This window comes from Pyrgilauda ruficollis, unplaced genomic scaffold, assembly GCF_017590135.1.
Source record: "Pyrgilauda ruficollis isolate IOZ18807 unplaced genomic scaffold, ASM1759013v1 scaffold24, whole genome shotgun sequence".
Taxonomy (NCBI): domain Eukaryota; kingdom Metazoa; phylum Chordata; class Aves; order Passeriformes; family Passeridae; genus Pyrgilauda; species Pyrgilauda ruficollis.
Window position 1 is genome coordinate 1,837,083 of NW_024523648.1, and position 55,723 is coordinate 1,892,805.

General features: G+C 39.9%; 2 protein-coding genes across 12 annotated transcripts; one reads left to right on the top strand and one right to left on the bottom strand.

Moving 5' to 3' along the window:
- Positions 1–15,534: 15,534 nt before the first annotated feature.
- Positions 15,535–38,546, top strand: HSF2 (heat shock transcription factor 2). Of its 11 annotated transcripts, XM_041469987.1 has the most exons (14): positions 23,383–24,200; positions 27,446–27,554; positions 27,772–27,899; positions 29,272–29,396; positions 30,953–31,028; positions 32,181–32,242; positions 32,357–32,441; positions 33,252–33,421; positions 34,694–34,806; positions 34,897–34,972; positions 35,534–35,639; positions 36,505–36,564; positions 37,169–37,253; positions 37,612–38,546. In XM_041469987.1, exons 1-14 carry the CDS (start codon positions 24,030–24,032, stop codon positions 37,899–37,901), a joined length of 1,656 nt encoding a protein of 551 aa, XP_041325921.1. In that variant the 5' UTR covers positions 23,383–24,029; the 3' UTR covers positions 37,902–38,546. The 11 variants fall into 11 exon arrangements, 10 of the variants coding, with proteins under 10 accessions (XP_041325922.1, XP_041325927.1, XP_041325925.1 ...); XM_041469988.1 differs by lacking the exon at positions 23,383–24,200 and adding an exon at positions 15,535–15,817 and having other exon boundaries at positions 34,694–34,972; XM_041469984.1 differs by having other exon boundaries at positions 23,386–24,200; positions 34,694–34,972; positions 37,169–37,235.
- A 671-nt stretch (positions 38,547–39,217) lies between these two features.
- Positions 39,218–55,516, bottom strand: SERINC1 (serine incorporator 1). The gene is made up of 10 exons (XM_041469994.1): positions 55,364–55,516; positions 49,733–49,894; positions 48,051–48,244; positions 45,172–45,251; positions 44,845–44,982; positions 43,394–43,563; positions 43,204–43,294; positions 41,794–41,935; positions 41,443–41,673; positions 39,218–40,760 (listed from the first exon to the last, which is right to left on the bottom strand). Exons 1-10 carry the CDS (start codon positions 55,400–55,402, stop codon positions 40,622–40,624), a joined length of 1,386 nt encoding a protein of 461 aa, XP_041325928.1. The 5' UTR covers positions 55,403–55,516; the 3' UTR covers positions 39,218–40,621.
- Positions 55,517–55,723: the final 207 nt, after the last annotated feature.

A 55,723-nucleotide genomic window follows, 5' to 3' on the forward strand; every position in this document is an offset into this window, starting at 1 on the left:
TTTTCTTTTTTCTTCTGCCTTGAATTAAAAAAAAAAAAAAAAAAAACACCTAGAAAGAAAATTAATTCAGATTTCTTTTCATATAATTTGAATGGAAAAAAATTTCCACAGAAACCCACAAATGGTTTTATTTTAAACAAATTAACAAATTGTACTAAAACTGCAGTGTTAGTATATCTGATTTTGAACACAGCTGATCAGATCTGTCCTTTAAGTAAGATCAGCCACCTTCAGCATCTCCTTAAGGCTCAGATATACTTTGCCTGCTATTTTTTTCTTGGTCCATATCATGTCAGTGACTACAAGGCATCACAGAGTGTCCCCAGTAAAGACTTAGTGATTCTGACCGAGGCTCACTAAAACCATTTGGGAAACATGTATGCCAACTTTTCTTGTCAATTTTATTCTGCTTGTGAAAGAGTATTAACAGAACAAAATTAATTAATACGGGAAAGTGACAGTCTTTTTTGGTCAGTTTGACTAATGATGTCACATTGAAGATTCTTTTTAAGCAACATATTATTTTCCAAAATAGCTAAAGACTCTGTGTGTTTTTAGGTGAAAAGATAGTAACCAAACCACTCAGTGCTTCTACACTATCATTCTCAATCAGAGTACTAAATCAAAGGGGAAGTAATCATCCAGAATTGGGTTATAATGTCAAGAAGACTGAAAGCACAGTCTAGTAATTTAACCTTCACACTGAAAAGGTGAGAATTAGTTTGCTTTTTGTCTTCTAAGGCAAGAGATAGGAATGACAAAATGAAGGCAATTGTATGGACAGATTACTGGATTGAATGATGTTTTTTGGCTTTTGATTTGGGTTTTTGTTTTTCTGTTTTGGTTTTATTTTTTTTATTTTTTTAAAGAAACTAAACTATACAAACCTAAAACCATTCTTTTGACTCAAAAGACTGAAAACAGAACATATTTATTAAACCAGATCTCAAATATGAGGCCCAAGTTGTTAGATTAGCAGTGTGCCGTTCTGGGCAATTGTTTTACCAGCTCAGTAATTCCACTGAAAGGAAAGGCAATATGAGGTTTTGAAAGTTGTGCTAAGCTTTCTGACAAGTGCAGAGCAAGAATGAAAACACATAATTAGCTAATTTTTTAAAATTGATTGGTATTATTTAAAATGTTACATAACTTTGGTTATTTCATATAATTCCTAGTAATAAAGAATTACTAAAAACCTGTCTTCTGTTCTGTCTTCCATATAGGTTAGCCTTCACCAAACTAATTACTCTGCATCCTCTGTTCCTCTGAATTGGCACTGATTATTTTCCAAAGACTAAGCCCCAACATGCTGAAATCTGGCATTTTGGAGTTTATAAAAGACTGTTACCATAGCTTTAAAAATACATTGGTTTGTCTTAGTCACATTTCTATCAGATTTACTGTAGATATATCTGCTTGATCGTCTTGTTCAATGTAGTATGTCAGAGCCCAGGCACAATGGACAATTATTAGTTGCATAGGCAGGATTAATCCTTACAGCCTCAAAGCCCAGTACTTAAAGCCTTGCCTTAAAGCCTTACATACTCTTGGGACAAAAAGTACTTGCTTTGGTCTAAAGGCTTGTGTTGCTAACCTGTCAATCAAATCACTGTTCCTCTTATTTTTTCTGCAGAAAAGAAATGTAGTGTTTCCACATACAGGACATCATGTGTACTGTCTAATTTATTAATGTATTACAGGTTACTTTGTATTCTATGAGATCTGTCTTACTGATCTGCCAAATCTGACCCTACTGTGGTGTTCTCCTCTTACAATACTGTAACATCATATTTTATGATAACTTCTCACAGTGTTCTTTCACTTTAGTTTTCCTAGCTAGTTTCTCTTTGTTGGTTACAGTAAAATTTAGGAGCATGTCATACACATGTAAGCTGCAAGTTCACACAGCAAAAAAGTTTTACTAACATTTTATAGATACATTTGTGATTCTATTTTCTTTTTGCATAAATTGTCTGAGCAACCAGTCTGTCACATCCTAACGCAAGAAAACAGTTCCAAATATTACGACAAGTTTAATAAATACTTTTATTTACTCTAAGACAGCAAAAAGGCTTTTGTCTTTGGGTTTTGGTGCTGGGGGGTTTTTTTCATCGTTGCTGTTTTTTCTTGGGTTTTTGTCACTTGACTACTTCTGACCTTAATTTTTGCATTCATCTTAGCTTAACAGGAAAAAATATTTTACATGTTATGCTTGGTGATTCAGTAGCAGAATTCAGAAACAGATATGAAAAGTTTAAAATAAATTGAGAAGGACTTTGTACTTACTAAAAAATAAGATTTTGGGAGAGGAAAAAGAACACATATGAATGCTTACATTATGTAGCAGATTTTGGCAGAGTACAATTGTCACACATTCATCTTTCAGTTCCTTTGTAAACTTTCTCCTCTAACTGTCTTCTGCCCCCAAATAATATTCTGTAAGTTTTCTTTGCTGTGGACTCTGTCATTTTCTGTTCCTCAGTTGTTCAGTTTAGGGTCCTTGGCTGGAGTACAGGTGTGTCATACTTTTCTAAGCACTGAGTTAATCTAATGCTGAAGAACTTTTATGCATTAGAGACTGTGTTTAAAGTAGTTCCTTGGGGTATCAGGATCCATAATGCAGTTTACTTTAACTGAGAATCTGGGTACTATTTTCAAAGAGCAGCTAAGAACATGGGCCAAAGACTTTAGTGGGGGCATGTTTTTGTGGTGAGTGGGAGGTGTTTGGGTTTTTTCACTCTGGGTCTTTGTCAAAATGTGGATACCTCAATTGTCATTTAGACTTTAGAATATTTGAAAAGGACCCTCAAATTCCAAAGGGAGATTTCTTTCTCTCCTTCTCTCTCTCCCCACCTCCTAGTCACATTCTGGGAAAAAACTTCAGTCTGTTTTGTTGTTTTTGTTTTGTTTTGTTTTTTTCTTTTTCATACAAGGTCAAAACTTTGGCCACATCTGTGTCCAGTTTCGACAGCTGTATGTACTGTTCTCCTTGCTAATGTAAGTCTTAACTGCGTTTTTTGCCTTATTATTTGCACATAAAACCATGCCATTTACTTTAAGCTTTGTGTTTGTTTTTCATTACTTTTAAATTACTTTCAACAATTCATATAATATGAGTGGGGTTTTGCTAAGCAAGAGCAATATGGTTCTGGAAAGCAGCAACACCTCCTTTTTCAATAAAGGTCAGGAAAATTTGCTGTGAAAGATAAAAAGAAAAGTAACTTCAATTTAAGCTTCTAGGTAATAATAGCTTGAGTTTGTTCCTTGGTTTGAAATATTACACATCTGATTGGTCTTAGGGCATCTCACAGGTCAGATACACATATCTTCTAGCCTTGGACTCTTGGTTAATCATATTCATCTTGTAAGGTATGAGAGACCTCTATGGGTGTTGCTGGAGACTGTCAGTATTGCTACTATAAAGTTTTTCTGGTTGCACACACTGTGGCTACAGCCTCTGTAGTCCTCTGTTGGCACTGTGGTACAAGAAAACTTTTCATGGTAAGCCACATAACACATTATCTTCAGTTAAAAATGTAAAGACACAAGCTGCTGTCTAGGAAGGCACAATTTGTGTCTGATCCTGAAATGCTGACAGTTCATGCAAATCTAACTGCTGTGTCTAAAGAGCTGTATAAACAGTATTCTTATTTTGGAATTTAAAGACCTCATTTCAGTTAATGTGAATGTTAGAGGTGCACAAACTTGTTTGTTCTGGTTCTTCAAGCTCATTTTCCTTCTGTTCTGTCATATGACACAAAGGGGACAGACAGGTTCTTTTAAGGATCCTGGGCATAGTAATGATGACACTAACCTGTAGTTACAATTCAAACTTTATTTTCTTCACTGTCTACTATGATTAGTATAAAGCAGAATTTACAATTTAGTACTGCACAGGATTTCTAGAAGTAGAATCAATGTAGTACAATTTATAATTCCATAATACAGCTCTTGCAATGCAACTAATCTTACAATTTCTAATCACCCGGACCCTCTGCAAATCAAGTCAGGTCTTAATATGCAGTTTGCTGTATCAATATAACAATCATTATCTAGACTCACATTCATATTCAAGAATACAAGTGACTCCCTGAAACCTCCCGCAGTGGAGGCATCCCTCGTGCTGGGGAGGTGCTGAGTCTCGCAGTCCAGCAGCAGTTTGGATCCAAGTTCTCCACTTTGGACTTGCCGATTTTACAGACAGCTCTGTGTGCTGTTAAACTTCCCTCAGGGTCAACAACAGCACCTCCCTGTCCGGGTCCTTGGGGCCTTCAGGGCTGGCAGGAAGGCAGTAATTTTCATAGTTCCCAGCAACCTTGAGATGGGTCAGGAGGGAAGAAGAAATCTCTTTGCTTTGTCTGCTTGGTTCACTGGACCTTTGGGACCTGATAATGGGGGGAAGGGAATGAATTCTCTGCTCAGGCACTGAGAGTGGTGGCTTGACTTACAAAATGCTGTTAGTTCGGCTAACCACAGTGGGGGATACTGGTCACGGACGTGCTCTCCTTTCCAGGAACCTTTTGAGAATGTGAGGGAGATGTTGTGGATGCTGAGAACTGGTCAGAGAAGAAAGTCAGATAAACTTTCCAGGCATTGCTCTGTGAAGTTTTGGGAAATTTCATAGAAGGAATTAAAACAATTTTTAATCTTTGCAGCTGGTGTCATTTTCTCCTAAGGATGTTTACAAAAGGGTAGTGTGTCTAATTAGCCAATGATGTGAGGGATATTGATTGAGGACCAACCAGGTCCACCTGTATTGTAACTGTCTATAAAAGGGTGTGGTTTTCAATAAACTTGGCTTTTTTGCCTACTGAGACCTAGGAGTCTATGTGTCACTTCATTTAGCTGTCCTCAATACAATAGTGACAAGATACTGAATAAAGTAAGTTGTTAAACATTTCTTTAGTCTCTTTCCTACTGCTTTTATTCAGTGGGAACAACCATTTTTGTTGTTTTAGGGACTTTTAACTTGCATTGAAGTTGGTAAGCGTGACCTAGAGGAGATTGGCAAGGTGTTAGTTCATCAGGTTCAAGGAAAGCATATGTAATGGATTCCACAGTTTGATCATTAAAACAGTATGTTAAATCTTTCTAAAGTTGATATTTATCAGAGCTGAGCATGTACTTTCTTTCTTGGTTTATAGGTGGGAGTTTTTATTACTTGTTTTCTTTCCTCTACCATCATCCTCAACAGTCAAAATCATTGTATGTTTAGATGCTGGGGAACAGTAGTTCAAGTTTTCTCTGGAAAATGATCCCATTATAAGACTGTGCCTCTGTTGGTTGCCACAGGGGTCTGCTTAATGAGATTGGACTGATTTGCTAATGAAATGTGGTAGCTAACAGCTTACTGTGTACTGCATTTCATAGGTTGGGCCACTGCATCTTATATAAAGCATTGCCCTTGTTTAGTAATGTTGAACCATGTTCCTAAATAACATCTTTAGGATCCCAGTACTAACCACCTTAGTAATAATTCTCTTTGTGACCAGGTATCTAGCACGGTAGACAAGAAATAATCTAACTGCTAAACTGAGGAACTCTAACTTGAAAATTAGATCTCTAAAGTCACCTGCTTCCAGTAAGCAATAAATTACATTTTAGATGTTCATGGCTCCCTGAATCTGGATTCACTAGCTTAGATGTCATCTTTTGAGATGCCTGAAGGCGGCTGAAATGTAGCATGCCTGGAGTGCCTTATGTCTGTTGCAGTTACTCAGTTAAGTCTGATGTGCAACTGATTTATGAGAATGCATTTCTTAAGCAGAATTTGAAATTTTGTATTGTAAAAGAAAGTCAGGGAATCTAAACTGCTTAGCATGTTCTTCTAAAACTTTTTTTTCTTGGAGAAACTCTAGTGGTGAAAGCCAAGGAGCCAGCTGAGGGCTGGTACCTCACTGAGACCTTTTCACAGCTTTTGAACATTTTCTGAAGAGTCGATCTTTAAAGCTAATTCAGGAGACAGACAGTGTCAGTACCTTGGAAGTACATAATTTCTGTTTCTTCAGGTGAATCATCTGTTCATGATGACTGTTGGCAAACTTCCTCTCCCATGTTGTGTCATGCTTTCTAAGAGAAACAGCTTCTATAATACAATTTCTTTTATTAAACACCATTGCAACAATTAAGTTCTTCCCTGTCCCCAGGGATTCCATTTCTTCCTGCTGCCTTTTTCCACAGAATTGCATTACAAAATTAACATAAGTGTGTAAGGGTGCTGCTTTCTCAATCGAGGGAGTTCCCAGAAATGTAATGTTTTCTGATATATCAGGGCTTTTTTTTTTGTTTGGCCTAGATTTTTTTTGCTGTGCATGACATTTTGATGAAGTTCTGTAAGAGTCTTGAGAGATTCTGCATTATGAAGGTACATGAATCTTGCTAAACCAGTATCCTGATTTTTCACTATCATCTCTTTGCAGAGACTAAGTGTGGTAAAATGATATATATCAGCTGAGGTTTGTGGAGGGAGGTAGTTGTCTTTTATTACACTGGCTTATAATGGGACAAGCTGCCACAGAAGCTTTTGGTCACATGGTGACCTCAGAAGGCTTATGTGCCCAGATGCTCATCAGGGTTTTTTTCCAGCTATATTAGTTAATCTAATAAAAGGAATTACCTTTCCATAGAAGCACTGCCTGACTTGCTGCCTTCATGGTCTAAATGTACAACGGCATGGCAACCATTATCAGGACTGAGCAACATGCTTTTCTAAGTAATCACGCCAGTTCCCTCCTCTCTTGTTTGCCATTTGCACCTTTCTTTTCAGGTCTAAGGGATTTTATCCTCGAGATGTAAAGTGCTCTTTAATTACTGTGAATTGAAGGGAAATCGGGAAACAAAATGTGTCAAAATTGAAAATTTTGACTGCAGAGGCTTTGCAGTGCCTCTGGCATGTTTCACCATCAATTTAGAGCACGTTTTTAGTAAGTGAGACCCAGATTTATAACTCTGGGAACCTAAAGGTCATCCATGTTGCAGTTATAAGCAGGTGTAATCTATCACCATGTCATGTTTGCTTTAAAACTAATTTGTGTGCATACGCAGTACAATGCTTAATGGGACAATACTTATTGTTGCCTTCCAGTTACTGAGACAGGGATACTAGAAACTTGATTATGAGGTCTACTTTATGCAAGATTTTTTCCTGAGACAACGATTACACTCAAAAACAGTTTAACTAATGAAGTGTTAAAATGTGTCAGTAGTAGTCTCTTTACTACAGTTTTATCTCCACAGAGCTCTGTTTTCATGTAAATAGGCTTTACAGAAGCAATCAGATGATTGTTTTAAAGAGTTTAGTGTTGCTTACAAAATTCCAGTTTCCCTTCACCTTTTCTTCTGTAAATGCTGGGCTTTTTTAAGATCTATTGTATTTCCCTTGAACTTTCAAGGGAAAAAGAGCCCTTCGAAAGGAAGTTACTGATCTTAATGCAGAAACAAGGAGACATCAATAGCTCTGTTGAGGCAGTGAGTTACCATAGCTCCACAGTGATGCTAAAACATAAAACTTGCTATGGTTTAAAATTGTGTGATTATGTTCAGCTTACTTAAGTACTTCTGACACAGAAGTACTGTCCACCTGTACTTGGTGTCCACCTGTGTTTGCCAGCTGTATGAACTTCGAAGACAAATTTTGGCTTAAACAGGTAAAATATCAGGGGGTTTATATTGCTTCTCTTCAGAATTCTTTATTTATACCTGATTATTCTGGGGTATTTCCGGTATTTAAATATTTTAAATATTTCATGTCTTTCTTTAGCTTAAACTGTGTGTTTGTCTATAATATTAATATAACATATCTCTCTAGGCAGTTAAAATGATCAAGAGGAGGGAGCCAGCAAGACACCTCTGCTCTGGTGGTTTTCATACTGTCAACAATCCCTGTAGTACTGCTGTTTCATTACCAATATTTTTTTTTTTTTCTTTAGAGGAAATTTAAGACTAATGGCTCTTTAGCATGTAAGTTTTTGGGTTTTTTAACTGTGATCTAATTAGTTATTGAGAAACCTGATTTTTGTAAGAGCAGAAAATACAGCCATAGTGTCCAAACATACATGTTTTCATAAACTGTGTGCATTTAGTTTTCCATTCAAATGTACAAACACTCCTCAAGTCTTCTAATGATTATCTGAAGAAGTCAGCTCTCTGTGTTTTCAATGTTATTGAAATTACAGTACTCTCATAAGTAATATATAAACCCCCAGCTGTAGCCTTCTCCAAGCACTTATGGCTTTTATTATGGCTCTTGAAAATTTTATGTTAAATTAATTTTGGTCAGTTGCTAGTAGGTTATCCTTACCTTACCTATCCTTACCTGGGTATCAGTACTCTTCTGATTCATACCTCTTTTGTTGGTTTTGAAGTTACAGCATTCTTAATGCTAGGACAGAGGAATTTAATATAGTTAATGCCACCTCATGGTTCTGAGGTTTTTGTCTTATGATTGGAAACAGTAACTGACATGTTGCTTATCTTGATTATGAATGAACATCTAGAGTTTACTGATATAGGAAAAATTATTTTTACAAACTGGAGTGGCAAGTGGTCTGTTCTCCAGTTCACATTCCCTCCCCCGCCTCAAAAAATCCTCACATTACAATCTTATAGTCCAACTCTTGGCCTTACACAAAAACAAACAAACAAAACCATTTAAATGAAAGCAATAGTGAAACTTTCACTTTCTGGAAACATTTGGCCAGGTGTTCTGCATTGTCTGTGTCTCTACTATAGTATCTCCTATGGGTTCCTCTTAAAATTTCAGTCTCTTTTTTCAGATCCAGTTTAGGAAATTTCATTTCTTGATATTCAAGTAATCTAAATGTGAGGCTAGTGGGGTTTAATCCTTTTGCTTCATAGCTACTTGAGTGACTTAAATTTTATACTTCTACCCAAGTGCTTGTAAATGAGAAACACTTTTTTTCAGAACCTTTTTTTTCAACACCTTGTGGTGTTTGAATTCTACGCCTAAATCTGTTTCAAGCCTATTTCTGAAAGGAACTCCTGGAAAATTTGTTATCATAGAATCATAGAATATGCAGAGTTGGAAGGAGCCCAACAGGATCATTGAGTCCAACTCCTGGCCCTGCAGAGGAACCCTAAGAGTCACACCCTGTTGCCTGAGAGTGTTGTCCAAACACTTGACTCTGTCAGACTGGTGCTGTGACCAACTTCTTGGGGAGCCTTCCAGTGCCCAATCACCCTCTGGGTAAATGATATCCAGACTAAACCTCCTCTGACACAGCTTCATGCTATTTCCTCAAGTCCTGTCACTGGTCATGGAAGTGATAGGTAAGAACATATACAGACAGCACTTGTAATATTAATAGATTTAGATTTGTTTTTACCAGATGTCTTTTGCAGGTCCCTTAAAAATAATTCATCCATACCTTTGAGATAGAGGTTGAAAACTACTGGTCTCTATTCCCACAAAATTTCTTATGTTTGTTTGTTTGTTTTCCCTGTATTCTCAGCCAGTAACTGTTCTGTCACAAATGCCAAGAACCTACAGCTCATCTCTAGAGTAACTGGTGATGTCCAACACAAATTTGTCCTGTCATGCCTCCAGCTCACTCAGTCTGCATTCAAATTCATAGCTTTTGGACAGATGTTACAATTAACATAGCAGTTAATTCATACAGTCAGTTTGACTCGATCCTCCCTAAAGATGTTGAGAAAGGAATTCTTCCTCACAGAGGTTTTTCATTTGTCCCTAGGCTCTAACTCTCATTTGCTTTTTAGCTTAGTAATAACTATTGTCACTTAAAACAGCACTGATGCAGCTAATGGAGTTTTTGCAGTGTTTGTTTTTCCTATTGCCAATGTGGGATCTAAATAACTCAGTATGAAAACAACAAAAAGAGTATACACTGAAAAATAGGAAGCAACTTTTGTGACCTCCCTGTCAGAGTGATCTCACTCCATTCTGCATAGTACCAGTGCAATTTTTGGGTAATCTCAGAATTTCGATTTAAACACTCAAGGGGAGTAGGTGTTTAAATTAAAAGGAAAAACCAGGTCCTTAACTGGAACAGTTCTCATGTGTTCTGCTGTGTCTTTCAGGGTCAAACATCTGATTGAAGAACGCATATTCTTCATGACATTGTGAAAATATGCCACATATGACAGTAATTCTTACTACATGTACATGATCATTCTAACTTGCTGTTCTTGAAAATGTTTATTTTTAAACATTCAAGATAATATCATGCAGTGTTGAATTGGCATTTTTTCAGTCTTGAGACAAAGAATCTCAAAGTTTAAAAAAATGTTTTAGTAGTCACACTTTACTGTTAGCACAGTAATCTCAATATTTGGAAATTGAGGAGTTAGCTTTATTATTAGACTCATCTGGAAAATATTCACTTCCTGAAAGATATACTACTTTAAAGTCTTGCTATAGTCTTTACTATAAAGTCTTGCTATGCTACTTAATATCTGAACTATTGAGAAAGAATGTTATGTAACTTCAGTTTAATCTTTTACATACTAGTTGTAAGAAACTGTAATTCAGAAAGCATGTGTAAATTTTTAAATTAAATGATTTTTTTTTTCATATCCTTTGGATTTTCACCTGGGACCACTCATTTCCCTACTGAACTTTAAAGTGCCAGACCTTTTTTTTGGATTAGAAAGGATCAATTTTCTGGATTTTAAAAGATGTCTTTATTTTATACTTCAGATACAATTAAAGTATTGAAAGAAATGGGGTTTGGAGCCTTCAGAGAGGAGAGGGTTTTTGAGGGACTGTATAAATATAGTATGCCCTACTGAAAGAGCAGAAAAATTAATTGGTAGCCTTAGAGCTGCAGTCATCAGAGGACCTTGTAAAAGCACTAAACAATCCTGATGACAAAAAATATATTGTTAAATGTAGTGATGGTGATCAAAATGTCAGCAGACTTATTTTTCTCTAAAAAAGGAATTTTGGTAAATTCAATGAATCAAATTTCTGAATTTGGAAATACAGTGTTAGGAAGCCCATTCTTGATCCTTTTTGATGTTGACCAATTAATCTGTGTTATTAATGACCTAAGTTCAAAGCCCTCATACACTGTGTAATGCCTACACTTAAGAGCAAACTTACTACTGGAATGGCTGCCAGGGAGGTGGTAGAGTCACTGTCCCTGAGGGTGTTTAAGAAAAGAATGGATATGGCACTTAGTGCCATGGTTTAGTTCATAAGGTGGTACTAGGTCATAGGTTGGACGTGATGATGTCCACAGTCTTTTCCAACCTACTTGATTCTGTGATTCTACGAAGATCTACCCTCTCTGTTGTCCCTAAGCAGTGCTGAAGCAAGGCCATTTTATAGGTTAATCAATACTGTCATTTCCCCATTTGTGACTGTAGCAGCCTCCTCCTCACATTCCTTGTATAATCCAAGCTAAACTTGGATAATTCTTTGCAACATAAATGAAATAGGGTCATACAGTTATGAATTTTATTTTTATTTTGCTTTACACTGAATGAAGAGTTAATTACTTCAAAGAAAAACGCAACCTCATACAGGGAAAAGCTTGGGGCTGGGATTTTTTTGTTTGTTTCTGTTTGGGTTTTCTTTTTGCCTAAAAGCAATCACTGAGATGCCTTTTTTTTTTTTTTTTTTCCCCTTTCTAAGTTTGGAAAATTAAGGTCATGGGACAGGAAACAGGACCAAAGTTGAAGCTGGAGTTGGTGGTCTTGATCAATGAAGAGCTGGAGCAAACACATCTCAAACACAGAAAAGGATGGCTAAAGAGTAAGAGCAGTGTATTTAATTTTAGGAGGAAAACAGTACCAGAATTTTTAGATCTAGCTAAGCAAGGAAACAGACTGATCTTGAAGTTTAGCATTGTGTAACAAGGAGGAGAGAGCTTTTCTGTAACCAAGTTGAACTAGTCTCCTTCCTTCTTGTATCCTGTTTGCCTTCAGCTTTGGCTGAAGTTGCCCTGATTCATGACAGCTCATTCAGCATTTTCGAGCTTGTGATGACAGCTGGTTTGAGTTAACTGATTTTGGACTAAAAAGGGGAAAATTAGTAGTAGGAGAAAGGAAGACTATTCTGTGGGGCAGGAGGGCATGTTGGGAAGTAGATATTACATATGTTTGAACGTTGAAAAAGAGTAATGAGATGGGGTTATGGAGCAGCACACTATTTTTAGCTACCTGTCCTTTCTACTCATGAATTAAGAACAAGAAATAGAGCTTTTGTAAGTTCTACTAAGATACGAGGAGACTGGGAAGAGTCCCTTCTGTTGACAGAACAAGGGTGAGAAACGCGAACATTTTTCTGGCTCTGTGGAGGTCTGCTGGTTCTCAGGGTATTACTTGTTTTTACTTGGTAGGTTATGAGTTGAAAAGTGAATTCTGGGGTTTTTTGTTTACTTGAGTTTTCTGTTTCTGTTGTAAGTGGAGTTAAGGCAGAAACGAGCAGTGGTGAGGACAGTGTGTTCAGTCACTGTAAGTTGTTACGGTCAAACAGTTGCTCCAAGTGAGTCATGAGACAGATGCATTTCAATTCTTGCTGTTGAGTGAGGAGTTCTGCCATGTACAAAAGCAAAGGCCTCAGAATGGCAGCTTGGGTTCAGTACTGGTCTGAGGTGGGAATGGGTTTTCTTGGCTCCCTACCCAAGATAGGGAGCCAAGTGCCAGTTGTTAGTGCAACTTCTCTGTTAAGAACAGGGATTCTAGTTAGGCTCTTAAAAGGGAATTTGAGTAGTATTCAGCATATGGGTATGTCAGAATGAGCATACATTGTGGACTCTGGAACTACTACCTGACATGTTAATGAGAAACACCTTCTTGAACAAAACAAAGACATGAAGCTGTTGCTGTTTCGAATCAACTGATGTTCTTTCAGACAGCTCATTAATACTTGAGACATGCCAGGCAAAATCCAACAAATTTGAACTGGGCGTCTTTTGGTTTAAAGCTGCCTTTCTAGAATATGCTTAAGAGTGTTTTAATCTTTGCATAGGCTTTTGCTGATGTCAGGTTGTCTTGCAGAATGGTAATTTAATGAAGCTTTTTAACGTGGATAAATTTTCCTCCATGTTTTCTGGTGGGCTGGTGTTGAGAAGCTGTTGAGCATATGTGTCCTGCCATGCTTTAACTTCTTTGCTAGAGTCAAAAGACGAAATAAGTTGATAGACAGACCACTGTGTTTTGACTCCAAGAGAACAGAACAAAAGTTTAAGAAAATGTAGTGATTGCAGTCTGTATGCTCCTGGAGCTGGCTACCTGAATAGTATGAGTGAGTACTTCAAGAAGGCTGAGATTGAGAAGCTTGCTACCAGTTCTGATGAACTCAGAGTGTAACTAACTGATTTCACATCTCTGCTGCAGGGTATATGAAACAGCCACCACTCCATACACAAGGTGGAAACTAGATCAAGATTTGCACAATGTTGTGGTGTCATTAAATTATTTCACCTGCTTCCCTGCTACAGTCAGTAGAATTTGTCTACTCTGTTATGTTTGAAGCATTTCTGTTTTTTAAAAGACTTACCTCTCCTAAGTCTCCTTAGGCCTCTCTCCAATTGCAAGATCATTAGCTGAAACATTCTAAGAAATAACTCAGTTCTGGTTCCTATTTTCAGTATAAAGTTATGGGGAAAAAAAAAATCATTTGTTTGTTGACTATTTACTGTGTATGCACACAGAGGTGCCCATGTTGCTTGTAACTTCCAAAAATGCTGAAAAATAACGTATAGTTGAAATTACATGATTCTGTGATATCAAATAATTTGACTTACTAGGATCCTTTGCTTTAGTGAAGAACTCTCCTGTTTTACACCTTTGCTCATACAGTTTGAGAGAGAATGTACATCAGCACAGTAATATGAACACAGGGGTTAAAATGGAACTTACTCCATAAGAAGTTACTACAGCTGAGGTATAAGACAAGTCAGTCACTTAAGGAAAACACAGCTGTGGGCTGTATGCAACCCAAAATTTGCTTCATCACTTGCATTTCAACTCCTGTCTGGCTTGGTTACTAATCATGCTACCAAGAAAAACTCTATGACTGGATGAAAGTTATCCTAAAGTGTGCACAAAATCAAAGAAACTAAATTGTTAGTTAAAACTTCTGTTTATTTTATGCAATGAGGCATGTGGCTGGCTTCAGTCACTTTTGGTTGTTTTTATCAACAGGTCTGAACTTTTATCATGGTTACCTTTTATTGGAACTCTTCTAAACAATTTGGGGTTGCACAGAACATGATGAGTTAATGCCTTCTTTTTATTTTTAGTATGCAAGAACTATCTGTTCCACCCTACAGCATGAGCTGGCTTTCCTTGGTCACATTCCTTACAGTTCATCTGCCTATAAATGTTTTTAGAGTACATCAAATGATGATGCTAAGATACTGTTTTGTGAAGTCATTAAAAATAAAAATCAAACATAAAATTTTGTGATTCATTTTGCCCAAATGTATTCCACTACTACTACAAAATCGACCAACCTCTATTTTTAATAAAAATCTTATTTGGAAGCTTTTTATTTAAAATCGGCATTTGTGACAGTTGTTGATAGTGCCTTTGGGGGACTTTTTTTTTTCTGGTAAAACAACTTGTGGCTTGTGGAAAGCAAAGAGCAAAAATTTATTTGTGATTAGGGCAGGCAGTGTGAAATGTCTCAGACTTGTGGAGAATCTGAATGTGTTTTCCAAGACACTAGGAAATTAAGGAGCCCAAAAGAGATATATTCCAGTTCAGCTAGCAAGTTATCATTTTCTGAGAGGTGAGTGATTTTCACTTTATAATCTTCATCCAAAACAACACCATTATTTTAGGATGTTGTGGTATAAAGCACTGTGTATTTACAAAGCAGCAGAGGTTGCTACTTCTTGCTTTACCTCAGTAATTATTGATATTGATTATTATTACAGCTGCCTGCAGTTCACAAACTGCAGATTTTGCAGCAGGCTCCCTAGGATTTCTGAGCATACTTCACAAGTAATGCTTCCAGTGGTGGAGCCTTGAACTTAAACTGCTTTTAAGCAAGAGTCGTAGATCTTGTGATCCCACAGTGGAAAAAGAAAACAGGTGGTAGGGCTAAATGTAATGGCTCTTTCCATTTTTACCAATGCTCTGACAGCTTGTCCTAGGAAGCTTTCCCTTTAGAAAAGAGATAAAATAGTACACAGAACTGGCCAGGCATACACAGTGCATGTCAGCCTCTACTCTTGCCACAAATCTTTAAACCATAAATTAAGCGTTGGTCCTTTACTTGTTTATGCAGCAACAAAACATTTTATTCTTCCTTAAAAATAAAAAAAACTTTTGTTGTCAGTGCATGACATGCTTAATTCAGTAACACTGTAATTAAATATGTGTTGCCTGACAATGCCTATGCATGGCTTTTAAAAAAACTCTTGAGTAATTGATTCAATGCAATATCTCTGTATTATTTACCAGATCCAGACCAGTATCTAAATAGAGCGGTATACGCCCACAGTCTTGTATGTAGCAATACTTACATATTTAGTATCAGTGACTTCTAACACAGTTCCTTTTCCCTCCCGGTAGAAAAGGTTTTGAAATGAGAATTCTGTATGTGTTTGAGTTAGTATAAACAGCTTTGCACTGGTACTGTTCTCATCAACAGCCACTCAGGGATGAGCAGAGCACTGTGTCACTGGCACAAACCTAGATTACATCAAGAAAGAAGGAACAAGCAGAACTGATGCTACTTCATCTGGATTACCACAGCAGATACTATGTTAGGACCCTTCAACACTCAAATGAACATTGCATCCACATTTGGATCTTCTCTGTAAGAATGCTCAGGAAAATGAGGTTTAAATACCTGTGAATAATATGTCATGGCTGGCATGTGAGTATCCAAATCTTGGTGGGTTAACCAAGTTTTTTGAAAAAGCATGTCCACCTACTTCACTGATTTGATATTATTTTCTTCTACGATGCAGACTCCTCTTCAAACTCTTGTGCTAGTTAATAACTATAGCAATGATGCCTTACGTGAGTCATCTCAAATGTGTATATAAAGGGTTAGACTCTTGATTCAAATCATACTGATTTTATCCTTTAGATAGTGGGGTGACTCAAAATGCCTTTGTCAGATGTCTTTAACCTCTCCAGCTGTCCTGTCACTGAGGATGAGTCAGAAACTGGAGTCCTACAACTAACACTCCCTAAATCTGGAAAGCTCAGCTGTTGCCATAACTGATATGGTAGCTTGGAACAGGATGGAGACTGGTGTATTACTGAGGTGACAGCAGCTTTTCCAGAGTGCTCCTGCACCTTTCAGAGAAGAGAGAAAAGTCTTGTTGTCCTTTGTTTTATTCTACACTGATAGTAAAAACAGTATTTTCCAAGGGAACTGATCTGACTGGGCTATAGTAGAAACAATGGCCTTAATAACTTCTGAGGCCAATAGTACGGAATGTTTTGTTCACTTCCTACGCTGGCATTTGGGGCAAGGTGCTGAACTTGTAGAACATGTATGTGGTACAGGATGTGATTGGTCTGTGGTCCCCTTGAGCCTGAGAGAAAGGTGTCTGGTCCAGGAAGGCAGGACTCCATTAAGAGCTGGGCATTCCCACTGCTTGGTAGATATATATATATGGCATACACACAGACTGAATTCATGTGTTCAGTCCTGAGATATCTATACCTGTGTCACCCAAAGCTAAGGGGACAGACAGGTTCTTTTAGGGATCTTAGGCAGAATGATGATGATAATCTGCAGTAACAATTAAAGCTTTATTTTCTTAGCAATCTATTATAATTAGTATATCAAAGAATTTATTGCTAGAATGGCACTGGATTTCTAGAAGCAGAATACAATTTAGAAGTCTATTACAAAGCCTAATACAGCTTTTATAATACAAACTAACTTAAAAGTACAGTTCTCTGCTGTTAGGCTTCCCTCAGGGTCAACAACAGCACCTTCCTGGCTGGGTGCCTGGGGGCCTCCAGGGCTGGCAGGCAAGGGAGTAATTATCCTGGTGCCCAGCAACCTTGAGGCAGGTTGGGAGGGGAAGAAACCAAAGAGATTTTTTGTCTGCTTGGTTAGCTGGACCTTTGGGGCCTGATAATGAGGGAAAGTGAACAAATACATTACCTACTCGGTCACAAAAACCAGCTGCTTGGCTTATAGAATGGTATTGGTTATGCCAACCATATAACATAGAGTCAGGAGCAGGGGGTACTGGTCTCATGCACATGATGGTTTTTGTAGCACTTCCTATGGATGTTAAGTAGAAATACCCTTCCACACAGTGAGAGTAAGAAAATACTTCATAGAAAGTAATTTTGTACAAACTCTAGTTAGAGCAAGTTGCATTTGTGGCCTTTGCTGCCATGAAGCTTTCCAAAGGGGAACTCTGCACTTCATGACCACCTGGCAACTGCATATGCAACAGAGTGATTTTACCCTTTTCAACTAACCATAATTATAAACTGCTATGGTCATCTATTTTTCCCCTGTTCCAAAGAAAATCCATAGATCTAACACCAAATTTATTTGTATTTCTTTTTAAGTTCCATTTAAAATTTCAGGTCTATAGGCATAACGAAACAATGCTTTCCTGAGATTTTGTTGATGGCTATGGCTGCATGTTTGAGTACATTTGTGTTTTGGTTTTACTTTCAGGGTAATGTTAAAACTATTACACAAACAATGCTTTCATTTTACTTCCACAACATCTACTACAGGTTTCAACAGACATGCACACAGGAAAGGATATTTAGTTCTAGTAATTTCATTGTTATCATTAAAATGCATCTTTTACAGTGGTAATAATAAAATTTTCCATTGTTTTTGCATATTTTTTTTCAGTAGGTGGATTTTGAGTGGTCTGCTGAATAGTTGTGAAAAAGAATCGGTCTATGTAATAAAGTTACTAACCCTGAGATCTGCTTTAGTCAGGATTGGTTTTCAAGTACTTTAAGTACTTGAAAATAGAATTGTCTTGCTTTTATTGTGCTTCACCTCTCTTCATAAATCCTTTGCTGGGAGGAGAGAATCCCAAGGTATATTGTGCCCTAACTCAAGCTTCCTAGCTCTTCACTTCCAGTGCTAGGACATTGTTTTGGCTGAGATGCTGCAACTGCTTTTGGATCTGAATTACTTGAACTGGATTATAGAACTGATACAGGATTAACGCTTACTCCCCCCAGGTATCCAAAGAAATATTTGTGTATGTGTATTTTTTAATCCCATTTGCCTTGATCTAATAGTTACTGCAACCTAGCGTGGGAGGTAGCACAGCAGTAAGGGAGTGAAAAGCATTGAATAACACTGCATTGTAAGGGAAGACAGAGAGGGGAGAAATTGTTATTGAACTAGAGCCTTTCATGTCCCTAGGATTCTTGCAGTGTTCCCTCTGTGAAGGAGCAGCACTTAGCTGAAGTTAAGAGCAGCAGTTTCTTAACAATAATATGGAGAAAAACCTTTGTTCCTTTAGAAGAAGTATTATTATATTAATAGGACTTCTTCAGTAATTTAACTAGTAAATGTGCAAGTGGAATGTCCTAGTGCGTGTTACTGGCTTGGTAAAAAAAGAATTTAGGAAACAGCTTTCAGACTACAGATTCTGGTTCATAATACTTGCCAGTAATGCCATGCTTGTATAAGAAATAATCTGGCCAGCAAGACCAGAGCAGTGACTGCCTCTCTGTACTCAGGACTGATAAGGACACACCTTGAGTCCTGTGTCCAGTTTTGGGCCTCTAACTACAAGAAAATATTGAGGTGCTGGAGCACATCGTGAGAAGGGAAATTGAGCTGGTGAAGGGTCTGGACAAGTATTATGAAGAGCAGCTAGGGTTGTTTAGCCTGAAGAAAAGGAGACTCAGAGGAGACCTTATCACTCTCCCCAACTGCCTGAAGGGAGAGTATAGCCAGGTGGAGGTCAGTCTCTTTTCCCAAGTAATAAGCAAAGGGACAAGAGGAAATTACCTCAGGTTACATCCGGGGAGGTTTAGATTAAATATTGGGAAAAATGTCTTCACTGAAAATGTGGTCAAGCATTGGAACAAGCTGTCCAGGGAAGTGGTGGAGTCCTCATCCCTGGAGATATTTAAAAGACAAGAGGACACGGTGCTTAGGGACATGTTTTAGTGGTGCATTTGGCAGTGTTAGGTTGATGGCAGGATTTGATGGTTCTAAAGGTCTTTTCCAATCTAAATGTAGGTTGCTCACGGGTGCTTTACAAAGAATTTCCACTGTGCTTTTGATGAGAGTAAATCAATGCAAGGGACATTCTGCTTTTGAAGAAAGCATTGCAATGCTCTGGAATTGAACTGACACAACAGTTATTTTATGGAGGTCCTAATATTTGGAATGTGAAATTGCACGAAATTGAGGCCTTAGAATAACTAAATCATGGATGTAATATGTGGTTTTAAACTGGCTTTCAGCGACATAAAAGTTTCTTTTCGTGCTTTACTCTGATTTATGAGCCCTTCATCGCCACAATGTTCAAAACTTCTGTGTAACAAAATCTTCTTTGAAGCAGGGAAAATTGTGCTAACAGGTTTTTGTATCTACTTTTCATTTTAGAGTAAAGCAGTGCTAAGTTTGGATGACCACATAAGCACAAATACTTTGTGTTTTTTTCTTACCACTGAATTTCTGTAATTATCAACACATGGTCACTGAGTAAGCTGCTCTAAAACCTCAATAAAGTTTTCTGCCAGGTGTACAGCCAATGAAACCCCCTTTCCTCTTTTTTCCAAATCTACCATCTTTTCAAAAGCTTCAGTATAAAGATTAACTTTGTAGAAAACCCTGAAAATAGGTAATCTGGTCTGAACTCATTTTTAGCAGGTTAAGAAATGGGTTTCAACTCAGATATTATTTTGCCTCCTTTTTTTAAGATGGGGGTTTTTTATGGCTTCAAGCATGGAATTGGAATTTTATGGAATTTTTTAAAGACACTAAGTTTATATTGAATGCTACCTCAACTAAACAATGCTATATCTTGTTTAAAATATACCTTTTCCAAATTTGTAACTTTTTCTCATATTACAAGAAAACAGTCTTTTAAGAAACGCTTAGCATTTTCAAGGTGTATGGAAGTTCTTGTTTAATTAGGAAAGTCTGTTTCAAGTATTCCTCACACATAAGCAAATAAGAAATTGATACAATACCACTTCTGTGCTATTTGTAAAGCAAGCTGTCTTGGAGGGTTTGTAGTCAATATTAATGTAGGTCTGAATTTTCTTTTCAAGAAAGAAAAAGCATTGATCATGAATGGAAGTTGGTTTCAGTTATCATAGCTTAATTTTAAATACACTGTGGGGAACAGTTATCAAAACTTAATTTTGAAACTTGATGCCAGCCTTTGTTTTATCACTGTCTGTTAAATATCCGGTGTGCTGACATTGCCATCTGGTCTTCCTGTAGAGCATAAGAAGGAAAATTAATCACTCAGCCATCCAAAACACTGCGTGGTACTTGAATCAGATGCACAAGGATGACATAACACTAACTGAATGGATATTACTTTGGAAGATTAATTGTCCTAGGGTGACTTTATGATGCTGAATTGTATCCTCATTTGTCTGTTTAGCCTAGAAATAAGTTTTGGGCTTTAAAACTAGATCTAAGAGTGAAGGGTGGGGGGGAAAATGAAAAGCAGTGGAATGTCTGAGGTGGTTGTTTTCAAAACACAGAGAGCTTCAGCATTTTTCTCTCCTGGACTGTGTTGTCTGCAGCACAGACGGACAGCAGGAGAAAGCTCTCCATTGCTTTTTAGTTAGTGTTTTTTAGCTAGCTGAGGCAATGAAGTTCCCTGGACTATGTCTTGGGGGAGGAGCTGCTTCAGTTTGCTTTCTGGAGGGACCCCATTTGAAGATTTCCTCTTAAATTCGCCCTAAACCAGGACATTAATCTCTATAGAAGCTCTCTGAAATGCCATCTACCTTGCCTACTCTAGCTGGTTTCATCACAAATACAGATATCTCAGACCATCCTTGGTTCAAGGAGGATTAATTTAAAGCTAGGCCTCTTAGAGCCACTTTTGATTCAAGGAGATCCTAGTATGTGCACAGCTGGGACTTCCAGGAACACTTTCAGTTATTTAAGTAGTGTAATAATTTTTTAAAGGTGGAAGGCTTGCATAAAATTTGGCTATGAGGTGCTCTGCAGTGTTTGATCTAGGATGGCCTACTTGTGGCTGGCTGCTTGTGCTTGTTCCAGGTGTAATATTTGTGCAAGCTCAGTGTCTGATTTGTCTCTTGCTTTCATATGGATCAATACAGATGAATCAATAAAGATAACCTTCAAATGCTGGCCTTTCAGGCAGGATAAACAGTGGTTGCAAAAAGAGGAGCGTATTGCCTTGAAAACTGTCCTCTGCCTTCATCTCTCCTGTCATTTTCAGTTTCTTGTTTTGCATAATGCAGTTTGTCTTAAGGAAAATCTGCAGACTGGTATCCCTTGGGAAGTTGACTCAGGCTTTACTCAGGGTCTGTTGTAACTGGAGTTCACGGAGATTGCACTTCAGACTTGCAAGAGCCAGACCAACAGCACAAGCAGGGCTGTTGATCCCTGCTGCATATCCCATTGTGCAGGAAAAAAAATACGAAGTCAGAGAAGATCGATTAAGTTCATATCAGAAAAGTATTGTTACATGAGGGCTGCTTTGTGACCCCTACTTGTAAATGTGCTGTGGAGCAGAGTCCCCATCCCAAACTACTTTTCTTAAAACACATCAAAACTGGACTATCAGTGGTGAAAGCCCCTGTAAGAGTACAGGAGTGCTGGGGGGCTGCCTGCTGCTTGAGCATGAGAGGAAGAGACCTGTGATGGATGCAGTTTTTAGGCACATGGGATGTCAAAACAAACAGACAGTGATATGAACAGCTATCTAACTTTATTCTTTGGCCGCCTGCCCAGATTTGAGGTGCTGCTGACTATGTAGCCTCTCCATGAAAGCTGTGGAAAAAAAGCGCTGGAAATCAGATGTTTCCTGTTGGCAGTGCTCCCTTAGTCCCCGAGCACTAGGTCTTACTTGGGGGAACTACGGGCCCAAGGGAGGGGGAACAAGGCTCTGGAGGAACAGAATCTGCTGGTGCTTGAGGGGTTAGTTTAGGGATATAGGAAGAGATCTGAATTCTCAACATTTCACAGTACCTGAGGAGTTTTAAAGTGTTATGTTTTTTTCTGGAGAGGGAAGGGTGAGAACAGCATCATGGAAGATTTAAATAGCTTGACCTGTCTCAGAGCTGATAATTACCAGATTTCTGCAAGCTAAGTGGAGGAAAAAATTACTGCAGTGTGGAAAAAGATTACAGCACTGCTTATGAAGATACTGGGAAGTAAATAGCCCCAGATTAAAGACTGGTGAGTTTTGCAATGGCTGGATTGTAAAATAATGTAACCAAAAGCTTTATGAACAGGGACAAACAATTACCTTGCACTCAGACGTCGTAAGACAATAAAATAAAAACCTAATGGAAGCCTTACTTGAGTTGTACATTGCTACCACTTTACGTTAAGTATTAGTAAATAACTTCCAGTTCTTAAGCATTACGGCTTCAGAAGAAAACTTGTTTTCCTAAACTGCAGTTTAGAAAGAAAGGTTTAAAGACTTGCCTCAGCTGTAAGACACTGGAAATCAAGTTACATAGCAGTCTTTTTCACCATGGTGATGTTCAGTCTACTAGGGAAATGAAAAAAATTAAGTGTGTGGTTCCCCTTCTCTCTCAGCCAAAGACATCAATAGAGGGGTTTACCTTTTGAAATACTGTCCAACAATTCTGCAAATCAACTTCTATTTTCAAATGGAAGTTGCAAACAAGAAATATAAGATGCAGAGCAATACTGAGTTCAGATTAAGTCACATCCATATTCTTCTCTCTGCTTATCTAGCATTTGTATCTGGATAAATGGAATCCGGCAAGAGCATGCTGCACATGCACGTCAGGATGAAAAATTATTTGGAAAATTACTGCAAATTTGTGTTTAAATTAAAAAGGCATTAATTTAAGCTTTCTCATTCCTAATACTGACCCTGAAAAGCTGAGCCATAAAGTTAGCAACTGTGATCTCTCTCAGGAATGATCTAGTGAATGTCAGTCAAAGGATTTGTTACAGGCTGTGGAAGGCTGCTAATGATGACAAAAGGGAACTTGTGTGATATACAGCTTGAAACAGAAATATTGAACTTAATAAAGGCTCTGCTACTCTCCCTGTGCCATTGTGCTTCATTTTCACTGTAAGCTGAAGTGGACCAAACTCCCTGAGATTCTTTGAGACTTTTTTGAGAAATTTCAACAAAAATATCAGTAACACTACAAGTCAATGAAGGTTTGTTGTGAAAATACTAATTTTAATTCCATAGAACAACTTCTTGAAAACTATTTGCAGTTAATATATGATTAGGTTTTGCAAAATACTTGTTAGAGTATATATATATATTAAAAAAAAATTAGTGTATTTCACCATTTGTTAGGCATTTTTCCTTGAGATACCCAGTTTCTTTTCACAGTTTCAGTAGCTGCTAAGTCTGAAATCCAAACACAATTTGCCTTGCAGAGGGGTCTGCTTAGGGCCTGCCTGAGATGCTTTTGGGGGGAGCTGAATGTTCCTGTTGTGCATACGACCTGTGCAGTCATGTTTTTGAGCTGACTAGCTACTCTTCACCTTTCTCCTAGACGATTCGGAAACGATAGCCTGGGCTAAGGCCTTAGAAGACCCGCCCCGGGCACTCGCCCGCCTTTCCCTGGGAGCGGGAGCCGGAGCGGGAGCGCTCCCGCTCACCGCCCGCCTCCCTCAGCCGCGCGCCCGCCACGCGCCGCTGCGCCGCCGGGAACGTGCGCCCGCGCGACGCGGCCCCGCCCCCCGCCGCGAGGCGCGCCGCTATTGGCCCCGTCCTCCCCCGTGCCGGCGCTGTTGTGACACGTGAGGGCGGCGCACGTGGGGGCGTTATGTAAGGCGCAGGGGGAAGGGGCGGGGCCGGCACGCGCGCGAGCTGCGGGGCCGCCGCGCATGCGGGGTGGGGGCGAGGGGCGGGGCCAGGCCGGTCTGGCTGTGCTCTCTCCCGGACAGAGGCCCCGGAGGCTCCCGAGCGACAATGAAGCAGCAACAGCAGCAGCAGCCGCAGCAGCCGCCGCCACCGCCGCCCCCGCAGCCTCCCCAGCAGCCGTCGCCTCCCTTCGCCAGCCCGGGCGTCCCGGCTTTCCTCAGCAAGCTGTGGGCTCTGCTGGGAGAGACCCCCAGCAACCAGCTCATCACCTGGAGCCAGGTCGGCCGCCCCCTCCCCCTCACCTCCTCCCCGCCCGCGTGTGGCGGAGCCCCCGCCATCACCCTGCGCCTCGCTCCGGCGGGCATCGCGGCCTGCTGGGGACCTCGGCGTGCCCGTGGAGAGGACGGAAAATCAGGGCACAGCCACATGGCTTGGTTGGGCTCGGGCCGGGCCGGGCCGGACTGAGCTGAGCTGCTCGGCAGAGGCCAGCCCCACTCAGCCCTCAGCCTCTCCCTTGTTTTTTAACTGTGGAGTAGGAGCTCCGGTGCCCGCCCTGGGGGCGCGTCCCCAGCACCGCTGCGGAGGGTGGGGATGTCTGTCTGGCGGCTCTGACTGAGCAGGCTCGGGCGTCCGGGGGGGTGGGAAGGGGCCCGGGAGCCGGAGGATTTTGCCGTGCGGTGAAGGATCCGGCCTGCGGGGAACGTGGAGTTGCGGGGGAATTTCCCACCGCGGGGTGGTGGGTGCGCCGGGAACGGGGCTCGCTCTCTGTTAGCCGGGGCTGCGGGAGAGCTCCGGAGCATGGGAAGAGCGGCGTGCTCAGGCCTGGTGGTGTTTCCTGTGTGCTGCCCGCGGGGCCGGATCCCGTGGGGGAGGCCACGTGTGCCATGGCCGGGGGCTTCCCGGGCTCGGTGTCCACCTGCTGGGGTGGCGGGAAGTGGGTGGGCCACGGGGGAATTGGGCACCAGTCTTCTTACAGTGCAAGGAAGGACTGGCAAGTTGCTACAGTGAGCATCACTGACAGTTGTGCTAAAACCTAAGCACATATTTTAATAATAGCTACTTCATTTTTTTTCCCTGTGTTCTGTTTTCAATAAAATCTTGTTCTCAGGTCGTATCAATATCTTTAAGTGGTACTGAGTGAAACTCAATTGAGAGCTTCTTATTTAAATGCTCTAGAAATAATGAAATGTCTTAAATATTTTACTGAAAATGGTTTACCAGTACCTTCAGCCAAAATTTCCCAAAGAGCGAAGCAGGGGGCCTCAGTAGATTATGGCAGCTTTTTTTTATTTTTTTCCATTTTGTTTTGTTTTAGGGTGGGAATTTTTTTGGGTGGTTTTTTTAGGGTTTTTTTTTTTTAATTTTTGTAAGAGAGATACTAAAGGCTGTATGAAGATTGATATTGTCTGTATTAAAAAATGCTGATTTTGCTGCCTTATTCTTTTAATGGAGTATTTCCAAATCCATTGTTTATGTTTATCTAAAGTAAACATACCAACACCTGTGTAGGTATCCTTGTTTATTAAAAACAGTAAAAATAATTGTTTGAGATTCTGCAAGGCTGTTTCTAGAGGGGAAGGTCCACCCATCACAGTTGATATTATTAGCAACCAGTTCATGTAGGGGGAGATATTGGGATTGCCTGTGATATGGGTGAGGAGAAACAAATGAAGCACTTGGAAGACTGCTGTATGCTGGGGTCATTGGCACTGGGAGTTGACAATTGTATTTAGCTGTGTAGTGAAGCTTACAGGCTTAACGTCTGTACAGCTTTGCTGTAAATGACTGTCAGGGCAACAAGAGCTCCTGGATGTGTTTCCCAGATTGTGTGTGCTAGGCCTGGACAATGTCAAGGTGATGATAAAGTGAGGCATCACATGGAAGTTGGTGTCACAGGTCACTGTAGTGTCACTTGGTTCAGCACCTTCAGTTTGTGAATTTCACACACAGCATTGGCTAAAATAGTCTGGTTTTGCCATTTCTTCTGCTTCTTCCCCTTTTGCTTCCACTGATTGATTCTCAGCAGGAGGTAGGTAGGCATTACTGGAAGTTTTAATCTCCCTACCTTTCTCTCACTGTTAAGGCCTAAGTCATCCAGTGGAGAGCCATTTGTAACATCCTGTTTCTGATGCTCTCTGCTGATTTGCTGGAACAAGCTGTTGTGGTTTAACCCCCACTGGCAACTAAGTGCAGCTCAGCCACTTGCTCACTTCCCTGCACCCTGGCAGAGAAAGTAAAACTCCTGGGTTGCGATAACCATTTAAAACTGAAATGAAGTAAAGTATGTGATAACAGTAATAAAACAGAAAAACAAATGCCCAGTACAGTTGCTTGCCACCTGCAGGCTGGTACCCATCCAAAAACAGCAGTCGGCCCTCCTGCTGGATAACTCGCCCAGTTTATGTATTGGGCACGATTTCTCTGGTGTGGAATATCCCTTTGCCCAGTTTGGGTCATCTGTCCTGGCCATGCACCCTCCCAGCTTGGGAAGCTGGAAAGACCTTGACTTAGGGTAAGCACTGCTTAGCAACAACTAAAACTTCAACTTACTGTCAACATTCTCTCACTGAATCCAAAACTCTGCAATCTACCAGCTACTAAGAAACAAATTCATTCTATCCTAGCTGAAACAAGGACACCTGCCTTTGGACATAGGACCTTCGTGTGGTTCTTTAAGCTTCTTGGTATCACAGAGCTGCTGGCATTTGAGGATAAGAGAAGTGACTCATTAAGAAGGCCTCTTAAAAAGATGCAGGAAAAGTGTAGACATCTGTTGAAGATAAGACTTTATATTAACTACTACAGGGTGAGAGTGTTGTGGATGTGTTGACAACCTAAACCATTTTGAAGTAGGTAATTTGCATTCTGCCAATTTCTTGCCCTGTAGTTAAATGGAATGCAGTCACTGAAGAACAAAGAGCTGGTCCTTCTATTTAGTTAAAGCCTGTGGATTAAATAAAAGATCAGTCTTTCCTCACAATTGGCATTCCAGAAGGGGAATCTTGCTTTATGTGGCTACCTTTTTGGTAACTCTAAAACCCAGTGGACACCCTCACCTCACCTCTTTGACAGCTCCATCTGCTCTACAGGTCCTATCAAACCAATCATGCTTTTATACTGAAAAGCAGATGGGACTGTCAGCTGGTTGTTGGTATTTTTTCCTTGCTCAGGTTCTTTGTTAAGATTCCTTACCAGGGCTTCAAAACTACATTCTAAATTGATAGTATTGTCCTGTAGTGAAACTGTGATAATTTGCTGGTAAACAATTACTTCATATTTTGATAAAGCAGTGTGTAACAATAGAGATGTTCCCCTTCAGGTAATGATGTAAATTGATAGTAAGTACTCAGTTGCTTTGCAACTGCAAGGTTTGTACCCTTTTTGTTTTGGAAAGTTGTAGGCAAGCAGATCAGTAATGTACTGCATGCACAAAGGAAACATTCCAATCTGGTGATTAATTCTAAAAGCCCAGTGTGTTTTCTGCTATGGTTTTTAAGTAGTTTAATGTGTCTCTCTCATTTTAGAATGGAAAGAGTTTCTTGGTGTTGGATGAACAGAGATTCGCAAAAGAGATTCTTCCCAAGTACTTCAAGCATAACAACATGGCAAGCTTTGTCAGACAGTTAAACATGTGTAAGTTCCTGGATTTTTACATTCTAGCACAGTTCTAAATCTTGTAAATAAAAGTTAAGTTATAATTTCCTTTGAGCAGTGGCTTTGTGTTCTCTTCAACTAGGATACTGTCTTATCCTCAAAATTGGTAACAGGATAGTTGGGACAGCATACTTTGAATTTCTTAATGTGGGTTTTGAGGTTTTTCTTTTGTTTTTTTTTTGTTTTTTTTTTAAAGATGGCTTCCGTAAAGTCGTCCATGTTGATTCTGGAATTGTCAAAATGGAGCGAGACGGTCCAGTAGAGTTTCGGCATGCATATTTTAGGCAGGGCCGGGAGGACTTGCTGGAGCACATTAAAAGAAAGGTTAGTGAAAATCCAGTATGTGGAAAACCTGTACTATTCAGTACTGATGAATAGCTAAGTTCATGTCAAGTTTAACTGCAGGATTGAGTGCAAATAAGTTCAGACTTCATGGAAACAAACTGCCCTGCTTTCATTTATATCTTGAGCTTGTTTAAAGATATTTTGGGGGATTTGACAAGGCTTTTTTATCTGCTTTGCTGTCGTTATAGTAAAGTTTCACAGGTGGCAAAAAAGCATGAGTTATGTAATATGACAATTCGCAAATGAGTATTAGAAGTGCAGAGCATGCTTTGACTTTACCATCAGCAATGTAAGAAACTGCTCATTTATGTAGCTCGTTTCAGAGCAAAGCTACTGTAAGCCTTAGACTGTACACCCAAGAGAATGGGGCAGACCTATAAACACATTCGTTATGCTTCTGAAATGTGCTCTGCTGTTACTGAGTCAAGTGAATAAGATGGCAAATAGAAAAATGGCAGATGAAACTGGGTGTCATGGTTAACTCCAGCCAAGAGCCTAGCCCCACACAGCCACTTGCTCACTCCCCTCATGTCAGGATGTGGGAGTGAATTGAAAGAGTAAAAGTAAGACTCGTGGGTTGAGATAAAGGCAGTTTAATAAGTAAACCAAAACTACACACACAAGCAAAGCCGAACTGGGAATTCGTTTAGCGCTCCCCATGGTCAGGCAGGTGTTCAGCCATCCCCAGGAAAGGAGGGCCTCATCACATGTAATGATGGCTTGGGAAGACAAATGTCATCATTCTGAACATCCCCCCCCATTTCCTTCTTCTTTCCCTCAGTTTTATGTACTAAGCATGACACCATATGGTATGGAATGCTCCTTTGGTGAGGTGGGGATAACTGTCCCAGCTGTGTGTGTGCCCTCTCACTTTTTTGTGCAGCCCCAGCCAGCTGGCTGGTGGAGTAAGGTGACAAGCAGAAAAGCCCTTGAGTCCATGTGTAAGCACTGCTCAGCAGTAACAAAAACATCTTTGTATTGCCAACACTGCAGCACAACTCCACAAGTCCAAAACACAGCCCTGTGTTTGCTGCTATGAAGAAAATTACCCCACACCAGCCAAAAACAGCACAGAGTGATGTACTTGTTAACACCAGGTTATTGTGATGCGGTTATGGTGAAGTAGAGCACTTGGGAAAATGCCTGAAGAGTCAGGATTGTACACAAATATTTGTAACAACTAAAGCTGATATGGTGACAGTTGTGTTTCTGGTTTGGAGTCTTTTTGGATACTTGTTTTATTATTAAATTAAGAGCGTATTTTGTTAACGTTATACTTAATCACCAAAAGAGAATAATAGTTAAGCATGAGTTAAGGGAACTGTTGTTTCTGGATTCTAATCTCTTAAAGGTTTCTTCTTCAAGACCTGAGGAAAACAAGATCCGTCAGGAAGATCTCTCTAAAATAATATGCAGTGCTCAAAAGGTGCAAATTAAGCAAACGACTATTGAATCTCAGTTGTCTCTTTTGAAGAGGTAAATTGCTTCATCAGTATCTGATCCTTTATGCTGAGTAATTGTGATACTAGATACTGGACAAAGACATAATTCTATGTGTCTCTTGAGTTCTGGTTGCCTAATTTCAACTATTGCTTTAGGAACATAAACTTCTGTAGAAAAATTGCTTTAAAATAAACTTTCTGATATTATTAAAAGTTACAGGCAATGCTGGTGTTTGTAGACCTGTCTAGTAATAGGCAATTAAATAACACCTTTAATGATAGTTCCATATAGGTGCTGAGTCTGAATATTTAAATCAGATCTTAGTATAAAGTATGCTGGTTTTTGTCTTCAAGTTTGAAATAGTTACTGTATTTTGAGTTACTTAGAATTTTTAGTTATTTAGAATAGTTACTGTTATTTTTCTGTTGTTTTTGTCCTCATTCTCCTCCTGTTTAAAATTGTAGAAAAGCTAATACCTAGGAAAATGTGTTTAGAAAATCTCATTTGGAAATTCATTAGTTACCTTGTTGACAGAGAAACAGAATTCAAAATCCAAATGTAAATAGAGTTTTTGTAGAATTTCATTACTGCCCGCTTAGAAATTATGATTTATTCTCAACAGTGAGAGAGATGTGGGTCACAAATTACTTAATCCTTTAGAATATGTAGATACAGACAAGATACATAAAGTCATGCATTGTAAGTCACATCACCTCAGTAGAAACTCTATTTTCTATTCCTTCTTCTAGAAGATGGTCTCATGACAGTGTACCTCTGTGGCAGAGGTCACCGATTAGTTCAGGTTGTAAGAAGTAAATTCAGAATCTCTCACTTCTGCTATTAATTTTGTGATGGAACTGTACTCTTTAAATTGTATGTTGGGCATAGGAGCACTTTGAGGAGCGGGAAGTACCCTTCATCACGCTGCATATGAGCTGCTGTTTCTGAAAAATTGGTTTAAGGTTTCCTAAAACCCCGTACACCAGTGGAGTTTGCTTCTTTGTGTTGAAAATTAAACTACAAAAGATAAGAGGGTGGTGTGTACTCTACCCATATTCATTGAAGCTTTTGGTACTCATTATCTACCTCTTAACATGGCATACACTGTTGGAAACAAAAAGGCTCGTGGTTACAATAGGGCAGATTTTACACTGTCTCAGTAACTGGAGTCCTGTGAGTACTGGAAGAGCCAAGGTTTCTAAAATGGCAGTGTTCCATGAAAACTGCTACCTCTGACATGCCCCTGTTATTTTTTATCACCTAACATGCCTGTTTACTGGAGCTAATAGAAGTAACTGTTGAATGCTGATAGTTAATTTTTAAATGCTGTATGTATGGGTAATGATTATTGCCAAATTTGACAATTTTTTTTTCCTTTAAAGCAGATGGAAATTCTCTGCAGGCTATTTGTTGTGTTTAGGTCTTTGCTTCACCGTTACTTTCCAAGGCTGCTTGCTGCCTGTGTGACACTCCCACACCAACCCCCAATCTAGAAACACATTTCAAAGAGTTTCAATGAAGCCAACTGATCTTTAACAAAAATTAAGTACTGGTTTTAGTGTGACTTTTAAATCATCATTTTTCAACAGAGAGAATGAATCCCTTTGGAGGGAAGTGTCAGAACTGAGAGCAAAGCACTTGCAACAGCAGCAAGTTATTCGAAAGGTAAGGCTTCATTCAAGTGTCGCGTGTGCTTGAGTGAGTGCTTCTGAACTAGGAATGCTTTGCCACGTTACCTTGCTCTCTGCCCTCATTCAGGTTTTTATAATGTCAGATCTCTCTTTAATAGAAAAAAGAGGAGGGTTGTATATGATGAACAAACCCTAATGATACAAACGTTATGGGTATTTTATTGCATAAACAGAAAATAAGGCCAAAGTCTTGTAAACATCTTCAAAGAAAGAGGCTCAAGAACATCCTACATCGGTTATTAAGTTACCCTTAATATGGTCCATCCATTTTTTTATTACTTTGGGAATCAGATGTCTAATTCTCTGTCAGCTGCTCAGAAGAAACTTTCTCACTGCAAGAATTACAAGATTCTGTATTGGAAGTTCACTGCTGCCCCACTTAAGTGACCTGCTGACCGTATATTCCTGGTTACCAGAGGAATAGATAATTGAGTGGAACCTATTGATAATATGTTAACTTACATTATTTAACACTTAGATTTATGATCTACCAAAACTGATATAAATGCATAGAGTTTAGAGATGTATTTTTTTAACATATCAGAAAGGTCATCACTGCAAGTGGCCTTGTAGCAGAGGCTACTAAATTTTTTCCCAGTTTCTTCAAGCCAGATACGTACTTTAAAGCCTTAGATTTGAAGCATAAGACAAGGCTAACATTTCAGAAGGAAAGACAGCTGATGAATACTGTGAACTGTACATGTAATTTTTTTTTCTGAATCTGTCAAAAACGCCTTTCACCAGAACCAGTATTTACAGATTCAGGTTATGCATATGGTTGACATCCCTACATGCCTTTTGTCATTGTTAGAGTTCTTCAAATCATTTGAGTTGCTGCTTGTCTTTCTGTGTCTTGTATGATGTGTAAAAGCTGACTCTTATCACCTGCTATGTGAAAAGCCTAACAATTGAATAACTATTTAGATATTATCAGCACTGGTTTTTACCTTGAGTTTTAGGTTTTCTGAGCAGCTCTGCATAAAAGTTACTATACAAAGAAAGTGGTTTGCTGTTTATGTATATTGTTTATGTTTTATTATTGGTGTCTTTTGCTATAAGGTGCCTTGGTACTTAAGAGAAACAATTACAAGTAAAGCAACCAACAACAGTGTTCTCTCTCTTACAGATTGTTCAATTCATTGTTACCTTGGTGCAGAATAACCAACTAGTGAGCCTAAAACGGAAGAGGTAAATATGATCTTGAAAATTTTCTGTCCACTTGATAAACTGACAGGCCTTGTTGACTAATTACCAAAGAGGTGGGTTTGAGATGCCCTTCTTACTTTACTCTTTCTGATGTAGGCCTCTACTTCTGAACACTAATGGACCTACAAAATCGAATGTATTTCAGAAAATTGTGAAAGAACCAGCTGACAGTAGCCACCATGTAAGTTTTCTGTTATGGATACTCTCTGTTTGGATGGTGTGCAGGTGGGCAGATGGATCAAATTCATTGTTGTATGGAGACTGTAACACAGCTGTGTATTGAGAGCTGTCAGCTTGTACAAGTGATAGGCTGTGTTGTTTCCTTTCAGAAGCTGAAGGGGTTGATAATCACCATTCACTTTCCAGCATAAGCACGTATAAACCAGTTACATGTGTATTAAATAATGATCGTGCTGAAAGCAGTTTCCTTTTAAGAGTGGTGCTGTTAGAAATAGCATGTATAGTGTCACATTGTTATCTCTGGAATGTGGCATCCCTGGGCCCATACAGGGACAAGGGTCCAGTGTGTTGCTCTGCAAGGCCGTATTCAACCCAGCAAAATCATATAATGTGTCTGTTACATTTGAATGAGTCACTGAAAGTTGTTTTCTGCTGTCCAGATAATAATCTGTGAGGAAATTGTTACAAGCTCTGTAGTGTGGCACTAGAATTAGTAGCTTTATAACAAAGTACTATTTAAACAGCAGTCACTGTTTTAATATTTTTTGTTCTAATATCCAACAGTGCTAGTATAATTGGTTGTATTTACCAATTCTTTTTTCTGTAGCTTTTATTCTGCAGCTTGTTTATTTACTTGTATGACTTTTTCTATTAAACATAGATCTGTACAAACAGCTTGTAATCTGCAAGGTGTAGAAAAGCTCTTAGACTTCATTAGATGTGAAGCATTGTAAGATACAATGATAACTGTCAAAATGCTGAAGCTCATTGTCCCTCTGTGCCCTGACTCCTTTTTAAAAATTATTCTCAGGTACCTCTCAACAGAAATGAGGGCTTAAAACAAAGGGAACAGATTTCAGATGACATTGTTATTTATGATGTCACTGAGGATGTGGGTGAGGAAGAACATCCCATGGCTGATGAAGAAAATCTTCCCGTTACACCAGAAACAATTGAAGATACCACTTCAGATTCTTCCAAGTAAGAAGTCTCAAGAAGTGTGTGTTGACAAATGACTTTCAGTGTTGTATAAGATGCACTAATTCAGATGTCTTAGATAATTTTTTTAGTGAAGTGGTTAGAATTATTCATCACTCTTCCACATTCAGAAACTTCATCTGTGAATTCACACTAGCTTTTGACTTATTGACCTCTGGATTTGTTCCAAATAGTTAATTGTCTGTTGGAGTTTTAATATCAGGAGGATAGATGGACACTGGTGAAAACAATCTGTATTATTGCATAATAGTTAAATGTACTAAAACCAGCGTAAGAGAAGTCTTTACTTTTTGGTTATGTGTACAGACAGGAACGACTTCCCTTGTTTTTCTAGGTTTTTGTGGAGAAAAAATTACATGTGGTGTTAGTCAGGTTTTGCATTAAGCCAATTAATTTCAGGGTTCTGGGTTTTTTATTGCCCATTTGTTTTGGGGATTGTATTCCTTCCTGTCTGTACTCCAATACTACAGAAGTTCTTAACCTTTCAGCTACAACCAAGTTGAAAATTAGTCCAGGGATTTAGATGCAACTCTCTTCTTGAGTAGCATTGGACTGATAGGGCCCGTATTATGCCTCAAGGAAAAAAAAATTAATATTTGTAGATTATACTTGAATTGGCACCATTGTTCTTGCTCAGCTGATGCCTGGGAATGCATTCCCTGATAGAAAAGCTTAATGAGAAAAAGGCTGTGATAGAGAGGCAATATAACTAACAGCTTCTTAAGGGTTAAGAACCAGAATAGGCATGAAAGCAAATCATTTGAGGCTCACTCTTGGTTCTCAGGTTTTGTTCCTGGTGTGCATAATAAGGTTAACTACAAACATGTTGACTGGGATGCTTTGTTATGGGTGCTCCAGAGTTGATGCTGTTCAACAGGAAATATGCAAAATATAAACTGTCTGTCTGGCTTGATGACCTTGTATGATTTGGTTCACACTTCACATTTACATGCAAGTTTATCTTTGTTCTAATGACAAAAGTGTCAGTGTTCCTATGGCTCTTTAGCAGTTGGTTACTGTAGTCTGGCACAACAGTGTCTGCTAACTGAGCTGCATTAATTGTATTGATCATTAGAGAACCATATCAATGGAAAATAGATACTTCAAGTATCTTGCTGTGTTTAGTATTAAAAAGCAGTAGAAAAGTTTATTTCCTAATAGTAGCTTGACTACAGTGAGAGGTAACTAAACCTGTGGAATAATACCCATTTAAATGTGTACGAAATGCTGTAATTAATTTATCTCACATTACAGCTGTAGCTGTAGCTACCATTCTCCTGATATTGTAATTGTGGAAGATGATAACGAAGATGAATATGCCCCTGTAATTCAAGGGGATAAAAACACTGAATCAGTTGCTGTCCCAGGTAATGATCCAGCCAGCAATGTCAGTGATAGCACAAGCCCACTCATGTCAAGTGCTGTACAGCTGAATAACCAGTCAACTTTAACTGCAGAAGACCCAGTCTCTGTGATGGATTCCATACTCAATGAAAATGGAGTAATTTCACAGAATATAAATCTTCTTGGAAAGTGAGTAGTCTGATCTTTTGTTTTTTCTAGTATTAGAACTGATTCTTTGACTGAAGTAAAAAGAACTGAATACCAGTTTCTACTGAGACTTTAAACTTACAGGCTACTGTTACTCCAGCCAGTTTCTGAAGATTCTTCTGTTTTAAGTATTTTAAGATGCGACCTCTGATTTTAATTGTTAAGTGAGTCAGTTGAGATGTTTAATCCGGCAGTGTAATGTTGTGGAGGTTATTTAAACCATCAGGATTTATTTTTGTCATTCCTGCAGGTGGATTAGACTCATTAGGGCTATGCAAGAGTTGCATCTCTGCTAATGTCATGTAATAGTGTTGACGTGATTCCTGTGATACCTATTCCAGAGCACCCGTCTGCTGACTGGGGTTCTCTCTAAAGAGGCTAAAAGTCTTCATTTTTCCAGAGGTCATTTCTTGTGAAAGATTTAGTTCATTCTAGTTCTGGTAAAGATTTTTAGATGCATGTAGTACATCTGTGTAAAGCTTACTTAAGGATTTCTCTTACTTTATTAAGGGATACAGCAATAAAATACTGTTTGCCTTCTAGAGTTGAACTTCTGGATTATCTGGACAGTATCGACTGCAGTTTAGAGGACTTCCAGGCTATGTTGTCAGGACGACAGTTCAGCATAGATCCAGATCTCCTGGTTGATGTAATTTTGACTTAAAATTAAGTATATTCATAATAGGCTATAGGAAACATTTGTGTGTATTGTTGCTGTTTAATATGGATTTAAATCACAAATGATCTTTTTTTCCTTTCCTTTACAAAGCAAAGTTATAAATATTTATGAGTTTCTGGAGCACTGGTACAGGTCTTAATGCTACACCACTGCTCAAGTGAATGCTTAAGTTTCTTACTGAACAATGGCTTTCTTAATGAAATAATGCTTATATTTACTGTGATGTGAACTTAGATGTCAAGTCAATTAATACTCTTGCTTGGAAATAACCCAGCACATTATCTTTAGTCATCTCAATGAACTGGGCTTAAAAAGAACCTTCCTCCCTGTAGAAAGACCATGTTGCTGGCTGGTGGCAGGGTGTTGTCTGCCATGACTCACATGTCCCTTCTGAAGTGCTGCTCCCTGTCCATTTGTTCCTTAAGCCTAACCTGGGCTCCAGTGCATGAGGTTACTCGGTTACTGGTGACATGTGGCTGCTGGACCTGCTTTTGGCCCCGCTCCACTTCAGATCCCTCTTAAAAGCACCCTCTGCTCTCCACTTACTGATGGCTCCTTCCAGCTTGGTGTAACTTGCAACTTCATCCATATTGCAGACACAGTTATCCATGCAGCAGTGTAGAAATTGGTGTTTTAAGGCTGCAGCAAACCATGTTAGATGCCATACAGTTGTTTCTTTTATGATCCGGGTTCATGGAATTCCAAATAGACTCCAGTCCTCATAGAGGGTGGAATAAGTATAGGGGTTTTTCTCACACATGCAGAAGCAATGGTCTTTTATTCTTAATAGCAACACTGAGATACCTAAAACTTGGATGTCTTTTGTCTTATTCAGCTTTTTACAAGTTCTGTGCAGATGAATCCCACAGATCATGATCATATCACTAATACAAAAGTAAGTCTTAAATCCATTGCTCAACATACGCAGTAGTGAGAGATGCAAAATTCACTCATCTTTTGCTGTTTTCTTTACTGGAATCATGGCACTTTGTGCTCTGGCTTTTAAGACTTGCATGAGAATAGGAAGACTGCAGCTGACTTCATCCTGTTGGGCTTTAAACAGCAAAGGAAAAAGCACCCTAATTAATTAATTAATGTCCTTTAAAATTTGTATTACCTCTGCATTATACCAGTCTCTTGACTTTTGTATACCCGAGATTTTTTTTTATTTGCAAACATGGTATGCACTTCTATCAGAATGGTTTCATCTGTACTCTCTGGTGGGAAAAGAAACCAGTAATAAGCAGTGAGGCAAAGATGTAGCACTTTGAATTTGTCCAGTTCATTTTAAAGCATTAGTCTTGGTTCTTGCTTTGTAGCCTGTGTTTCCATTTCATGTTTTCTCAGCCAAGGTGTGTTAGTGTGGATAATACTGATTATGCCACTGCATCTTACCACAAATAAAAAAATAATGTTTGTCATAGTTGTTTAGCTGTTCTCCAGTGGCATTGGAACTTTAAAAAGCTTTAAAAGTGTATTAAGTTTGCTTTTGTTTCCAGGTGGAGACAAAGGGAAAAGAAACTAACAAGAATAATGCTGGTCCAGCAGCCTCACAGGAAACGCAAGGTACTAAGCCCAGATCAGGTTAGTTGTTGTCATCTGTTGAAACATTTCCACAGTTGAACAGTACTCTAAAAGCCATCTCAGTTATTTACTCCTTATCTGATTTTATGTTATGTTGATGAATAACCAAAACACAATACTTAGTATATTTGCTTTTTAGGTTTTTGTCTCTGCACTAGATGCAGAGAAACTGATGTTTTGCAGGTGAATCTGCACTAATAATGTTATGCATGAACATAATAATTCTTTAAAAACACAAACACCCATCTCTTTTTAGTAATTATTCTTTAAATAAGTACTGTGGGTTGGATTTTGTTTTTTCCTTCTGCATGTAGAAAGGCATATGAATTGATATTCTGGTCATGTTTTTTCTGCACAGATAAGCAGCTGATACACTACACTGCGTTTCCACTCCTTGCATTCCTCGATGGGAACCCAGGTTCTGCTCTTGAGAGTGGGGGCTTCACAGCTGAAACTGCTTGCACTGTTGAAAAATCCCTGGAAGGGGATGAGCTCCTGGAGAGCAGCCTGGATCCCCAGCCCACCCAGAGCAAACTGGTGCGTCTGGAGCCACTGACAGAGGCAGAGGCGAGTGAGGCCACGCTGTTCTACCTGTGCGAACTTGCCCCAGCACCCATGGACACAGACATGGCCTTCTTGGATAACTGATTGAGGGAGGCTCTGTATATAGTCATGAAGATGAACTATTTATTTAGAATATTGTTTGGTATGAGAGTTTTTTGTACATCACTGTTTTATGTAACCAGATATGTGGAATCTGAAGTACCTTTCCTATCCTATACAAGCAGTTGTTTAGCTGTGGAGTTAGACAAGCCACCAGGCACAGCTGGCACTGCTGAGCCAGGCTCCTGCTGCACTGCTGTGAACACTTGGTGTTGCCCACATTGCTCGTACTACAAGTAACCAACACTTGTCAATAGTGAGCTTTGGTTTATGGTTTCTTATACTTCTTGTCTTACATATGATGACATAAACTAGTAGTGTATGGTTAGGGAACACTGACTTTCTGTATTCTGGGGGGTTTATTTTTTACATTTTGTTTAACACACATGAGGCTTTTTTGGGTGGGGGGACCAGGACCTGATGTAGGCTTTTTTTTTCCCTGCTTCAACTGGGAACAAAGTGCCTGTACCTTGCTAAATCTTGGTTCTGCCTTACTTTCACTTCAGTAGAAGTGCTCACACATAGCACAAACTGGGGAGAAGTTCTTGACAGCTACCAGGCCCCATGACTGCATGAGTACTTTTAACTTGGACCATCTATGCTGACAAAATAAATGTTACTTAAGTGTGATACTTGTCAAGAGTTTGTCTCTTATTCTGTGTGCCAGGTGGTTATGGATTTAACAGCCTCTTGTTTTCCTATCATAGAAGCTGTGCAAGGTCTGCTGTGCACAGTTGCTGGAAAACAGTTTCCTTATCTCCAGCCTGATGGGTTTATTGATAAGCCTCCAAAACAAGAGAAACTGGGTTTCAGTAACTTCATACATGAAACACAAAAACCACATTAACAGCTCTGGCAGTGGCTCCCGTTTTTTTTCCCAAAGGAGTAATCTAGCCACTTGTACAAGGAGCTGAATCCACAGACAGAGCACTGCTCATTTCTGAATTCAGCAACTTGTTCTTTGTTACAGGACTCAGGAACTGCTGTAGTAGAAGTGGTGTTCAGGTGTTTTACCCAAATTTAAACAGGTGTAATCCAGTGAGGTGGCAGCAGTTGATGAAGCAGGAATGCATTTCCAGGTGCAAGGCATGTTAGTGTTTGCTGGGACATAGCTGCCGAAGGCATAGAACTGTCAGAGAACTTGACCCAGGAGGTAACACGTGACCTCCCAAAAGAGCCAGGGACTCCCAGGTGTGCTCTACAACACTCAGCTCTTCTCAGAACCTGAGAGTGCTACAAAGCATTCCCAGAAGAGGACCCTTGAAATAGCCACATCTGGCAGCAGCACAAGACATCAAAAGTCATGGGACATCTTCATCCAAATTTATTTATTAATAAGGTAACAACATCTTCCAAATTACTACAAGCCTTTACTAATCTTTTCATTACTGTCTCAAGTTTGACTTCACATGTCAGACTTTTTGCAGTAAGTGTCAGTGTTCAGGTGCAGAATTAAAATAAAGAATAGCAACAGGAAGTCACAGTTACAAACACCACAGAAAGGTATGAGCATGATATCTGCAGGCTCCAGGGTCACTCCCAGTCAGGCTAGGCTCAAGTTGTAGCAAGTAACAGAGAAATTATGCAGCTTATGTACTTCAGTTACAAAGCAGCAAGCACAAAAGCATTTTAAGATTTTGGAACTGCACAGGCACTATGCCTAGATTTAAACTTTCTAGGCTGAAGTCCACCTCTGGCAATGGACAACAAGCAAAATACCTAATACAGTATAAGATTTCAAGATTCAGAGCCCCAAATATTTTAAGAAACCCATCAGTTAAAGCCTCAGTAAATGCAAACCTCCTTCTTTAGTTATTGTAACTTCAGTGCTCTTTTTTCTCCACTTTTTTTTTTTTTTTAATCACAATACTCAATTCCTCCAAAGGGCTTACACAGCTTTTACCACTCGGCTCCTTGCAAACTTCATGATTGTAGCTTAGCCAAGAAAGTGGCACACAAAACAGCAATAAATTACAGCACAGCTATGCTACTTAAACTACTTTAAAAACCAATAATACTATGTAGATGCACATTGTAAACAGGTGCCTTAAAAACATGCTTCTGAGCATCTGATACCAGGGTATTTCTCCCCAGGGTGTCTGTCCTGTGTGCAATGGGACACACTGGACTGGCTCCTCTGCAGCTCCAGGTGCAAGATTCCCCCCCCACATCTGTGCTGAAGGTATTGCTGCCCTCGGCATGGGAAAAGTCAGGCTGGTAGTGCCAAAGTGCTGTGAGATATCCAGTGAACCCCAACGTGCTCCACTCTGACAACACTTACTCAAGGCTTACTTTGGAATCAAGGCAACGGGCATCATCAAAGGCAGACCCTTCTTCACTTGCAAAGCTTGACCTAGCACTGTTTAATAACCCTAATTAACACTTGCACTTTTTTTCCTACAACCATTTAATGCAATTGAGGGGAAAAAAACATACTTCCAAAAGCTCTTGATCTTACATCTTGTGCTCTCAAAGTAGGAGTAATCCTATGAAAACCATCGTTACAGCAATTACCATTGAGCTCAGCTAGAAAAAGTCATTTCTTGAAATGACAAGACATGATTCAAGGTAATCATGCAGGATAAAGCAGGGAATACTACCTGGACAGCACACACACATGTATTTACACCCGCACTATTACCCGGAATACTGTTTGTTTCAGGGACACGTGGCGCTAACACAGCCGCCCTCCAGAGCAACACAGCTCAGTCAAAGTCGCGGTTGGTGAGAACCAGCGGAGCCACCAGAGTCCACACGTACAGCACGATGCCAATCCAGCTGGAAGAGATCTTCACCCACACGGACGGCCACTTGCTGGTCATTGTCTCGTAAGAAGAATCCGGACTGTGAACCAAGGAAGAGAAAAAGGATCATTTGCAATTTTTTTCAATATAACATACTTGTGTTCTAAGCTACCCTACAACACTGTTTTCACAGAAGATCATGGATGGAGTCCTGGCTCCATCCTCTTTGCACACCTGCTTCAGGTGTTTATATACATTGGTGAGACACCCTTGGACTTTCTCTTGCCCAAGATGAACAGTCCCAGCTCTCTCAGCTTCCCCTCATAGCACGTATGCTCCAGTCCCTCAGTCATCTCTCTGGCCATTCGCTGGACTCTCTCCAGTATGTCCATGTCTGTCTTGTACTGGAAAGCCCAAGAACTGGAGGAGTTGGGAAGAAACACCTTCCCTTTGACCTGTTGATATAACATGTCCTTTTTCTAGCTCTCTATACTAGACGTGGGCCCAGTCTTTACTGATTTTTAATTGTTATATAATTGAAGACTTTATCCTGTTCACTTTAGCAGGATGTATTTCAGCAGTTCAGTGAACAACAAGCATTATCCTAGAAAATATGGCAGGCACTTGTGAACAAGGTTGGCTACAGTTTTCAGATAGACTTCCCTTGAGAAGGCCCACTCAAGACCTACATTCCAGAGCATGCAACTTGTGCCTCCTTGTCCAGCAAGAGACGGCCTCTTGTATGCTCATTATCAGCACAACATCTAATCAAACATAAATACCTGTACCAGTTGGTAAGTGTCATCATGATATACAGTGATGCCAGGAAAAGCATGAAGTGGAAGAAGGAGTAACTGTAAGTAACTCCATCCCTCTCATTATCTATAGCTCGGTGAACATCATCTCCATCATCAAGGGAGCCATCACTCCTGGGCATTCCATCCTCTATCAGTGTTGATTCATCACTGGTCAGCATCAGCTTGTTAACTTGGCTGTTGTTGGATGTCCGGATGCTGGATATGATAGGAAAGGACATGGTTTTCCAGATACAAACAGATACCCAAATAAATACAATTTAGTATCCAACAATAAGAAGTGATGAAAATTAGTGCATTTTTTTAAAGGAATCTTACCTTGAATAGAGAACACACAGCAAAAACAAAACCAGTCCTACAATCCCTTGTGCATCCCACCACTGCACTACCTGACCTTGGGTTGGAATGGTGGTGCTGTTGTAACCAATGATGCTCAGCAGACTGGGGTTACAGCGCCTGTCTGTGAGGGAAATTGCATTAGAACTCACATAAAACAAGAACAGGACAAATATTTAATAGCACATTTCCATGATGAATGCACAGAAATAGAAAGGAACGTCGTGACTGTGACAGTCTTTAAGTAAAATCTGAATTTAATTTTAGCCTACTGAATCTCTCTAGAGCAGGGAAATGACAGTATATGGCATAAAAATCTGTGTCTATGAGCAGATAAAAGGATTCTGAATTTATGTAAGCTATGCATCAACTGCTTTACTTTATTCCATCTGACATAATTAGATGCAACAAAACAGAAATTTCTGCATAATAAACTTCAGAAATTCAACTGCTAGAAAACAAGTTTGACAAACATATTCTATAGATGGGGTACCCAAGTCATCCCAGAACTGGAAAACAATGCCAGTAAGTCAGTTTTTTATTATGAGTGGTTCCCAACACACAGCATCCACAGGTAATACTGATGAAACAGCTGAAAGTAGTAGTCAATCTTATTTTCCCATAACCACTGCCTGAATTAGATGACTCATGTATTCCATGACACAGAAACACAGAAGATTGTCCATAGCTAAGACAAAAGGGTCAGAGACCAAATTAAAACCACTAAAATCAATATCTGGTGATTTATTTTAATCATCAGAATTTCTGCGCTTATTTATTTTTAGAGACATTCAACTGTTTCCAGTCACAATAAACACTGACAACATTTATTAATACTTGTAATAAATCCTCAGCTTGGAAAAATATAATCAGTAGTATCTTGGTCACCTACGAAACATGAAACCTGGTAGAGAGATGAAACTCCTAGACTCCTCAGGGGAGTCACACTGATCTGCAAAATCTAAGCTTTAGAATACTGCAGCTCTGTCAGTAAAGAGCAGAAATTCTTGCACGCCATACAAGCAGGGGGAAAAGTTGTCCTAGTAGAGGTTGCAGAGAGGGTGGAGCTCAGAGATGTGTCAGCAAGGCCAGGTTGCTATTTTATATCTTGTAGCTTTGGGGGGAGGAAAAGGAAAAGGTGCCAGAAGAAGTGGCACTCTCTTTCCCTCTCCCCCTCAAGGGAGCTTGCCTGGACCAGCCACCCTGCCCTCCCTCACTGCTGCCCTTATCCCTTCTTATCCTCAGCAGTGGGCTCCTAGCAGCTCACCTAACTGAGCCCTAACACAAGCCCATTCTACTACCCTGCTCTAATGCTGCCCTGCAAAAGAGGTGGAAGTACAATTTATTGCTGAACCGGTTACCCAAAAAGCTCTGCATTGCTACTACACTTACCTGGCTCATTGGTCATGGCTGACCAAGTCAAATACATTGTGTAAATTGTGATCACCGAAGACTGCAGCAAACCAGATCTTGGCTGAGATTCCTACAGAAAGGAGTCACAAAACAGGGAAGTTAGGCAATCAAAAGTTGCAGGCACAATTATACTGTGATAATACAGGAGGCAACAGAATTAAAATTGTACCTGAATCCTTGGCAGAATTGACATTACAGAAGCACCAATGCACAGGAGCATATTAACACTGATGAATGTCTTGTTTTCAGAACAACCTTCTGGATGAGTGTAATAAACATAAAACAAGACAATAGCTACTAGAGATAGCAGATAGTTGACAGCTGTAGCTGAGAGCAGAGCTGTGAAGAAACAAAACCATAATTAAACTGGTTAATAACAGAGACTACTATGACTGGAATAATATTGCATGATTATCAAGTGTGGGATACAATACACAATGAGAGTTCTGGGCATTGAAATGTAAAAGAAGTTCTCAAATAGCCTGTGAAGTATTAAAAAGAAACAATACATGGGAATTCTGAGGCCATGCTTGATTCTCCAGTGTCCTAACAGCAACCAGGAAGAGCAAGAAGAATAAAGAAACATAGTTGTAATGGACACACTTTGGATAACAGCTTAAAAAAGAAACTGAAGAAATACTTCTCCAAGAGAGGCTAAAACAATATCTCATTTCCAAATCACATCTTAGTAAAAACATCAAATAGAGAAGTGGCCACTGAATGAAGACAGGCCATGCTCTCTTTTGAAACACCTGAATTATCAAATCTGAAACTTTATTAAAATAACATTTCTCCAGTGAGATAACTTTACTCTCCTTCACTATATGCTGACCTTTCACTCAGCATATACCTTCAAAGAATGACTAACTGGCAACCAGAAAAAACAATTGTTTGAGAGGATTCTACTCAACATGATGCACTAGCAGGTTACTTTGTTTTTAATCAGTACTGAAGGGCTAGCAAAACCTGGGGCTAAAAAACAAAACAAAAAAAAAACAAAACAAAAAAAAAACAAAACAAAAAAAAAACAAAAAAAAAAAAAAAAAAACTCAAACAAAAAAACCCAAAACCAAACCAAAAAGCAAAACAAGAAAAACCCAAAAAGCTGCAGTTGCCACTTCTCTGATATCTTGATGCACAGAAAGCTCCACCTGAACATGAGGAAGAACTTCTTTACTTTGTGTATGACTGCACCCTGGAACAGATTGCCCAGACAGGCTGTAGAGTCTCCCTCATTGGAGATATTCAAGAACCATCTGGACACAATCCTGTGCCATGTGTGCTCTGAGATGACCCTGCTTGAGCTGAGAGAATGGATCAGATGAGCTGCTGTGGTCCCTTCCAACCTCACCCATTCTGTGATTCTGTGAAACTCATGCCCTGCTCCCAGGGAACAGATCTTATTACTCAGAGGCTGCTGTACCTCTCCCCGCTTCCCCTCACTTAACTTGACAACAGAAGGACATCAATGGAGCTGAAATACACATCTGAGAAAATTATACTCATGCACGAAGCAGCCCTTTCTGCACTGTTAAAATGAACTATTCAGTAAGTAACTTATTTAACACAATGCACATTAAATTAAGTTTAAAACTTGACTGTAGTACAGTCCCTCCTTACCTGCATACCAGCATCTTGAGTTTCCTTCCTCCATTTTTTCAACCCAAGATTCATTCCAGGAATGGGCAAAGTCAATAAGCAACACCAGCTGAATAAGAATAAAGCAGAATGCTCCAGCCATACCTACATAAAACCACACTAGAAGAGAAGCAAAACAAAACCAGTTAAGAACCACAGGTGATTTACCCCCATCGCAGCGTCCCTAAACACAGAGAAGCACAACAGTTACGCAGCTACAATTAAAACTGTATGACATCAGCATGCACTGACTTTATTTAAAGCCAAGTAGACTGCACCATGATACAGAGGAAGACAATATTCCCTTACCAGTTGTAAATGGTCCCTCTGGGATGAAGAAAGCTCCAACACTAATTGCAAGCGCTGTCGCAAATTTAAAGAACCAGAATCTAAAGGGAAATAAAAAAAAAAATAATAAGGCAACTGTTAAGTCTGGTCTAATTCACACATAAAATACACATCTTTAAGGGTTGTTTTTTTTTGAATTTGCTCATTCTTAACTTGCCTCATTTGAAGCAGAATAAAAATTTTACCTGCCCAAGCTTTTGGTTCTCCAAAAAATTATGATGAAACTGTGCTAGACTGACACAGAGTTTGACATGTTTCCCAGAGGTATCTTCTTACTTGTGAATTCCGAATTAGGCCAATTGTGAGCTGCTTTTTTTCTTCCTAAGAATGTTTTAAACCAGAGCAGTGAGATTGTTGGATTGTCTTCATATCAGAAAAATGGGTTAAAAAATCCCTTTGTACCTTTAATATCAAAGATCTGACTGATGCCTACAATGACAAAAAATATTATGCTGGAGCTCACTACCAGTCTTGGTTCACTTCCTACATGACTGAAATATACAAAAGTCTGGATTCTTCCCACCCAATTTCAGATTCCTTAGGCCTACAGCTAATGAGAATTTATCATAAAAATAAAAGCAAATAATTTATCCTGCACAGAAAAGACACAATCGAGTTCCATGTCCCTGCTTCAGGGCAGTGTCATTGGAATTTTTCTTCCAGTAAAAGATATGCACTCACAGACCATCAAAACAGATGAGATGTTTCCAGAAAGCATACAAGGAAGTATCCTTCACCAAAGATACACCAAACTCACCCCAAATACTAACTGTATAAATATACCCTGCATAGAGAACTTCAAACTGTTATGCCAACAAAACTGTAAGGAGGTAAAGACTATTTTTTCTGATCCCAGTGACAGGCAGCTCCAAAAACAGGCATGATGCCATCTACATGCACTTCAAAACTGAATATAACAGCACAAAGATATGTACCACACCCCCACAATGTCAAACACTTGTCAATTTTTCAAGTTTTCTACCCCTTCCCATTTCTTCCCATACTTTGAACAAGTTTAATCTCTCCTGCTGGCAGTTACAATCAAGTGATGGATACCAGAAAAACAAGTGCCAGTTGTGTGGAGAAGAACAATATGAGATGACCGAAGTACAGAATACAGAACAAAATGGACTAATTCCCTGGGATATAGAGAAGTGACAAAATCCAATTAAAGTTGAATTAAGTTGTAACATTTACAGTGAAATACAAACCCCACTAAAAGTAGTCTTAGAATTCACTTTTTTTAATCAATGTCATTCTCAGTTATAGAAACAGAAATAGGTTCAAGTTCGTATATATTTTATCTCTAACTCTAGACTTTAAGGGATCTTACTGCTCTACCCCATTCTACAATTGAACACAATAGTCATTTGAAATAACACCTAAAGCCACTGTGCATTCTGTACAAGCCAGCAACTATCTGGTAGATACATTATAATTTTCTTTTTCTATTGTTATCATAAACCTGAGGCAAGAACCCACTCTCACTGCCACTGAAAAAAGCGGAGAAGGTGAACACTGGCACTAGATTGTATTACTGGGCTTAACTTGCACGCAAACATGAAAAAGTTAGTACACATATATGCAAAAACCTAGTATTCTGAGTATTTCAAATCACTGACAAAAAGATTACATCTCATAATATTACTGAACATACAATTTCAAAAATCAAAAGCCAGAGCTTTCCATAAAGCCCACTGTAACACATATTATTGAAGCAGCAAAGAGTTATTACAGAAGTGTTGAAAGTAATGTTATTAAATATTTCACCAGCAACAGTTAAATAGCATAATTTTTTTCCTTTTATCCTAGTGCTGATGTTAGATCGGCTAAGAAGGGCAAACTGCTATATGTTGCATAAACAGTACCTAAATTTGTACTGGAGAGCACAACTCCAAATAAGGTTATCAAGGAGATCCCAAACACTTTAGAAAAAATTTAGGTAAAAAACACTCCTCATCATGTAAAATCACCATGTGCCTTTTTCTGAAAAAGAACCAAAAAACAACAGAGCTCTGATACAGAATGTAGCTGAAACACTTGCCTCTTGCTTGCAACAAGTATGTTCTCCTGAACAAAACAGGGTGGAGGGAAAGGCTGAACTGAATTACTCTTGCTAACACATCATAATACTGTACTCTCTTTTTCTTTTACAAAAAAAACCCAAAATTAAACAAAGCAATATTCTGCTCAGTCTTAATTATTTTCCCCTACAAAAATAATTTGAAGCTTTTTCATGTTAGACATTTTTTATCCTATTATACTGAATATAAAATAAAATGTTTGGCTTAGCTGTTCATAGCTTCTGTTCAATACAGTCACCTCTAAAAAGCAGTAGTCTAAGCAATCACTGTGACCACCAAGATTAGGCAACATAAATGGTTTTAGGCTTTTCAGTATCATGTCCTCTTACAAGTATATACATTTCCTTGGTACATAGGCAGAACCTGGATGAAAACTACCACTTGTGCCAATACACAAGCTGAAATTCCACTATATTCTTCCATCTGATAATCTTAAATAAAATGAAATACTAACAAAATGAAATACACTGGAAAGCTCAGAAACTAGATACATAACTCATTTCTTTTTGCAGAGAGGCAACTGAGAAGATAGCAGAAAGAGCAAAGATACATTTTATACATCTACATCAATATATATGTGTAACTGCTATAACCTTTAAAAGAAAACTGTTCAGAAAAGAACACAAGTTCTTACAAAGTTAAGAGGAATGTAATTCAGATGAGGCTCTTGAATCTTTTTATTTCTTGAAAAAATCTTTGTGAAATGAAACAAAAATTAATTACTAACTCATCTCAGCACTCATTTCTGCATCTTACCCATTGTGCACCGCTGCTCTGGGGTCATTGCTGCTCTTCACTTTGATCATCAGGAGGGAGAAGAGAAGGAAGAACATGGCCATGCCAAAGCACACACGGTACACGGCCTTGTAGCCAACAAGGACATCGCAGTTCACGTGGCCCTGCACACCAGGAATACTTGTTCCCAACCCTCCATCACAAAATCCAGGAATCTGTGATAAATACAAGACACATCAGTCATCATTAAAAGACTTCCTGTCAGTAAATGTATATTAATAAATTTCCAATACTCAATTCATTAATATTGTAACATTATGTAACTATTAACACTGTTAGAAAATAAGATATTGAAGGACTGCATCATTAGCGGCAGTCCAACTAGAATATCAAACACAGGCAAGGAAAAACAAACCCTGCGTAGGCCAGATAAAATAAAAATAAAATGAATCTTTACATAAAATAGTTTGGGCTGGAGAAGACCTTCAAAGTTCACCTACACTAACCCCTCTGCCATGGGCAAAGACACCTTCAACTACATCAAGTTGCTCAAGGCCCTGTCCCACCTGACCTTGAATGTTTCTGTGAATGGGACAGGGATCTTATTAACAGGTTTTTTATATTACTAGCAATTTCAGAACTTCTCAAAGAAATGCAGTTTTCCCTTGCTGATCTGAATCAAGAGATAATCAAAGTGGGAACTGGTAAATTTGACTTGACAGTTACAATCAGGCTTATGACATAGCTAGGAGGTGGCAGCCTGCTTACATCTCTTTAAAACAGACACAGCCTTTCCCAAAAAAAGTACCATCACCATCTATTAGGTGTATCTGTAATTTCCATACGAAACAGCTGAGAACATTCTCTCCAGTCACTATCAGGACATGAGCAACATCTTTCACAAGTCAAATCATACTCCAGAAGGCTGTAATTTTCTTTCCTAGGTGACTAACAGGGCTCTCACTGAAGCTCTATTTGGTAACTATACCAACCTACAATACACATTTACAGATTAATAATTTGGGGGAAAAAATATGAAAATCATGTCTAACCGAAGCTACTATCTACTGAAAAAAAATAAAGACTGCAAAACAGAACTGAAGTACATGCAACCCAAGTTCAGTGAACCTGTAAGCTCTACTGTAACTCACATTACCATTCTCCAGTTTTATATCGCATCTTCACATAGCTAATAAACTGTAAGACCCTACAAACATTTCCTAATTCCCTGGGTGGAAAACAGGCTACTATGATGAGTGAAAAGTATTTTTGTTACATACTGCAGACTTTAAAATAGAATTTCAACTAGTACAGCACGAGGAAACTAGAAGACATCTTAGAGTGTAGTTATTTTTTTTAATCACAACCACAATAAAAATCAATTAAGTGTCATAAATACAAGCATCTCAATAATACTTAATTTGAAACTACACATACACAAATTTTCTTGTTTGATGTGAAATTTTATTTTTTCTGCTCTGAGCACTTAAAGGAGAGACTTTACCTCAAAAGGGTGCTTTTCATCTACAGAGGGATCTTCCCACAACTTCTTTATTTGACCCACAAACAAATTAATGGTGACTGTGAAGCACAGCTGGTAGCAAAATGACATATTTCCAAATAAAATCCATGCTTTTCAAGATGTCAATTACTATTATTTGTGACAATTGTTCTATCAAAAATGCAGCAATAAATAACCTGACCTTCTTCAGCTGCTCTTCCATGCCTGGTATTAGCATCACGCAGGCAACGCTCACGCCAAGAAGTAAAAAGAAGGCATAAATCAGCCGAGTTATGGTGGAGTTGTTTCCACTGGGGCAGCATCGGCAAAGCAGGCACGGGGCACTTCCACACAAGCATGGTATCTGACAAAAAGACAGAACATGAATTATTTAAAAAGTTTTGGATTACTAGATTTCAATATTTAATCAGGCTGTACAGATCATCAGATATGATGGAAAATTACTCATCCTGTGCATCCCACCACTGGTACAGACTAAGTCACTGCAACATGCTACAGAGCCACCAAACAACGGCGCTTATCGATGTGCTCCTGCACAGTGAAATTAGTGCTATGCCAGAAGTAATCACTTAGCCATTCAGAAAAAACAAAGACTGGATTCAGGCTCATTTGTTCTCCTGAATTTTATTTCACTTCAGCTAAATGACATGCAAGGAATGCTTTTGTTAGCAACTACATCCTCCCTTCCACAGCTGCAGAGATTAAACAAACACACCACAGGAAAAAGATACGAGCATAACTGTCATGCAGGTACACTCTCAGCAAGCACCTGGCACAGTTGGGATAAAATCCTCACTGGGGCCATAAATATTTCCAAAACACAGAAAACAGGTGATAGAGCCTAAATCTTAGGTTGCAAACTATTTCATATTAGCAGTTATTCACATATCACATAATTCTGTTAGTCTGCAAAATTATACAAGGTGGGGGGGGGGTGGAAACCATGACAAAATTTACCTGTATTTAATTCTCACGTGGATAATTGTGGGAAGAAAAAAAGGGAGCTATTTCACCAGGAAAGGGTTGGGAAGCAGGGAACAATTCTCTGCCATGTGCAGAGTGACAACTTGGGAAGTAAAAGAAAGGCAAGGCCCCAAAAGTAAACATCACTCAAAGGAGGAAAGGTACAATCGAAATGTGTGATCACTGCCCTTCTCTGAGCTACAACAAACCATGCTACCTCTGACACAGAAAGATACAGAACAGGTTAAAACGCAGCTTCTCCCCCAGCACACATCCAGGGACAACAGCCACAGGTGTCCACCACTGCATGAGAGACACATGGTCACGTAAGGACTGTGCTAGTTACAAGGCCACATGACCAGGACATGCCAATCACCCAGTATGACAGGCATGTGTCAGAATGAGCTCTCAGCAGCTTAGTCATATGACAACCAAAAATGCCAGCAGTCCACTGCTACCGGAAAAGCCCCAGGGGTTGCTGGGAAAAGCAGACAGACTGCCACAACGCTGCTGGCAGCCTCCTGAGAAGCCCTCAGGAAAAGGGCCAATTATCATTCCTACAGTTTCAACCAGACTCACACACTGAACCCACAAACATCGTCTTTTAAATAACTTCCCTGTATTCTTTTTGGGACATGTGCTCCTTCCCAAGGAGCCAACAATCTTCACTCCGCTACAGAATCATCTTTAAACTTCACTATTACATTTGCCTGCTAAACGGCTGAAACTAAGCAGATTCTCATTTTAAGTATTTCAGGATGTAATAGTTATTACATTGTCCCTTTTTACCTTCTCCTCCACTCAGTGCAGCACAAATAATATGAAGGCATTGATTATAGGAGGTTCCATCTCAATATAATAAAGAAATTAGACTGAAAGCAACCAATCCCTGCAACAACCTCCCCAAGGATATATGGTAGAGTCTCCATCACTGGAGGTGTTCAAGATGCAACTGGACAGGGTACCAGATCATCCCACTCAGGCCCCCTTTTTCATATAAGACGGAGTAGGTGGACCTTTGAGGCTGCTCTACGACTGCAAGCAACTACACTAGGTGCATCTACACTTCGTAAGCAGGAAATGTATGGCAAATATTGTCTCCAAATGCATCAGAATTTTATAGTACTACTGTCTTACACTATTTCCTACACACACAAATAACCTTTCCAGTGAAAAATATCTTAATTCTCTGTTCAAAAAATTACCTTCTTGAACTAATTCTGTCTGCATTAATATTTCTAAATACCTTTGAATACCTTTGAATAAAAGGTTGAGTTTGGCAGAATAGAATATATGACTAGGCTCTTGTGCTGCAGAAAATGTGGGGACAGGAGCACCTGTTATGAAAATTCACTTCTGTAAGGAATCCCAGTGTTACACTGTTTGTTAAAATACCTAAACAATTCAAGCAATTTGCTCCTTGTCTCAGCAGAAGCACAAATGCTTCTACAGACAGGAGAGACTTGCAGTAGCTGAAATGAAGACAACTGTCTTCACCTCACTGGGAAACAATGCACCTCAAGAGAGGCCTCACTGGAGCGTCCGAGCTCCAACGCCAGCTTTTAAAATGTTTTGTCCCTAAACAGCTCATGCACATCCATCTCTGAACAAGAGACACCTGTTGATACATGACGCTATTTATACAAGCTGGCTACTTACACAAAGCATCACATTACAGTCCAATTCTCTCTTTCTTTGGCAAAAGAGAATAAAATACGTACCATTCCAACAAAACAGTAGTATACTATCGGCTAAACTACTTGTTACAGACTCCAAAAATAACAGAAACCAAGAAACATTCAGCCCAATGAATTCAGCTTATCAGCAGAGCAGACAAGGTGAGTTTGTGCCACTTTCTTCCTAAATTTAAAGCACACCTCCCACAAAAATTTCAGTAGTACACGCAGCAAGATACTACCATGGAGATCAAAGCTTAACTCCCCAGTGTGACTCAGCTTAGTTACAGATGCAGACAAAAAGCTACTTCACAAGTACTTTTTCATTTGCTTCCATAAGGAAGCTTAGACAAAACTTACTCAGACACAACTGAATAAAATCTATTGCCTTCCAGAAACTTTACTTACCTACCAAGTCATATCCCTTAACATTTTTCAGGAAAAATAAGCAGCTCAATGGTGTTTATTAAGGCAAAATAAGAAAAGACAAACCCACACACCTATTCTGGGAGTAGCCAGCAGGGCATACAAGTTAATTCATGCCTGCTAAACAAGTCACTTCATTCCCCAAGGCAGTGGAAATTGCATGAGGAACACGTAACAAGATGTATACTGAAGTAGAGAGAAGGAGACAGAAAACCCCACAAAATCATGGAAGGACAAATTTTACTGTCCCTGATGCACGCACAACAAGTTTTTAATATTAAACATAATCTTCCTACTGGAGTAATGACTAAATGATTATATGCTGAATTAACTATTTGCAAAAATACTAAGCCCCTGATGGGCCTAATGAGGGTTTAGCTACATGACCCCTACTCTTAAGCTTACAGACACTGAATTAATCAAGATCTTTGCCTTGACAGAGAATATTAAATGAGCAAAACAGCAGCTCAGCTGTTTCAGAGAAGAGAACAATAGAGACAAGACAGAGCAGAGGGAAAACAGCGCTGCCTAATCAATCTAGGCTGTCAGGAGCAGAAGCCTTTTACTGAGATGGCTCTTACAGTTTCAGTCTCACCCCCATCTCTGACAGGCTCCCCTTGCTCTTAGAAATGCTAACCTGAAGCACTGCCTGATCAGCACAGGGGAGCAGAGCAGAGCAGTGACACACAGCAGTAACACAGCACAAAAGCCCAGAAGACACAAGCACGGCATGAGGCCTGATGGGGGGGCCTCAAAGCAGCGCAGCTCCGCACAGCACAACACGTGGCCCTGCGGAGGAGCAACACCGACAGCAGCATCCTCACAGGCACGGGAGCTCTGCCCGCTGTGCCACAGCCGGCACGGCACCAACCCCACCGCACCTGGCGCGGCAGCTCCCTCACCCTCACTGTGTGCTTCCTTCGCAGAGCCACCGAGTTTGTGAGCTTCTCAGAGTTTCACTGACTGACAAATCTATCCCTAGAGACCAGCGTGGACAGATCCCAGTTCCTGTTCTGAACTGCTGTATAGGCTTTAAGTGCTGATTAGCTGTTATTTTAAATGTGGAAAGAAAATTAACCCTTTAAGGCATCAGGGGAAAGAGAAAAATAACACCAACAAAAACTACCCACCCTGATTTGTTGGGCACTTCAAAAGAAGGGACAGGGGTTAACTACTCACAGTAAATCTGATTTAAGATTATGATCTCATGCAAATAATTTTATCTAACAGGCTGAATAGAGAAACAATCAATCAAGAGCAAGTAGACAGGGGCTCTTCAAACACTACAAACACCAAACAGTTGTCAGAAAGGCTGTTTATGAACTTGAAAACGCAGTATATATTAACTCAAGTATTTGAATTAAAGCCTATAGTCACAATGTCATGAAGTATTCAACAATATTTAAAAATAATACTGTTAACCAGTTAGTAGTTCAAGCCTAACTGGCAAAACCATTAAGTAGTATTTTAAATGTTAATGAGAGCAAAATGAACCCTGACAGTAATTAATTAAAAGGATATCATCAGTGTTCTAGCTGATTATTTATAGGCATATCAGCCTGGAAGTTAATTTATGCAGATTTTCCAATTCTATGATAATTTCAAATGATTTGTATGTGAGATTAAGGGATTATGGATCTTTTCTCTTAATTAAAGGTCACTCTGTACTAGAGGAGTCAAAGCCCATACATTCAGATATCACAAAAATAGCAGCAGGATAAATATGAGGTTTTGTTATATCTCTAGAAGTGTGTGTATGAATGCTTTAATAATAGGTAATTTAATTTAACTCATGCATGGTACAATATTTTTGGTATGAAAAATTCAGATTTTCACAATCCCACTGACATTCTTACAGCAAACATCTAAAAACTCAGAAACCATTTGATTGTGTCAATATAGACAGGGACTAGACTTGGAAAGAGGTATCACGTATTGATAAAAAAGCAATGCCTCAGCTGAAGTTACCAGTTACCAACTTCTTTGCTTTCCTGCATCGTGCCAAGAGTCTTAATGCCATCTCAATCTACTGCTTCACATGAACAAAAATCACCTGACGTGGTGACACATCACCACGGATTACTGTGCCGCGAGGAAAGGATGGCTCGGCGAGACAAAGATGCTACAAAGGGTGGAGCTGCTACACACAAAGCCGTAAGAAAGAGGCATTAAATACAAATATTAGAATCGGGGAAACGTGAAAGTTTTGATTTTCCCGAAAGAAACGCTGGAGTTCAAGGTATTTGATCAGACTCTAAAAGATTTGGGGAGAGGTGATTTCAGCGGACTCGGTAACACCTCCCGCACAGCAACGCGGATTAAGCGGCGCCCCGCAGCTCGACAGGCCGGCCTGTCTGGGTTAAGGACGAAGCTCCCCACAGCGCCGGCGAAACGGCTCCGACCCATCCCTGGGGATCCCGGGAGCAGCCCGAGAGAGGGGGACCATGGCGGGGCCCGCCCCCTCCAGCGCGGCGGGGAGAGAGCCCTGCCCGGCGGAGCGGGGCCGCGGCCACTCGGGGCTGACAGAGCTCGGGTGGGGCCGGGCAGGGGCGCGCAGCCCCGCCGTGCCGCAGGAGGAGGAGGGAAGGCAGCGCCACAGCCGCCCTGGGTGACACAGGCGCGGGGAGGCGACGGGCGAGGCCCGGGTGGGGAGGGAAGGAGGGGGGAAGCACCGGCCGCCGGCTCCGAGCCTGCGGCGGGCAGGGAAAGGCAGGGAGGCACCCCCGCGCCGTCCGCGTCCACCTTACCCAGCTCGCCATGGAGCAGAGGCCCAGGACGCTGCCCATGGTCGCCGGTGGGCTCGGGCTCCTCCAAGATGGAAGCGGCGGCCGCGGCTCCCGACGCCGTTGTTTACTGCTCCCAGCGGCGCTTCCGGCCGCTCTGACGGCGCGGCACGTCACTGCCGGCCGGGCCCGGCCCGCGGCCTGCCCGCGCACGGGAGCGGGCCGGGAGCTGGGGAGCCGGGATGTGCTGGGCGTCAGGGCTCTGTACGCCTTCAGGAAAGGAGATCCAGCCAGGGGAACAGCAGCAGCCAGCATCCGTCAGTCAAGGGCATCCGGGAGCTAAAGGTTAACGCTTGTTAGTTGTCAGCTGTGGATGTCGCAAAT

What these genes read in the sequence shown, in the direction of transcription:
- HSF2 (XM_041469983.1), top strand. Translation starts at nt 24,030, where the DNA reads ATGAAGCAGCAACAGCAGCAGCAGCCGCAGCAGCCGCCGCCACCGCCG. An exon ending in TGTCAGACAGTTAAACATGT is followed by an intron (nt 27,555 to 27,771) that starts GTAAGTTCCTGG and finishes TTTTTTTTAAAG; the next exon opens with ATGGCTTCCGTAAAGTCGTC. An exon ending in CAGTTGTCTCTTTTGAAGAG is followed by an intron (nt 29,397 to 30,952) that starts GTAAATTGCTTC and finishes ATTTTTCAACAG; the next exon opens with AGAGAATGAATCCCTTTGGA.
- SERINC1 (XM_041469994.1), bottom strand. Translation starts at nt 55,402, where the DNA reads ATGGGCAGCGTCCTGGGCCTCTGCTCCATGGCGAGCTGG. An exon ending in TCTGCTCCATGGCGAGCTGG is followed by an intron (nt 49,895 to 55,363) that starts GTAAGGTGGACG and finishes TCTTTTTGTCAG; the next exon opens with ATACCATGCTTGTGTGGAAG. An exon ending in CAATTCTGCCAAGGATTCAG is followed by an intron (nt 43,295 to 43,393) that starts GTACAATTTTAA and finishes TCCTTTCTGTAG; the next exon opens with GAATCTCAGCCAAGATCTGG.